The sequence below is a fragment of the Anguilla rostrata genome, chromosome 2 (genome assembly GCF_018555375.3).
Source record: "Anguilla rostrata isolate EN2019 chromosome 2, ASM1855537v3, whole genome shotgun sequence".
NCBI lineage: Eukaryota > Metazoa > Chordata > Actinopteri > Anguilliformes > Anguillidae > Anguilla > Anguilla rostrata.
This window is the reverse complement of record NC_057934.1, coordinates 65,525,142-65,597,052: the sequence shown is the minus strand read 5'-3', so window position 1 is coordinate 65,597,052 and position 71,911 is coordinate 65,525,142. Positions and strand designations below refer to the sequence as shown.

The following is a 71,911-nucleotide window of genomic DNA, read 5'->3' as shown; positions in this document are numbered from 1 at the left end:
CAAAACTTTAATATTAGCATTAGGCACTTAATATCGGCTCTGTTTTCACTGCTGTAATTATGTGTAGCTTGTTTGTTCTTATGCGGTTGGGAATTTAGCATTTCCCCCCTGCTTTTCAGAAGCGCTGAGACACCGCAGTGCAGTTAAAGGCGCGCGTGTGTACCTGACAGGGCAGGAGCTGATGGTAGACCTGGCTCAGTAGCCAAGGGGACAGGTTGTAGGCACAAAATGGAGGATCCTCAGCGCAAAAACGAGTAGCGCTGCCCCTCGCCCCGACCCCGCCGCAGCCCCGTACGCACGCGCACGCGAGCGCGTGGTTCCCCGCGGTGCGGCGGCGTTCTCTTGCGCGGCCCTGGTGGAAGCAGATGGCCTGGGAGGCCTCAAACCAGAGAGGACTGGCGTCCGCGTATCTGTCCGTCACAGGGAAGGGAGGGAAGCAGCAGGGAGGCCGGGAGAAAGGGAAACCAGAGACGAGAATAACTGACGGCGGAAAGAATCGATCGACAGCGTTTGGCAAGAGAGAGGGAGATGGAGACTGGAAGAGAGAAGGTTCTGTTCCTCGAGGCAGAGTGAGAATTAGAGATGGAGAGAGAGAGAGAGAGAGGAGGAGAGAGGGCGATGGAGACCACACGAAAAACTCAGTGTGTGAATAGCGTTCGGTAACAAGGGCACTACTGAAATGAACGTGGCTGCGATGCGGAGCGACTGTGCCAGACGCGTTGTGATGTCAGAGCCGCCGGGGCCGGCGGAACATCGGTGTAACACGTTTCCGGAACGTGTTCCTTCGCAAGGCCGCGGCCTGCGAGCTCTGCCTCGGTGACATCACCGCCTCTCAGCGCGTCATGCCAAGCACGGCCCTGAGAACGATGCAATACCTCGATTTTCCTTGAAAAGCCTAAATTTATGAATGGGTACCCAAATTGTCGGTGTCGAAAGGATGTCGTACATTGAGCGGAGCTGAAGAAATGGGCCTGTCCCTTAAAGGAATAAATCATTTACTCGATTAAATAAAAAATGGCGGCTTTAATTTTTAATGGCTGTAACTACGATTTTCCTTTGAAAGGACTAGGAGACCTTCAGCTTGAATCTTCACGGTCTGTGTTCCCCGCTAAAAAAAACAAAAAAACTCACCGTTGTTTGCTGCGCAGTGTCTGCGGGGCGAAGCTAAGCCGATTGGCGAGAAAGACGCTATCGAGCGAGCGAAGGGTGCACTTCTGACCGAGCGCTGGAGGCGTGCGCGATGGCGGCGATAAGGCTGCCCGTGAACGGGCCTGTGAAGGAGGCGCACACACGCGTGTGTGTGTGTGTCCCTCTGGGGGAATGTGCCCCGCGTGACGGATGAAGACACACACACACGCGTGTGTGCGTCCCTCTGGGGGAATGTGCCCCGCGTGACGGATGAAGACACACACACACGCGTGTGCTGAGACTAACGCGTGTTTGTCACAGCTGCTCTGTTCTGGGGCCCCTCTGAGAGACACGGGGAGGGTGGGGGGGGGGGGAGGGAGGACTCCTTCTCTTCCCTTTCTCTGTCTCTCTCTCCCGCTCTTTAGCAGGCATGACAGCCCGTGGTATCCATTTAACCTGCCTGTCTGAGAAGAATGTTCCCCCAGAGTCTGCGTTAAAAAAACTCACGCACACACACGCACGCACACACACACGTACGCGCACACACACACACACGCACGCACACGCAAACCACACACATACACCCCACACACACACACACACGCACACACACACACACACACATGCACACGCACGCATACACACACACACACACGCACATACACACGCGCACACACACACACACACACAGACCACCCAAACACACACACGCACACACATACACACACACCTACACACACACACATGCACGCACACACACACGTACGCGCACACACACACACACACGCACACACACGCAAACACACACACACACCCACGCACACACACGCGCACACACACACGCACGCACACACACACATACGCACACACACACAAACGTAAACACACACACATACACACACACACACACACGCGCGCACACACACACACACACACACCACACAAGCACACACACACATACACACGCACACACACACACACACATACACATACACCTACACACACACACACATGCGTGCACACGCATAAGCACACACACATACACACACACCTTTAGAGGTGTGTAGGTGTTCCCCTAAAACTGCTGTAGAAAAAGACTGGAAAATAGAACGGAGAGGGGAGGAGGATGGAGCAAAGGAGGGATGAGAAGGAGAAGTGTGGAGCAGAAGAGCAGAGAAGAGAAATGAGGATGAGGATGAGGAGGAGAGTGGGGTTCTTACACACTCATGGAGCACCGAGCGAGATGAAAAGGGATCAGAAGGGCTTTAACTGGAGGGAGGTGGGAGGGGACGAGAGAGACAGAGAGAGAGAGAGAGAGAGAGAGAGAGAGAGAGAAAGAGTGAGAGAGAGGGAGAGAGAGAGAGAGGGGGGGGGCAGGGAGCGAGAGAGTGTGTGTGAAATTGAATTGGAGCAGAGGTGGAGAAAGAGAGAGGGGAGAGATGCTAACCTACTTTTCCACACCGGGGTTAGAAATAGACCCATGCAGAGGAGATAATCAACAAAAGAGGGGATGAGAGGAAAAAGGAGAGATGAAAAATAGGATATGACACCATCGCGCGGAGACCATGACTGCATGGGCTCCCAGAGGCGCAGACATCAGAGGCATAAAAATGGAGGACTTTTGGAGTCACAATGCTAGCTCGGTAGCTATTCAACAGCCTCTTTCAACGGCTTAATGACTGCACATTTCTCCTGTGCCTCTTCCATTTGGATTCTTTAAATTTACAAACAGCAAAAATGCCTTTAAAGTATTTGCTGACGGTGGATTTAATGGAGGCATGGAGCTTGTCCCTCTCATAGCCAGTGGCCTGCTGGTTTGGAGATCTGACGGCTGTGGGATGCTGGAGAGAGTACCCCTGAGGGCTGTGCAGCAGGGCTGGGGGCGCTGGGGACGGGGAACGCAGTCACGGAAAGGTGGAGGCTCCCGGCTGAAGGGTTTTTCGTGCAGCTTCACAGGGCTGGCTTAGCAGGGTTTGACTGCCTGAGTGAGGAACCCAGAAAAAAACTGTCAAACCCCGTTTGTTCTGTTTGCCTCTAAATGACCCCCTTATTTCTCATCTTTTATTCCTCTTCTCCCACGGTGGCTTTTTGCATTGTTGTTTCCGGTACTTGCTTCCTCCCTGTGTCACTCCTCTCCCCCCTTTATGCCATCTACAATATGCAAATCCCCTTCCAATGCATCGCTTTGACCTATTTAACTGCAGTTTGCGGCGACATCGTCTCTGACAACGGCGGTTCGGATTCATCTCGACATTTCCATTCGATAAATACTGCATGTGTGGGCGGGCGCGCGCGGCTGCGTTGTCCAGTTCAGTTCAGTTCAGTTCAGTTCGGCTCGGTCAAGGCGAGCCTCCGGGTTCCTCGGGGATGAGTCACGCTCGGATGATCGGCCTTAACGAACGGGCACCGCCGATCGACGCGTACGGGCCTGACAAAGCCCGTCGATTGGGCGCGCCGAGCGAAAACGGTTCGCCGCCCCGGCCGTGCCTCAGGTCAGGCTGTCAGTGCCGGAAAAGACTAGCGCACGTCACGCTCGCTGACTCTGTTCTGGAGTAAGCACAAGCCGCTGGGTCAATAAGGCGGAGACGCCTGATACTGGGACGCCTGACGCGGAGCTCCAGAGCCTGCGGGGACAGCTGGTGTCTGTTACCATGACATCGGTGTCTTTTTGTGGCTCACGGCCGGGTGTCTGTCAAGCTCGGCGGTCCTGATGGGACTCAGACGCCTTCCTTACCGGCCGCCTGCTTTTTCACCGGTTTAACCCTTTAAGCTGTGAGATCAACAAATACTGTTTGTGATTAGAATGCTCTCCCTGTAACTGAACATTCTACTACCGCTGATGTAACAATCACGACTGGTAATTTAAAGCAACAGGGTTCTGGAACACTGACTCGGAATTTTGAAAACACATTTTTAAAAAAACCTCCTCTAAAGGAGAGTTAAAGGAAATAAGGCTGAATTTCATTACAGCCAGTGGTGCTTTCTGCACTGTCGACATTTTCTGCACCAAGCCAAACACCCCTTGCCTTGAAATTGTTTCAGATGCGTTATTTATGGATTCTATGGACTTTAATCATCGCTACTGCCATGGAACTGTTGGGGGAGAACTTTATTTTGGGAGTTATGTTAGGACAGAGCTCATGTGCTTAAATGAAGGGGCCAAGGCAGCTGTTGCAGAGAGGGATGTTTTTTACTCCAACAATTACCCTCTGTTCCCAAGCTGAGGATCGGTTCCATTTCAGCCCGGTTAAACTCAGGAAATGAATTCAATTCACAAATTTAATAATCCTCATAGAGCCTAATAGGCATTTTTCAATTCACAAATGGATTTCAATTAATTTCCTGAATGGACTGAATTGAAATTGAACTGACTCCATCCCGGCTGTGTTCTAATGTTAAACATATATTGATTGTTCTTTGAGGCTCAACAGTTAATGGGGTGGTACAGAGACCAGGGCCAGAAGCTTTTTTTTTCTTCATCTTCAAAAAATCTCAGCTCAGTGAAATTCCTGCGATGTTGGTTTCCCCTGGTGCTGTTGACAAGACCCGAAACTCTCTTCACAGGCGCCTGTCATTTTGAAATATCTCTTCAGCATAAAAAAGGCCACCTGCATCAGTACTGTCCTCCTCTGAATCTCTACCTCTTGAACTCTGTTGCTCTCTTTCTATTTCTGTCTCTGGTATTTCTTCCTCTTTTGTAATGATATAAAGCATGATGCCGCTCTCCCACATATCACTGAATGCAAGGGATTCGCAAACAAACACTAAATATGACGACTTCGTTTCATATTATGTTGATTTTTCCCATTACTTTCGCTTCCAAAAAATGGGGGAATATGCACAAAAGGGCTGTAATTCCTGCATGTAAACACCCGACATGGATGTAAAAACCCTCAAAGTCATTCTGACAGTCTGCACTTTAACCTCGTATTCATTGTTCTATTTCAAATCCAGCTTGCAGCAGTATAGAACCAGAACGACAAAAATTGCGTCACTGTCTCAATACTTTTGCATATAATATCTGTGCATGTGTCACAACTAATGTATTCAAACATCTTCTTTCTCTCTTATGCAACTGCAACAGTTGTTTTATTAGATATTACAGCTTAGTATATTTTATTTTCATTCATGTCTTATTTTCCACCACATTGTCCCTCACGGGATGGGCTGCTTAGTGTCTATCACTTTTGGTCTTTTTAAAATAGTTTTTTTTTTGTGTGTAGCTTGTGCCTTCGTCTCGTCCCAGTGCTGGGATTTTTTTCACTGAGCCCCTTAAACATTCATAGCAGGCACAATGGCTGCGATTCCGGTAGCTTCTGTCAGCTTTAATCCCACGGTAGCTGCACTGCAGGTGTTTTTTTCAGTGCGGTGACGCTTCGGATGATCAGTACTGACTGACGCGCTCCATTGTGGCTCCCGAGGCCTGCCTGTGGGGCTGTATTGGAGGTCAGGGGAATGGAGCCACGGTTCTGGCCCACTTTGAGGGGGTGCTTGGGGGGTACGGTGGTGGGGTGAGATGGGGTGGGGTGGGGTGGGGTGGGGTGGGGGGGGGCTGGGGAAATGAGATACTTTGGACGGGCAAACAAATGTTTGCCTGCAGTATTCCTTCAAGAAGTACAATTTCAACGTAGCCTTGTTCTTTGATCTTGTCATGTATGCACTGGCTACATGAATCTGGACCTGAGCTAAAAATGTTCCCAGTGACGCGTACTGATTTTAGCAGGACCACCTAAAAACACAATAAGAGGACGCGACGCCACCATTGTTTACCTCTACAAACCCGGCGCCTCGATGGCGAAGCCACAGATGGATGCATCATGCAGCAATGCCGCTCAGAAACAAGCCTGCAATCATCCGTATTATGATTTACGCTGCATGTTTTTAGACAAGGCGTTTTGAGGCATACCTTATCAGCAAGATCAATTACGTAGGCCTACATTTTTAATGAAAAACAGAACATTTTTAATAATTGCAAAATGTTTCGAGAAATTATTTCTCAGCCAAAAAATATGTAAATAAAATGTACATTTCCGACAACATTGCTAAGGAACAAGAATGGTTGCATAATAACCTGCGTGTAAAAACATCACTTTTGGTCAAAGTAACTCAAAATTTGCTTCCTAAATAATTTGAAATAATTTGCCTTTACCTGCCTTTGTCAGATCCTCTTGCGCTGTCGAATGAAAAAAGAAAGGAAATACATTTGCAATCTAGCGGTGACAATTACCTAGCTAGCCGGCTAGTAATGTTGACAAATATAAAGTGACAGCAGATCCTGGTTTGTCCCCAAATTTTGTATTGCCCAACTTAACCAATCAGAAATTAGGTCACCTTGTTAAATTATTTTATTTGTCATTTTTAACAGAGTGTTTTTATGACTGCCTGAGCAGAGAAAAATTGCGAAAAAAACTTGAAAAATGTGTAGTATTTTTTCTAGGGGCGGATCAAAATAATTGATTTTTCAAAGTCAATGGTCAAAGTTTGTGGGGGAGGGGGAGTACAGAGTAACCCCCCCCCCCCCAAATCTTCCCTGAGTGAACGTGTGGCTGAGAAACACAGGCTCTTTCTTCAGTCATGACCCCCCCCCCCCACCTCTCCCCTCCCCTCCCCAGGACCCCATGGACCCCTGTGGGTCACATGTCAAGCTGAAGACCTCATTGATGTATAGTGCGTGTTATTTGTTTCTGTTCTGGAGGTATTTGTGTGGCTGTGTCTTATGAATGAATTTGTGCATGACTCCACATGTGACTTATTCATGGCAAATCGCATAGTTTTGTCTTTTTTAGCTGTTTTATCGTGTGTGTGTGTGTGTCCGTGTGTACGCCCATGCACGTGCATGTGCGTTTTCTTGTGTGCATTTATATCTTTGCGAAGTGAAGAGAGAGCTCTCAACACTGTAGCGTCATCAACTTTGCACACTGTAGACGTGTGATTTAAAGGCTTCTGGGTAAAATCTGCGTGACACGCTTTGCTGTGTGAGCTACAACTAGGCCTCCATGTGAATAATTTATTTCTTTGGCTCTCTATCCCCGATGTACTGTAAGAGCATCCATAATTCAGGCTTATCAACGCGAGTAGCCATTAGCGCGGGGGTGAAATGAGTGGAGGGCTCCAGCTACCCATAACAGGCTGTGTAATAACTTTTTTAATGTGATGCTCCTGTAGTCCTTTATGTGGCCCGTTGGTGTGGACCTCGGAATTATCAGAGCACTTAATCCAATGGAATGATAGGACGAAGCGCTAAAATGGTTAGGAGGAAATTAAGTCGAACATGTGAGACCAATCATTTCAAAGGCAATGGGAAGAAACAAGCCTATTTGTGCTAGTTGTATGCAATGATTGGGGTGTAGTATAGTTGACTCATATCCACAGCTACATAGCTTAAAGTCAGATTTTTTATGAATAAAACCACAAAAATAGTTTATTGCTAAACATCAACCAAAAACTAAAAATTTTCTCTGTGAATTATTATGCGTTAACTGTGAATAAAATCAATAATATGAATCCATTTCATTGTATCGCACTTCATTTTTTATCCCTTATTGCGTAACAGGACAGAAAAAAAGAATGATTAGGTGTAACAACATCTCAGAATGAATCAGTAAACGTCCAGACAAAACAATAGAATAGAATAAAATACCACAAACAAAAACAGTTGAAGAAAAAATGCCAGCAACGATTAAACAACTGAATGCACTTGCTGCTCGTAACGCAGAGACACAGGAACAAATTCGCTTCAAAGAAAGACGTCCTCCGCTACGATAAAATGGAGCAGTGACTAATTGTATAGGAGCTGAAAGGAATTAGTTTGAAGCCTTATTTCATATGCAGAGAAAATCTCTAATTCCCTGGGATGTTGAGTCATTATATTGTTTGGGGGCCTTGTAACTGACAGCCGTGCTGCCTGCTCTTGCTTTTTAGAAATGAGCATGGAGTCACCCAGCATGTGCTGGGGTTACATGGGAAACTGAGTCTTTAGGACCATGGATTAGGAAGCGGGGTATTCAACCTGTGCTAGTACTGTGCCAGTAAAGGCACAGTTTAAAGGAACTGCTTTAAAGGCACAGTTTAAAGGAACTGCTTTAAAAGGCACAGTTTAAAGGAACTGCTTTAAAAGGCACAGTTTAAAGGAACTGCTTTAAAAGGCACAGTTTAAAGGAACTGCTTTAAAAGGCACAGTTTAAAGGAACTGCTTTAAAGGCACAGTTTAAAGGAACTGCTTTAAAAGGCACAGTTTAAAGGAACTGCTTTAAAGGCACAGTTTAAAGGAACCGCTTTCAAAGGCACAGTTTAAAGGAACTGCTTTAAAGGCACAGTTTAAAGGAACTGCTTTAAAGGCACAGTTTAAAGGAACTGCTTTAAAGGCACAGTTTAAAGGAACTGCTTTAAAAGGCACAGTTTAAAGGAACTGCTTTAAAGGCACAGTTTAAAGGAACTGCTTTAAAGGCACAGTTTAAAGGAACCGCTTTCAAAGGCACAGTTTAAAGGAACTGCTTTAAAAGGCACAGTTTAAAGGAACTGCTTTAAAGGCACAGTTTAAAAGAACTGCTTTAAAGGCACAGTTTAAAAGAACTGCTTTAAAGGCACAGTTTAAAAGAACTGCTTTAAAGGCACAGTTTAAAAGAACTGCTTTAAAGGCACAGTTTAAAAGAACTGCTTTAAAGGCACAGTTTAAAGGAACTGCTTTAAAAGGCACAGTTTAAAGGAACTGCTTTAAAGGCACAGTTTAAAGGAACAGCTTTAAAAGGCACAGTTTAAAGGAACTGCTTTAAAAGGGATGGCTCAAAGGAACTGTTTTGAAAGGGACGGTATAAAGGAACTGTTTTAAAGACGCCATTTAAAAGCCACAGCAATACCTCACATGGAATTTGCAACTGCAGCCTCTGGAGTGGCGAGTCTGGTTACTCCGCTTCTCTGCAACCAGGCGTTTTTGTAAGGGGGCCTATCACTGCTCAGCCTCTGCTCACACAGTGGCAGGACTGGGGGATGGGAGGGTGGGGGGAGGGGGGCGCGTTGGGGGCCCCGTGGGGGCCTGGTAAAGGGCAGTCGCCCCGCTGAGAGGGGTCGCGTTCTGAGGCAGTCGCGTGGAGGAAGACTCGAGAGCCATCTCCTGTCCGTCACTCCTCCTTTTTACGTCAGCCTCCTCCCCCGACGCCCCCTGCAGCTCCTGCTCGTCTCCCCCACGCGCTGGGCCCGGCGGTCAGACGCGGCCGAGGCAGTGTGAGGCTGCCGCGCACCCGCCGTACGGTCCTCCCGGGCGTGGCGGCGGTGCGGTGGCGCGGTGGCACGGTGGCGGAGCTACGGGAGAGAGCCGTCGTTTCTTTTTAACGGCGGTTCTCGGGGCGGCCCCGCGGGAGGAGGAGGAGGAGGAGGAGGAGGAGGAGGAGGAGCGCCTCTCGTCGTGTCCTCAGACAGCTGGGCGTTTAGCGCAGCGTAAATATTTGTCTGCCGGTGTTAGCGCTGAGCGGAGCGACGTCAGCACCCGTGACGGTGGAGAAGCGCTGGCAGTCCCCCCCGCTCTGCATCTTAACCGCACCGGCTGTGTGCTCAGTCCCCCTCTGCTGCTGCTGCACGTAGCCCATCGTGACTAATACGCATCGAAGCTTCAGTCATCCTGCCAGATTATACTCAGGCCCGAAGGCTCCGTTAAACCTTTTTATTTTTAATGTTTTTGCTCATTTCTATTAATAAAAGCATGGCACCGGCCTGCGTTGGACTCCGTTGTGTTGGTGCTCGTGTTGTGGACCTCCGCCATGCATATCTGCGTATTTCGTGGCCACGTGACCCGCGTTCGTTCCCGGTCGATGACGCTTCAGGGACCCGGCGATCGTAAAAGGCGCGGCCGTCGCCAACGACAGGTTTTCGGGGGCGGAGTCTTGGCGAGCGTCGCCCTCGTTGGGATCCCGCAGTTGGAATCGGAAGCGCTGGAAGCGTGACTGGACGTCCAACAGGAGGATTATCCGGAATCGTTTCCCAGTCCTCACTGTGGGCTAGCAGAACACGCGGAATGACAGAAGAGGACGCATTAGCTCTGTGCGGTTTGAGTGCGGTTTGAGTGTGGTGATTGTTATATGCTGTCTGTGTGGGCACATTCAAATGAGTGAATGACATTACGTTACATTACATGACATTTATTTAGCAGACGCTTTTATCCAAAGCGACGTACAAAACTGCATATCATGATCATTGGAACAACTACAAAACACGTGTCCGATAAGGTACAATACTCATTTTGTACAGTTATTCATAGCCAAGAACACAGTCCAGTTCACACAGTGAACATCATTCTGACCTAACCGATGCTAAGTCAAACTAGTGGGCAGTTACAAGCTACAACATTAGGGCCATAATACAAAGTACAATAAGTGCTGGAATGGAGGTACATGTAACATGAGTGGCAATAAAAGGGGAATTTAAGTGAAATGATCCGCAGAGTGGTGGCAGTTGGTCCAGGTATAGTCTGAAGAGATGCGTCTTCAGACCACGGTGGAAGACGGGTAGTGAGGGAATGGTTCAGAATTAGGGGTTGATGGATGATGTGTGGTGTTGGGCATGTCTATGTGGGAGTGTACATCCTGTGCATAGTGTGAATGAAGTTCACACCAGCATGAGATGTACCATATTATCCCACTGTGCCTCCATGCACATACGTAGACTGTGAGAAATACTCACTGATTACACCCAGGCTGGTTGAACTGAACACCAGATGCTCCATTTTCGAAGATGTTCACAATGATGCTGGTGTGGAGAGAAGGAGCCTCCTTGGTCTGATGCTTTGGTATTCGTGTTCATTGTTCTCATTGGGGTGTATATTCTCTGCCGCTGTTTTTGTGTTTGATTATGTGGACGTAATTATATATTTTATAGTTATGTTGTAATTGAAGCACATTGTTGTTTTGTTTTTGGAATGAGTGCGTGCAATGGCCCATCCTGATGTTCCATTATAATGTGCAAGGAATAATGATTTATTAACCTGTAAGCATAATTAAAAAAAATTTTTACAACTGAAATCTTTTGTTTGTTGAAATTGCTACGTCGCTAACGTTCAGCCTCGGGCACATCAGCGGGGGAAATATGGCAGGTGTCTCGTGTCTCCCCTAGATTCTGGCGGGCGAGCTGTCGTGCTTCTTCATGAAGGCGGAGGGGGCTCAGGAGAAGACCATCGTGACGGCAGACTGCTGCTACTTCAACCCCCTGCTGCGCCGAATCGTTCGTTTCCTCGGTAACTACAGCCGCCTCGCTTCCGCTGTGGTCTGACACCCCTCAGTCTCACACACTGACTGACACACTAACACACCCCTCAGTCTGACACACTGACTGACACACTAACACACCCCTCAGTCTCACACACTGACTGACACACTAACACACCCCTCAGTATCACACACTGACTGACACACTAACACACTCCTCAGTCTCACACACTGACTGACACACTAACACACCTCTCAGTCTCACACACTGACTGACACACTAACACACCTCTCAGTATCACACACTGACTGACACACTAACACACCTCTCAGTCTGACACACTGACTGACACACTAACACACCCCTCAGTCTCACACACTGACTGACACACTAACACACCCCTCAGTCTCACACACTGACTGACACACTAACACACCCCTCAGTCTCACACACTGACTGACACACTAACACACCCCTCAGTCTGACACACTGACTGACACACTAACACACCCCTCAGTCTCACACACTGACTGACACACTAACACACCCCTCAGTCTCACACACTGACTGACACACTAACACCCTCAGTCTGACCACTGTGACACTCACCCAGTCGACACTGACTGACACACTAACACACCCCAGTCTCACACACAGACTGACACACTAACACACCCTCAGTCTCACACACTGACTGACACACTAACACACGCCTCAGTCTGACACACTGACTGACACACTAACACACCCCTCAGTCTCACACACTGACTGACACACTAACACACCCTCAGTCTCACACACTGACTGACACACTAACACACCCTCAGTATCACACACTGACTGACACACTAACACACCTCTCAGTATCACACACTGACTGACACACTAACACACCCCTCAGTATCACACACTGACTGACACACTAACACACCCCTCAGTCTCACACACTGACTGACACACTAACACACCCCTCAGTCGGACACACTGACTGACACACTAACACACTCCTCAGTCTGACACACTGACTGACACACTAACACACCCCTCAGTCTCACACACTGACTGACACACTAACACACCCCTCAGTCTGACACACTGACTGACACACTAACACATCGCTGTCTGATACACCTCACTCTGGCACACCTGCCTTACACACCTGTCAGGTACACTTCAGGTTGAAACATCTGTTGGATATTCTTCAGTCTGACACCCCCATGCTGACACACTACAGTACTCCAGTGTGTCACACTTCAGTATGACACACCCCAGTCCGACAGATCTCCATTTTCCTCGATTCAAGCTCAGGTGGCAGAGTAAAGTGGATTTAAATGCCAAATGGCGCATTGCAAATGGAGCACAGGAACTAATATCTCCATTTAATTTCAGTGATGATGATGTGTCAAACAATTACTAATGTTTTATGATTTTCTCTTCCCTCAACTCCCGTTTTCTTACTTATCTTCACACACTTCCTTCCCCCCCCTCTCAAAACTTTCATTTTCTCATTTCTCACTATCTCTTCCTCTCAACGCTCGCCTTTCGAACGACACTCTCAAACCTGCTTCACTCCATGTCACGCCCCTCCCTCTCCTCACTCTCTCTCTTTCTCCACCCATCTCTCTCCCGCTATCAGGAGTCTATTCTTTTGGCCTCTTCACCACTACGATATTTGCTAACGCAGGGCAGGTGGTGACAGGAAACCAGACGCCTCACTTCCTGTCCGCCTGTCGGCCCAACTACACGGCGCTGGGCTGCCACACCGGCGTCCGTTACATCACCGAGCGCCGAGCCTGCACGGGGAACCCCTTCGTTGTGGCGTCCGCCCGAAAGTCCTTCCCCTCCAAAGACGCGGCCCTCAGCGTCTACTCCGCCGTGTACACCGTGGTATGAGCGAGAGGAGGGAGGGATGCAGGGAGGGGAGAGGAGGGGAGGGGAGGGAGGAATAACACTTCCATTTTATAGATCTGTTTGACTGATGACATCAGTGACATTGCATACATGTCTATGTCCTACTTGTAGAAAAGTGCTTGGTGTGTAAGGAAAGTGCTGTATAAATGATATATGATAAATGAATAATAATAATAATAATAATAATATTTTCAGTTTATTATTATTATTATTATTATTATTTGATTGTTGCTGGCATGGTGAGGCCCTAATAATAATAATAATAATAATTTCAGTTTTATTATTATTATTATTATTATTATTATTATTATTATTATTATTATTATTATTATTTGATGGTTGCTGAAAAAGCCTAGAAGTTTCTAAACATCCTGAAAGAACGTGTGTATGCCCTGTGCGCCACGCGGAGAGCGCAGTGATGATAAAAAGCCCGAACGGGGCAGCAGGATCCCGGGCGAGTGACGTGCGCTCTTCCCCTCAGATGTACGTGACCATCGTGTTCCGCACGAAGGGCACGCGGCTGACCAAGCCCACGCTGTGCCTGACGCTGCTGTCGCTGGCCGTGCTGGTGGGCGTGGTCCGCGTGGCCGAGTACCGCAACCACTGGTCCGACGTGCTCGCCGGCTTCCTGACCGGCGGCGCCATCGCCGCCTTTCTGGTGAGGGGGGCGGGGCGTTGTGCATTAAGGGGAGGGGGGGGGAGGAGCTTGAGACTGAGGTCAAGGTTCATGTTTGGGAGTGAGTGCCTTTGGGGACATGGGCAAAACACGCACTAAAATGTTTTTTTTTGTTACAAAATGCCAGATTCCCCCCAAAAACAAAAACCCATCTATACACTTTAATGAAAATGTTGGAGGCATATTTTCCTATGCATGTGTCATGTGAGGTATAAATCATATAAAGTAGAGGTTAACAAACTGCATTATATATGAAATACTTTGACACAAAAACATATTTCAGATTGTATTTGTAACGTGTATTTGATATGCTGCCCAAACCTGTGCCAACATTGTAAGATAAGTAACTGTGACCACACAACGTGTTTGTTTTCCTCTGAGGGAAGTAAATAGCTGCCTGCTTTATGAATGGTAATATCTCTCTCTCTCTCTCTCTCTCTCTCTCTCTCTCTCTCTCCCCTTCCTCTGCTCCACTCTTCCTCCCTCTTCCCTTTGTACCCGCAGGTGACGTGTGTGATTAACAACTTCCAGCAGACCCGGCTCCTCCCCCCGCCGGCCCCGCCCCTGCGCCCGGAGCCCGTCCTGAGCATGCCCATGATGCCGCTGCCCTGTGTGGAGAGTCCACTCGAAAAGTTAAGTGGCCCTCAGGTAAGGGGCGGGGCGGGGCGGGGCGGGGGGTTGGGAGTGGCAGACAGCAGGACAAAGGGGGGAGTCGCATGCCCTGTCCCTTCTCTCCCCCCAAAATGTGCCCTCACGCGCACGTCCTCCCAGGCATACCCGCACCCGCCACCACCCCCCCCCACCCACCCACACCTATAAGCCACACACTTAAACCCCACATTTCCCCTGCCCTCCACACAGCCCACCCTGCTCCCCACACACTGCCTGTGACCCCAGGAATCTGTGTCTGTGCACAGGTGTGTTTAAGTTATCAGGATCTGATGGTCAATAGCACAGAGACACACTGAGGTAAAGATTAAAAGCAGCGCTGATGAGCTCTAACACCGAAGCACCAGTGTCACTGAATGCTACGTATGCTAAGGGCTAGTGCACACATGCTGTACTGAGCTGTACATGAAATTTCTACTGAGACCTTTAGCCTTCATAATCAGCAGTACTTATATAGAAAAAGAGTGTTTTAAAGTATGATTACAATGCCCAGGCCTTGAAATATGTCCAGTAATGATACGGACCAGTGAAGGTGCATGGTAATGTTCCACTGCATTCCTTCTTAATAATGTTAGTGGCTCCCTCCAGCAATCAACACCTGGGAGATAATTTAGCTCCTTCATTTGAGCGATCATTTTAACTCAACCTAATTTGCCGCTTCATTAGATGGATTTGTGTACCAATCAAATTTCAGGAATGCTCTTTGACCTTTGAACTCTGGAGAACTGATTAGCCAACTAGCACTTATTGTTTTCTGTGTGCTGCTCTCCCTCACTCTCCTGATTATCTCTTCTTTCATCTCTCCACGCACTCTCTTCCTCTTCACTCATTCCAAACTCCCCTTGGCTATACCTATAAACCTCTCCTTTAATCCTGTCGTCCCCATATTTCATATCGTTCTTTTTGTTCACGCTCCAATATCTGTTGATCTCACCTTCTGTAACTCTCCCCCTTTTCTCTACCCTTTTATCCACCTCCTTTATTTTTGCTCCTCCTCCCTCTCTACTCCTCCTCTCCAACCTCCCTCTCCCTCTCTTTTCTCCTCTGCAGACTCCGGGATCTTCGTTCACAGAGATCACATGACCATCAGCCTTACCTGTTCCCCGCCACCCCCGATGTCCTAATACCGTCTCGCTCCATCTCCAGCGAAGTTTAGACCTGCCTCCGGACCACCCCCACCCGTGTGCCATCCACCCAACCGGGCGACCCCCCCTCATTCGCTCCTACTCCACCCAGGTCTAGACTTAGCCCCTCCCCCCTTACTGTACAATCGCACCGTACCACTTGAATCGCACACACTGTACATGCCCCCCACAGGCAAGCCCTCCTCTCAGGACTGAGGTGAGCTGCCATAATGTACAGGGTTCTTTTTTTTACTGCTTTTATTTTTCCCCCTCTCAGTTTTTTTTTTAGAAGTCCTGACGTTAAAAAAAAAACCGTGGCAGCAATCCATTCATTCTTGTCTATTTAAGCACCTTTTCAAGGACAATCTGAAATCTTGTCTGAAAATTTCTGAAAAGGAAAAAGGCAAACACATCAGCCCCATAAATCCAGCTCAACGGGCCAGGTTTTCCTTGTTGTTTCAGTATTCTCCGCCTTCTACAGGGACACACACCGGGGCAGAGGCAGTCTGCCAGACTGCGATTCACATTCCAGACTGGCTCTCCATTGTCTCTCCTCAAAATTCTCCTGGTAGAACTGACTCACCGCCCAGCCCACTCCCAGTCCTGGCTTTTGTGTGGTGTGGTATTCAGTAGCGGTCCCTAAGGCGACGTGTACTTTCTCAAATAAGTGTTTACTCTACCACCCAGAAGAAACGGGAGCCCTCAAAAAAAATCTAACCAACCGAAGCTCCCGTTACAGGCTACAGGAAGTGACATCGCTCCCTGTAACCGACAGAGGTAGTCCGCGAGCCCAGTCAGCCCTATCACACGGGGCCAGTCCCTCCTGCTCCCGCCCCCTTTCCCTTCGGTCCACACGTACCAACGTACACCACCCTCTCCGCCTTGGCGCGTCCACAAGGAATGAACCTGCGGGCGAAAATCGGTCTGAAGATCGGTCAGACTCACACCAGCTCTCCAAAGCCTCAGCCCGCGACGGGCCTCAGCTCACAAACGTCTCGCTCCTTCGTGAGAATCAGAGCAGGCGGGAGGCGCAGCCAGAGTCCCCCGCTGCCGTACAGAGGAGCAGGGAGGAGCAGGGAGGAGCAGGGAGGACCTCAGGGCCGTGGGTGCGGAGGGAGGCCCGGGCCCCTGTCGCCTGCACACTTGGGCGCCCTCTGCACGTCCGGAACGCCGTCTGACTCCGAGGCTAGAATGCTGAACTCATTCAGTCTGCCGGTCCAGCAGGCTTTTACATCGCACAGCTCTCTCAACTAATCTGCTTATTTACATTTTTAAAGCGGATTAGTTGTCGCTGGGGTCGGCCGATGAGCTGCGGGCGTGTCAGAGCGTAACGGAACAATGGAAATATCCGCAGCTAGGCTACGTTCTCGTGTGCTAAACGGTGGGCACTTAGGCCGGGCGACAATGCCGCCCCTGGCCGAGGCCTCTGTGTGGCAAGGTTTTGGTTAAGTTGCGTTCTCGCGTAGGCCGGTGCCGACTCACCTGCGTGAGTTCTAGAAAACTCTTTCTGCTTAGTTCCACTCAAAGAAACGCAGACCAAATCAGCAGATTCCCAAGACTCATCTGGCAGTCACTCAGAGACTTGTACAAATCAATCTTTTCACATTGCTCAGGAACAAAAATAAATGAATATGAAAGGGAATTCAACTGCTGACACTCATTACTCCATTTCTTTGACTGTTGGAGGCAGGTGAAGAACATAAGAACCTTTGATTTAGAAAGGTAAAGGAGTCACAGTGTAGACTAAATTTTTGATTTTCATAGAGGAACTTCTATGATTTACATGTGTTGTGAGCAGGAACTGTCATGGTGGTTGTGGGTGTATGACCGACTGTGCAGTTCACAGAGTAGTCTTACGTTGGGAACTAAAGGATATGGGAGTAGAAGGCACTGGAATCGAATATATCAAATATATCCAGGATGCTTGGACTCAGTTATTTCCTGGTAAAAGTGACTACCCGTAATGTCTATTCTCGTCTACTTCTGCCCTGCTGAAAGCATGGTCGTGACATATCTGTTTATTTCTGCGCTCATTCGTTAGCAGATGATTTGTATATTTATTTGACTGTGTGTATGTGAGGCGTGCTGCACCCCGTCCCAATCAGGCACGACAGTTTTGCTGGTGTTAATTTGCACAGTCCCGCTCACTCACTTAACCTCTCCTCTCCAAAACTTTTACCCCCCGCTCATTTTACCATGCTGTACCTCGATTGCTGTCACCCCTCCAAATTCTCCCTCTTTCTTCCCCCCTGCTCCTTCTCACCTCTGTCTCCTTTTACAGCCATCCATCGCTGGAACCTATTTGTACCGTTTTGTAAATAGCTTTTTTTTTGTTGTCGTTGTATAAAAACATACATTTTACACACGTGCACACCATCAAACCTGCAACCGCCACAGAGTCAGAGGCTTCGAAAGGGCGACCGCAGGTCCTGCAGGTTTTAAAGTTGCGTTTTTAATTCGCTGCTGATTTACACCTGCAACAGGTGTGGTGACGTCCTGCCCAGAGAATGAGCTCCAGCAAGCGATCAGCCTCAGCACAATCCCCCCCCCTCCACAAAATCTGGAATAGGAGTCGTGGCCATCTGCAATTTAAAAAGATTGGCACAACCACACGGGGCTGGCCTTGCTGCATGGCCAGTACGCTGCTTTGCGTTTTTAAATATACAGCACAGAAAACCTGTGGGTGTCACCGATGAACAGACGAATGAGTAAAGCCCAAATTGCTTTGACCTCCGTTCACACGGGCACTCAGACGGACCCAGTTTGAGGGCGGCAGTACAGCAGTTGATTTCTGGCGCCGGTGCATTAGCGACTGGCGTTTTTAAAGTGAGTGCCATCAGCGGGAGGCCCCGGAACTCAGCAGAACCTCTTTTGGGGTGAAACGCTAACGGTGACGGCGATCCCTCTTTCGGGTGTTCCGCTTTTACTCCGGGCTGCTCGCTTCGGAGGTTTCGCCCGCCAAACAAAACAAACAGCCGTAATATTTTGGCACAGTGCGAACCGAAACTTTGTCACACTTTTTATATTATTACTGAAAAAAAAAAAAGTAAATACAGACTACTACTGTGCTGTTTTTGCATTTGGTTGTTGATATCTGCTCTTTGACTATTTTAGATTACTGTTTCTTAATTTACTGTTAAGCACTTAGGCTCAGAAAGGGCATCCCGAGCATCCGTTGGCAGAGGCTTATCAAAATGGTTATCGGCAGGTGCGCACGACGGTTGATGTTTTTGGCATTTTTTCAGCCAACACTTTATTAACAAAATTTGAAATGATGTAATACACACAAAAAAAGAAGCAATGTGTAATATGAAGTGCTTGAAGGTGACATTGTTTTTATCCATGTAATGATGATGTACCTTCTGTTTTGTAAAGATTTGTCTGATAAGAAAATTAAATACTGTATGTATTGCAATAAAAGACAGCGTATTTGCCTCTGTTTGATTCGGGCAGTTTAACATTTGGCCTTTCCTTTTTTATAACTGATGCAAGTGACCACACACAGATAATTCAGTTTCAGCTTCTAATGGGTTTAGCTGAAGAGTCCAGAACAATCAAGTAGACTTCCAGAGCTCCCTCCAGCCATAAATCATATGGTTATATACTGCCCCCTTTTGGTGTTTAAAATAACTGAGAGGTTTCATTTAGTATTCATCGAACGTTATTACCAAGTTTCATATAGTGCGTGATCTGAGCATATGCTTCTGAAGTCCCCCAGCCCCCCCATATAATATAAATTGTGAGGGCAAATTTCAATTTCTAAAAATGTCTGTTTTTACTTGCAGTATGTCTTGTATTCCACAAGATGGCAACACTGACTTTCTTGATTAATTTTCATAATTTGCTAAACAAACACAGACTATTCCAATTCATGATGTTGCAGCCTACCTTTATAATGATTTTAACTAAATATTGTTTGCCCATGTTTTTTTTGAAACGATAAATTAGATGAACAAGGCAACATTGAACATCTGCATTTCAAAATTTAATAAAAGTACAATTTCCACCATGAGGAAGGATAGAAGACAATGTGTATGATGATTGCTGTCCTTGTTATGAAATTAAACTAGTGCTAATTGGTTAGCTGCCAGTACTGTCATGATTGCTCACTGAGGATAGTTTGAGAAGTTCCTGCAACTTTGACTGCAGTCAAGTAGAATTTTCTGTAGTTTTTCCTGAAGTTGAGCAGCCATGGTCCTGTAGCCTTGCCTGCAGTTTAGCAGGCATGTTCCTGTAGCATTGACTGAAGTTGAGCAGGCATGTTCTGTCTTGACTGGTTAGCAGCATGTCTGTGCTTGACTGAGTTGAGTCAGTGAATGTCTGTCATTGACTGAAGTTAAGCAGGCATGTTCCTGTAGCTTTGACTGAAGTTGAGCAGGAATGTTCCTGTGGCATTGACTGAAGTTTAGCAGGCATGTTCCTGTAGCTTTGACTGTAGTTGAGCAGGAATGTTCCTGTGGCATTGACTGAAGTTTAGCAGGCATGTTCCTGTAGCTTTGACTGTAGTTGAGCATGAATTGTCCTGTAGCTTTGACTGAAGTTGCTTGGGCATGTTCCTGTAGGTTTGCCTGAAGTTGAGCAGACATGTTCCTGTAGCTTTGCCTGAAGTTGAGCAGGCACGTTCCTGTAGCTTTGCCTGAAGTTGAGCAGACATGTTCCTGTAGGTTTGCCTGAAGTTGAGCAGACACGTTCCTGTAGCTTTGCCTGAAGTTGAGCCGACATGTTCCTGTAGGTTTGCCTGAAGTTGAGCAGACACGTTCCTGTAGCTTTGCCTGAAGTTGAGCAGGCATGTTTCTGTAGCTTTGCCTGAAGTTTCAGCCGGGATGTTCAGTATTGGCCCTGGTATTTTTCTTTAACACGCAGACAGACAGCATGTTCAGTACTGGCCCTGGTTTTGTTTATTTGACAGACTAATAGACTGGATGTTCAGTATTGGCTCTGGTTTTGTTTATTGCCACACAAACAGACTGGACGTTCATTACTGGTCCTGGTATTGTTCTTTATTGCAAAGACAGCCCAGGCGTTGTTGTGGCTGTGGATTGTTAAGAGAAGTCTGAATCTTTCCCCGTTTCCAGTCATAATTATTTGAGTGCAGTTCTTGAAATGTATAAAGGGTACAGCCTGGCTCTACTAGGGAGAACAGGGGGCACATCAAATTCAGGGCCAGCCAGACATAACTGAAATCTGCGGCTATAAACAAATCAAGCCCCATTTCCCTAATGTGTAAGTGTTCATAGAATATTCCAGACACAACTGCATAGTAAAGACCTCCCATCACAGTTATGATCTTCCACTATGCTCTCTCTCTCCCCCCCCCCCCCCCCCCCCCCCCCTCACCTGGGATGAATTGGCCATTCTTTTTATGCAACCATCTCGCCAGTCAGTTAAAATGCATTGCCTCTATGCACCAGGATAATTATCAGGATCTAACTGATTGCTCCATTAAGGACGATGCAATTACCGCAGAGTGCATCAACAAAAAAGGAAACCAGGAAGTGGTTTTGACTGGAGACAGACAAAAGAAAATGTAATTTATATTAGGAAGAATATAATACCAAAATATGAACTATTCAGACTGTGCGTTGAGGGTCTGTTATACCTGTATTGTGATAGATATTAGCATAGCTCACAAATGACTGAATGAAAGAGATGCTACTACTAATGTCAGGTTCACTGGGTTCTCCTAATACGTATCCTTCTCCTTATTGGTGAGGAGTTTCTCTCAGCCAGGGGAACAGGACTCAGGCCAACAAGCATAGCACCGCTCACCGGTCCAGCCAGAGAAACAGGCCCATAAAGGAACAGTACACTGACATGTGAACTGAGCACACACTCATTCATGCAGACTACACACACACACACACACACACGCACACATGCACACACACAAACGTATGCACTCACATGCACAGACATGCACATGCACGCGGTACTACAAACGCACACTTAGACATGTGCATGCCAACACCAGCATGTGCTCATTACAGTACACACACATTTAGTACACAGCACAGCACACACACATAGTACACAGTACAGTACGCTCTTCTCATGTGCAAGCAACCCACTTCTGCTTCTCATACTCAGGTAGAGCATTGGCAATTTCGATAGATAACCAACACACATGAGAAGGCATGCACGTGCACACACACACACACACGCACACACACACACACACACACACACACACACACACACACACACACACACACACACACGCACACACACGCACACGCACACACACACACACACGCGCGCACACACACACACACACGCACACACACACTCACACACGCACACACACACACACGCGCACACACACACACGCACACACACACACACACACACACACACACACACACACACACACACACACCCACGTGCACACACACACACACATGCACACACGCATGCACACACACACGCACATGCACACACACACACACACACACTCACACACACACACACACACACACACACACACACGCACACACACACACACGCGCACATGCACACATACACACGCACACACACACGCGCACAGAGCACTCACAGCCCCCTCTTGCTCCAGCATTATCTTTCCCGGAAATTGCATTTCCAGCGCAGCCGGAGCTCCATTATAAAAAGGGGAGCGACATGCTGTAACCTTTTTAAAAAGCCATTAGCGATGCACCTGCCCCTCCCCCCTTCATCCGCACCCTCTCCGCCTCCCTCCTTCCTGAAAGCCTCGTAATGTTATTTACATTTTACACCAATTATCCTGCTCTCTCCAGCCCTCCCCTCGCCAACTGCCACATTCTCAACAGGAGAGAGGCAGTCGCCACTCCTCCAGAGACCGGGGCGGCGGGCTGGAGTGGCGGGGGTGACAGCGGATTACAATGACGGGGGCTGCGGCAGAGCAGGCCGGGCTCGAGTGACAGATCGGGGCGACGGGGTAAACCGTTGATTAAAATTATTGGGTGACAGCAGATCTGTGACGGGGTGACAGTAGGTAGCAGAGACCTACTTTTCGGTGGTTACCGGGGTGATATCCGAGGTCGGAGGCCACAGTGACAATGTTCATGGAAAAGCATCTACTGTACACGTTGTTGAGACTGTACTCAGTCACGGGCTGACTTTAGGAACAGTAACTTGATTCATAATGTGATTATAACCGTATGACATAAACAGACATTTTAATATAGTATTGTTGGCTATATATTGTTAGCTGTGTAGCGAAAGACTATGGTATGGTCCACTATGGTATGTGAACTGTAGCTCTGAACCACACACACACACACACACACATGCGGAGAGTCAGCAGAGGGACACAGATAGCGATGGGAAATTGAGGTAAGGCAGATGCACGGACTGACAGGGAGTAAATCCAATTGAGAGGGAAGTGCCAGAGGAGGCGAAGGCTGGCATTACCAGCAGAGCGCAGGACGCAGAAGGCCTACCAGAGCGCAGCGGCATGCTTCCTCTCTCTCTCTCTCTCTCTCTCTCTCTTCCTCTCTCTCTCTCTCTCTTCCTCTCTCTCTCTCTCTCTTCCTCTCTCGCTCTGCATTTGCAAGGATAAATCGAGCAGTGAGGGTGAAATAAAAAAATGTCTGCAAGTACGTACAAATATTTGAATGCACTTGTGATCAAAGATGAAACTGTAACCGCATGCCCGGGTGGGCATCAGGTCTGTACCCATTTCTGGAAACACTCCACCTGGTTTAGTTCCCTGTTTTATGCTTTAGACCACAGTGAGGAGCTCTCCTGCTTCCTCCCCCCCCCCCCCGCGCAGCTGGACACGCGACCCGCCACAGACCTTCGGGAGCCCGGAGCAGGTCAGCGCTGTTGCATCAGCCCGTCCAGCAGTGACTGCGCATCAGGGAGCCTCTCTCTGCACTGCGCTGGGCCTGGGTGGTGGGGCGGGGGGGGGGGGGGGGGCTGGGGGGGGTGAGCAGCCGCTCACAGCAGCCTGTCTCTTGCTGCTCTCCCAGCAGACCCCACAGGCCAACGGGGTCAGTACAAGCAAGCACATGTTCCAAGGTATATTTGCCGAAGAGAGATTTGGGGGTTTGGGGAATTGGGGACTTGCAGGGAAAACCGAGCGGAATATTAGGCCGTGAGACGCATATCGCGGGAAGGGGGGGGGCGGATGGGGGGTGGGGGGCGCAGCTTTAATGAATAAAGGAGGCGTTAGGGCAAGCGGAGCTGCAGATCCGCACGGAGTAAACCAATTATACTGGCCGTGACCGAAAAAGAACAAACGCGCCCGCTACAGGCAGGGGGTTTACGGTTACCCACAGCTCGGGCCGGTCGCCGGGGGGATCGTTACGGTTAACGCGTGAATTCATCACCGTTCGTGAGGAGACGGCTCGGATCAATGCGACCACTTTAACGAGCGTTAGTACGACCCCACAACTCACCCAAGGACGCCGGCTGAAACGGAGGATGAAGTGGTGTTCCACGCAGCGGCACACCAACACGCGGGCTGTATAAGGGCTGGCTGGTATAGCATCATGGGTAGGGAGCTGGGCTTGTAAGTCTGTGGGTTTGGCTCCCTGTTAGGACACTCCACTGTTGTGCGAAGGTGCTTAACGCGAGTTGCTACAGCGAACATCCGCCAGTTTAAAATGGACTGTACGTAACATAATGAAAGCTGCATCGGTCGATGTGGTTCAGAGCGTGTGCTATATGCCTAAAAATGCGATATAATGTAAGTTAACGGGATGCTGCTGCACGTCTTGTATGTCATGCTTCTGTATGTTACTGGTGCATCAGTGCGAAGGAACAAAATCCTCTTGTATACTTGTGCGGTGGGAAAGAAAATTGCCGGTTGTTTGCCTCTGCCACTTTTGAATTATTTTGTGAACTGATTTGACCTGACCGGTGCCCTGGAACACCTTAGTGTGAAGAGCCAGGGCGCTATATTAAAATACTGTAAAACACACACACACGGATAAGAGATGGACGGATTGACCGGCTTTCTGGGTGCACTGCATTCAGCCACACCGTGTCCCCCGGGCGTGCTAATCGCATTAGCAGCGCAGCGCGGCGCGCTAACCCTTTCCCGTCTTTCCGCAGGGGTCGATGCGTCAGCGTCTGGGCCGCGCCCTCTCCGCCGGGTGATTTGTCAGCGCCCGGTCCTCCGGTGACACCGCAGCAGGCGGGACGGCGCGGGGGGGGCGGCGGCGGCCGTGCGGACGCCCCTCGGGGTCCCTCGGCAGACGGGACGCGGTCAGACGCCGGGAGAGAGAGGCGCCAGGCTCGCACGAGCGGCTAGCGCCCCGCGGGGAGTCCAGGCCCTGTGTGACCGCGGCAGTTACCCTGCAGTAATCTGCACTGAACTGCTTATGTGTGTGAGCAGCGCAGAGGCAGCGCCCCCCGCCCCCCCCACCCCCCTCTTACCCCCCTGTTCCCACACACCCCCTGAAATGTCACTGCCCCCTGATGGGGCGGCCCACGCCAGCCAGGAACCCTGCGACGGGTCTGCGGCAGTCTGGGCCGCGACTGCCAGCCGGAGCCCCAGGCTGCGGGGGACTTGGCGGCTCGGCGGGCAGCCGTCTGCCCGGCTCGCGGATCTGGCAGGGCGGCGCCGGCAGGGTGGGGGGGGGGGCGCTGGCGGCGGGGGCATCTGTGCTCGTCTCCGTCCTGCGCCCCGCCGCTCGTCCTGTGGCGGATGGCGAGGCCTGTGATTTGTGAGCCGCGCCCTCGTAGGCACGGCTCGGCCCTGGCAAAGAGAGGAGGAGGAGGAGGAGGAAGAGGAGGAGAGAGGGGGAAGAGAAAAGGAAAGATTGGCACACTTCATCTCTCCTGTGGAATATGAGAAATGCTTCTTCAACCACCCCCCCACCCCTCCACCCACACTAATTTGACATTTACACACTCTGAATTGCTGTGCTCCATTTGTCAGTTTAATCTTTGTTTTACAGTAGCCTTCTGCTTCAGCATTCGTGCCGTTTCGAAACAGCAAATTATGAAATTGTTTATAGCCCTTCACGGCCCAGACCCAGGCTCCCTTTCCTCCTCAGTCTGCGTCGAGGAACACAAATTAGGATTCTGAGTCTGACAGCGGGGTAGCAGCCTACCCCTCCAGACTAGCGTCTACGTACGCGGGGCTCAATTAAAACACCCAACACACCACCGAGCGCGTAGGCGAGCAGACACCGGCACGGCACACGCCCCGGCACAGAACCAGCTCCGCCTTTTCCAGACTAACGCAGAACCCGCCAGGAACCCGCCAAAACTCTTTCCCCTCACCTCAGGACAGATGTTTTGTGATTAAAACTGTGCACCGGTTAATAATAAATAAGCCCTCCACATAGATAGATCGATCGATGCTTTCCACGTTTTTCCTTACCGTCTGAGCACAGACAGACAGACAGACAGACAGGCAGGACTGAAAGTTAAGCTTTGCAACAAATCTCCAATTACAATCCTGGCAATCGCCCTGTGCTGTCATTCATAAAATATGATGGAGCGGCTCAACGGGGTGCAGCCAGATGAATACCGCACCGCATTTAAGATGGCAGAGTGTGGGGTCGTGAACCGTGCGGCGAAGAGGAGGCAGTGACTGAGCCAGAGAAAACCGCACGCGTCCCCACAGATTCATTCTCTGACTGTTCTGTGCTGGGACTGCATGGGAGGGGCTGCCAGTTCAGTGGCGTAGGTTTCGTTTGAACATTGGGGGGGGGACATTAAGCGGGGGGGGGGTCCTCCCCCAGGAAATTCTGAGCGTCACGCACTTCATTTCCTGCATTCTGGTGAATTTTTATGCACCAATTTGTGCCTTTCCTGCATCAGTTTATGGTGGAAATGTCTTTTATTTCGTCATTTACATAAAGGAAAACACAAAATTCAGGAGGACAAATGCACATGTTCTAAATATTGAGGGGGACGTATCCCCTGCGCCCCCCCCCCCCCCCCCCCCCCCCAAATCTACGCCTATGTGCCAGTTTCAAATGTTTCTATGCATCTGGATGTGCAGTGTTCATCAGTTTAATCACCTTTCTGCCATGGTTTTGCTGCCAGACAATTTCTTTTGAGGAAAACTCTTACAGATCATACAGATGCAGAACATATGGTGAGCAGGCAGTATGAGAACTGCAGAAGATCTGAGTGCAGATTCTACATGCCTGGTTTTTTAATTGGCTGTATATCCTGCCAGTAGCAGAAACAGTACATAAACCAGGAACCAGTCCTACTTAGGTTTTTAAGAACAGCTAACCTGTGTGTGTAAGTGTGTGTGTGTGTGTGTGTGTGTGTTTCTGCAGGGAACTGTGGCATCATTTGGCAGATATTCAAGTTCTCTTCACTCTCCAGTCTTCATTTTCAGAGCAAGGTGTGAAATAATGATATAAAACTAAATTTAAATAGCAGGTAACTATGGTACCTACTGGCCTTGAACAAGCAACCAAGAGGCAATTCATTTTTATGATAGTCACCGTATCCACATAACATCCTATTCATTATGATTCATTGCGAGTGCAGAAATTTGGAAGAGCCAGTCTAAGAAATTTTTTTAACGAAACACCGGCTTTCTCCCCAGCCTGCTCACACGTCAGTCGGTCCCAGCATGGCTTTGTTTCAATGTACACTGTATATGGTGGTGAGTACAGCAAAGAAAAAATGTGCAGCGTCACGAGCATGTCCAAAATCCTGAGTGCAAGGGATCAGAAGGGATCAGGAAGGCAGTAGTAGGAACAGTTTGATCAAACAAAGTGTGCCAAAAGGTATCTTTCCGCTATTTATTTTTTAAGTTGACCTTGTACTTAGCTCCACCTGTCATTGCAATGCAAACATAAGGGAGCATATAAGCTGTAATGGGCCCCAAACACACAATTTCCCCAGAAATCTAAATCCACGGGGGAAATCTACAGGGTTTTAGTCTTCCAAGTCAGCCACGGGCAGCGTAATCACGCTGTCCCTGCTTGACTGCGATAGTTACACAGACACGGCGACGCTCGCGCTGTTAATTGTGCCGTTGCCGGAGCAAGCGTGAGCCGTGACCTCAGCAGCCGATATTTTTGGGGGAGAGGGTTTGAGCGCGGAGCTCTTGTACGACAACAGATGAGCGGGGGATTATGGGCAGCGAGAGCCGCGATCCCATTCAGCACGCCTGTTTAAAATGGCTACGCCCGGATCTCCTGCGAGATTGGATTAGGGACGCAGCCCAACTCGCAGGGTTTGCATCCGGAGCCCCTTCTGTCTTCTGCTCGATCCGCACACTCCACTCCACTTCAGTCGGTTTCGCAGAACCTGCCATTTTGTTATCAGATTCGCAGTTTGGTAGTGAGAGCGCTCAGAGGACATGGCAGGGTTATTTCATTTCGACTGGAAACATTTCTGTGTGCTCTATAGCTCGCACTGATGAATGTCAAATTTCACATCTTTCTTTTAAGATGGACTCGTCACAAGTATCATGAAAAGAAAATTACCCCCTCTAATGACATTGTAATAGATTGACATCCTCAGTTTGGGGATGTCATTCTTGTGATTCAATGATAACAGCAAAAAGCAAGTACTGGTTAACACATTAAACATGTGAACTACTGAAGGCAAAAGTTTAAAAATGTCACTGTCTTTAAGGCTCAGTACTGGGCGAGATACTCAAGTTATTTCAACAAATGCTATTGAATTAAGAATAGCCTATTGAATTAGGAATAAACTTCTGTCAATATTGCCGAAACGAATTCTGTTTATAAATTAGAAAGAAGTTCATTTAAGACCGGGGTCGCGTTCAGGGCAAGCGAAACAAAGAAGCAGGTATCCTAGCAACCCGCACCATCATAATTAGCGTCCCCTGAGCTTAGTGCTACTGTACAATGTAAACGTGGATTGCGTTGGTTACTTTTAACATTGTTTTGTTACACTGACGGCAAAACAGTGTCAAGCAAAGCAATAATAATAATAACTCATTTTTATTTTTCAAAATTCTCGCTTTTCGAGCTCTTTCCCTCTCCAGATACATGACGCTGAAACGACTCCACCGCGCCCCGGTTGTACTGTCCATTCTCTACATTCAGAAGGCTTGTTAGAGGCTTCACGATGGAGTGAGAGTGAATTGTGTCTGTGGGGTGGGGGGAGTGAGGGATGCAGCTAGAGGAATCAAAGGATCAAGCAAGAGGTAAGGGTGGTTCGGAAATAGATCTTTTCCCTTCCTTTTTTTCTAAGAAAAGGAGGAGCGGTACGAAAGGGAGGGTGACAGCGGCGAAAGAGAAAGAGGAGAGCCAAGGGGGGCGTTTCCCCATGATATTTTTTTTTTCCCAATACATGGTCAGAATTGTGTCACTGACTTGTGTGTGAAAGGAGACAATGGCAGAAATACGGGCAACGGGTGAGTTTTTGAAACATGTATGTCATTTAGCATGTGCCTTGCGTATTTTATTTCAGATATTCTACTCCGGAGCTCGTAATCATTCAGTTAAAGTGTACATACAGCGGAGGTGATGCTCATTCGTTCAGGTCTTCATGATTCAACGTTATTAAGACCATAAATGTCTACAAAGGGATATGGATGTGCTGGGCATATTGTTTGTGTATTTGTCAAACTATGCGATCAGACTAACGCTAGCAAGTGGTCCCAACACTAGTGCATCACACATAGGCGATTATAACAATATCTGGCTTACAACAAAAGGAAGCCCATTGCTGAATGAGGAGCTTGCCTTAATCGCACTATTAGGCTACTGAGAGGACGGCGCCCTTTGCATTTTCGTAGCTTTGGTTTGAGGTAATGAATCTAGATTTTAACAGATTGTTTTGTCCCATCCATCCCTTTAACGAACCATAGGAAGAAGATATTTATTTCCAGTTAAGTTTAAAAATGGTCAGTTTATAGTTTTGCTGTCATGTGTTCCATGTTTAAGATATTGCAAACTGTTACACTGTAAATCTAAGTTCCATTCGTGCACGCCTGTCAATGCAGTTTAAAAAAGGTCTCCTCCATAAAAACGCTTCTGTGAACAAATCCAATCGCACAAAGCCTCAAAAATAATTATAACGACTCAACACGTTATACAGAGTTCCCTTTTTGTTGATTTTTCCCTAAAACACGAGAGATTTCGTGTTAAAGCATGTACGGTAGCCTGTCATTTACTTTTTTGAAAACGGGAGCAGGTGAGTGTTGATAAACAGAATATACCGGGGATACTAAATATTTGTCAAAATTACTTTAAGCACGGGGTTTCGCAATCTTAAAAACGTGGTTATAAATGTAACTACTAAGCCATGTACCTTCTCAGTGTAATGCACTGTAAGTATGCACTGAAGGGATAGTTCTTATGCGTACAATAAAAATCCATACATTTTCCAAAGTGGCAATACCGGAAATCGTACACATCACAGTTGCCAATAGGGAACTGCTTCATGCGCTCTAACGTAACCATGGGTCATGAAAACGTCTTGTATACGCGCGCACCTTAACAACAAAATACATATAATCTTTTTCATATATACGTTTAAATGTACGCTTTAAATTATCATCAGTGTTTCCAGAAGAAATAAAACGAACACTTTATCTGCGTTCTCAGTTTATTTCATCTGAGACCTCGCCTAATTCACATTTTAGTAGTTCAATCTCAAACAAGATCTCGGATGACTTAGCTTCTTGGACATGTGATGTCACCGATTTGGCCTGTTCAGGCCTTAGTTATGACAGGTTGATGTACAGGGAAATTTTCTCGAAAGAAAATTACAAAGACCAAGTCTCACAATTAAAAAGAAAAAAAGAAACTGTCGTGGTCCTTGACAACATATGATGCAACCACAAAACCACTGTCATAATTTCAATATTAGATACTGTTACCCGCCTTTATAAATTGTTTTTAACTCATCTCAGATTTATGTCAGACTTTGTGGCTACATTTTCTAAAATAACATGCTCGAGTGGTGTATATTTAGTGAATTGAGCTTTAAATGTAATAATAATAATAATGATAATAATAATAATAATCACCCTATTCTAGTGGACCATATTGCAGTTTTAATATTGCTGATTCAATTGCAATATACTTTTAAAACGGGCTTACCCAGGGCTGACCCCTTGGTGCATTCTGGGATTGAGTCGTCATTCAATTTCAATCATGCATCTGTTAAAATGAATAACTATCCTATTGGTTTCAATTTCCGGCTCAACAGGGGTTTAAGTGCAACACGTAAGCCCCTCGCTCTGAAAAGCATCAGCATTCGCTTCTTGAGTTACTGTGCTTCACAGAGAAACACAGAACTTTAGGGCATTTGCAGTTTAGCTCCAGTGTTTTCTCCCCAGTTTCTCAGTCCGTGCTCAACGGCTGCATTCTGGCACTTCCAAATTTTCCCTGGAAAGGTGTGCGTCGTAACCAAAAAAAAAAAAAGCAACTATAGCTGAAGTGAGGAGTAGTTTTGTTCTCACCTGCTGTTTTGGCACTGTGGGGGAAGGGCCTGGAGAACGAGCTGGAAGGCAAGTACTCACTGTTGCCTCATAATAGGAAACACATGAAGACACTATGAAAACATTAAATCACAATTCTCTGTTTATCCAAGGGCGTGCAATTCATCAGCTGGTGCTCCACAGTGCTTCTGTGCGGTCCCAGGGATCCCATAGAAGGGGTGAAAACTTTAAATCATTTATAGGTCTACGCGTGGGTATTTTAACTTTTTGTATTTTCATTGTAATGGCATTAGCAAGACTGTAATATTGCATGAAAAAAACAATGCCATGCATCAAATCGAAATGTGACGCAACTGCAGTTGTGGGTTTGTTTTCATTTTAAGGAGCAATAAAGTGTGGAAAAACAGAATTCACTGAGAGGGAATGTGGAAATAGAAGAAAGAATATAGGACAAAAGCTAGAGATAATGGAGAGAAAATACAAGAAAAGGATAGATGAGAGAGAGAGAGCCAGAGAGCTTTCGAACGCATGCTGAAATCGCTGGGGGTTGCTGTCCATGGTGCTGATGTGTGCCTGCTCCACCCCCCTCCTCCCCTTGCAGATGTCCTTATAATTGGCCTGTCCAGAGCAGGGGTGGTGCAGATTGACTCTCAGTCATATCCTCAATGGGACCGACAGAGTGCACGGGAGGGGAGGAGCGGGGAGGAGTGAAACTAAACATCTGTCTGATAATTGGGCTCCCAGCGGTGCAGTGGTGTGTACATTGTACATTGGCACCTACTGGATAATTGCAATCCTGGCTTCCTCACCAGGATTGTGTTAAATAGTAGGTGCGTTCAGGAGCGGAAGAAGAAATGGGTGGCAGGGAAGGTAAATATATATCGTGGTAATTATACACACCTTCAAGTCAGAACACGAAGTAATGTTAGAGTTTCCATTAATTTTTTTAATCTCTGATCGAGATTTGACCTGAAATTGAATACAGGCAGAGGGGACTAGATGCAGTTTACTGAAATGAGGCCCCTTCCCAGGAAGCCCCGCCCATGTTCTGAAGTGCTTTGAATCCTGAGTCGTCGTTTTGGAGCCTTGAGGAGGATTGCGGGTTTTCACCTGGACAGCACGGAGGCGGAGAGCTGCCCGCCACCACCGGCTCCCACGGTCGGATACCAAAAAAAAGTACCTCCCCAAAACTCGAAAAGAGTAACGGCGTAAATAATGGACAGGCGGCCTCGCAAACACACAGGAGGGACCTGACGCTGATGCTGATGCAGTCCCAGCGGCGCGGGACTTTGTCAGGTTCCCTGCGGAGTCTGTCGGATGGACTGTGGACGAAGCCCGGGTGGAGCGGAGCCCGGTGGAGCGCGCCAGGGGCCCGGGCTCTTCCGCGCTTCCAGCTTAAGCTGTTCGCCAGCTGGACCCGCTGCTCCCACGGCTCTTCGTGTGACATCGTCTTCCTCCGGCGGAGAAGAAATGGAAGGCCTCTTTATGCACTTCGGCGCGTGAAATCCTGAGGGGGGAACTGGGAGGGGGGGGGGGGTGGAGTACGGTGAGCGTGCTCCGAGGCTGACGGCAGGATTTCTGCTCTCTGGGCGAAAGCGCCGTTATCAGTCTGGAGTTCAGCACAAAATCCCCCCCCCCCTTCCTACCGCCCCCCCCCCCCCCCCATCGGTCGAGTCCATCTTTTAGTCTTTTAGTTGTCACCGAGCTCTAAAGTGATTTTGCATTCGGGGCATTTTTGGGGAGGACACAGCCGGAAGATTAGTCCTGTTTCCTTTTTCATCTGATGCAATCGGTAAAGTACCTGTGGAAGGCTGATAAAGTGACACCGTGATTCGTACCTCCCACATGCTAAATTCATTAGCAAAAGGACACTCGGTGCACATTTTCAAACGTATTTATGGGTTTGTATCTGCCTAATACCATGGATCGCCAGCCACCTGCATCTTGTCAACGTGCCCCGTCCTCCATAGCATTTTTTTGTGCATAGAGCAATTGGTCAGTTTTTGGTGTGGTATTTACTTCGGCTGACGGCCTGCGACTGTATCTTTGAGACATCGGCAGCGTGTTTGTGAAACAACACAAAACGCTTCCCAGATAATGCAGTGGAGTCCATTAGACACCACACTCACGGATTGAGTGACTCATGATTTCTTTCAGTGCCGTTAAATTAAGCTCTGCTTGTGCGTGCGCTGGAAACGCATGTGCGCTACCTTACTTAACCCCCATTAGCTCGGAATTTTAAATATGTAAATGCGTGTCAGATCTTTCGTTTGGCCGATCTGCGAGAACGCAGTTTCGAAAAGAAACCTCAAGGCTATGTTTCTAGCTAGCTATCAGTATCGTCCCGCATTGCATATTTATGTCCCAAGGAGGTGCTTACTGCAATTGCAGATCGTGCCACCTGTGCAGGCCTTGTAGGGCCAGATCTTTTTGTTTTGCTATTGGAATTCTGACGTACGTTTCAAAGACACCTTTGACGATACAATGATATCCTTACTAGTGAAGAAAGAATCGTTCCAAATTATTGAATGGCTTGGTCTATAAATATATATTGAGCTGTATCCAATCAAAAGAGAGTTTGATTACAGTAGCAGGCCACAATGGTTATTGTGCAATATAGGAGCATTGGCAGGAACCGTACTCTGACCCTTCAGGGTAGATACATAACCTCTGGGCACGGAGGTAAACACATGTTTAGGCCTAAGCACATGTCATTGCAGGATTCTGAAGAATTCACTGTCTGCACATTGATCAGTGACTATAAAGGGCTCTGCTTAATGTTTACATACTGGTTATACATGTATGTATGTATGTATGTATGCATGTATGTATATATGTGTGTCTGTATGTATGTATGTATGCATGTATGTATGTCTACATGTATGTGTGAGTGTCTATTAAACTATTTCATTATCAGAAGCAAAATGGCTGATTACGCTCAAAATGATAGTTACCAGAATAAATAACACAGTGAATGTTAAACACACACTTTGTGTGATGTGGCGTAGTCCTGTTTAAATTTGGTTGTTTTACCTTGACTATATTCTGCCCTTTTCCGCAGTGTAGAGATGTGTCTCGCTGTGTGAAGCCTAATGGATGATAAATGCTACTTCATGTGTTCTCCTCGACTCCTCCTCAATGTTCTGCACTGTGCTGAGTGGGGTTGTTTTCCAAATGGAAAGGACAGAAATGTTAAATATCTGTTGGTTTTTTTCAATGCACCGAAGATGGTGAAATGTGTCAATGTGACTGCACACACTTGCACTGAATTGCCTTGAAATATTTACTTTTTCCAATTTTATTCTATTTTCTATTTCAGGTTGGCGTTCTCCTGTCACCACCCCCCCCACCACCTCCTCACCCCTCCACCCTCCCCTCTCAGTGAATGGCAAAGTGGAAAGGGGATGGGTTGGTGAGAGAGTGAGAGGAAAGAGAGAGAGAGAGAGAGAGAGAGGAGAGAAGAGAGAAGAGACAGAGAGAGAGAGAGAGAGAGGGAGAGAGAAAGAGACAGAGAGAGAGAGAGAGAGAGAAAGAGACAGAGAGGGAGAGATGGAGAGAAAGAGAGAGAGATGGAGAGAGAGAGACAGAGAGGGAGAGGGAGAGATGGAGAGCGAGAAAGAGAGAGGGAGGGAGAGAGAAAGAGAGAAGGAGAGGGAGAGATGGAGAGAGAGAAAGAGAGAGGGAGAGGGAGAGGTGGTGTTGGGGGTTAGGTGGATAGACCCAGTCGCTCCCATCTCGACCACGGGTATTCTTGGGTTGATAATACAGATGTGGATGTTATTGCTTGAGAATACGCGTAGCTGAGTGGAAGCTATTGTCTTCAAGGGTCTGTAGTGGTAATAAAAATGAACGTCTGTTTGGAGGAAATGGGTCAGAAAGAAAGGGGCGGAGTCCTCATGTTCTGGGTTTCTCTCGCCCCAAAATGGAGAAATTCCAAACACTTCCTGAAACTCAAGTCACCGTTAGGTAAGAGCCTTGTGTCAATTTTACATCCAGATTTGCTTTGCCATTTTATTGCAAATCGCTGAAAAGTGATTTCAGTTGAAAGCGACAGTTACAAGGCTAACCGGTTTCAAAAGACCCCAGGAACAGTCTTAGAATGCGTTTCATTGTTTTTTGTTTCTGTCAATGTCCAGTAAATCACATTATGTTCTTCCTGCACACACCTGTTTCGGAAAATTGCACATTTTTTTTACATTTCCCGGATTCAAACGAGAACTTAAATAACCTCAGTGATGAGCACGGCTCATTCTGCCTGTCCTGGGTTGCTATTTTTCCGACAGACTCGAGTGAATCACCACTGTTATTACAAATGGCCTTTCTGCTTCCTCTGTGGACCCTCGTGCCCTGTTTTACAGCGATGTGGGAGATGCAGTCTATTGTTAAATGGCTCGAATTTGCCTTTGGAACTGCACACAGCTCCCCAGTACAGGCAAGAGAGCCTGGGACGAAAACTGACAGGTTAGGGTACGTGCTAGGAGAAGATTGCCGGGTTTGGGTCAAACCGCTTACTCATTCCATTATTTTAAATTGTAGGGCTTATAATTTTGCTCGTTTTTAAATTGGTTTTAACAAGATTATGTAAATCCCCCTGTTTCACAGTGGGGCCTTTCACAGCATTTCCTTGTCAAACGCTTGGAACTCTTGAGGAAAATGGATTCTCTCCGCCCTTGTGGAGCTCAGTAATGCTCCTGGGACAGGCAGATATGTGTGGGATGGGTTGTGGGCAGGAGTTGGTCTGTGTGTTTGAGAGGGTGGGCAATAGTAAATTGTCTGTGTAGCTGTGTGTGTGTGTGTGTGTGTGCATCTGTGTATGTGTGAGTGTGCGTGTGCGTGTATACGTACATGCGTACGTGCATGTGTGTACGCATGCGTGTGCACGTGCATGTGTGTGTGTGTCTGTGTGTATGCGTGTGTGCATCTGTGTGCAGGCTAAAGACAGCGGTATAAAAGAACGATAATTAAACGTGTAAATGTTTGCAAATCTTGCTGCGCTTGTATTTCTGTAAGTTGGCACAAATGCCAGACGAGTTTGTGCTGTTTACCTTTGCTTTGGTGCCCTGTTTGTGTCTGCATTATCCGAGCGCCTGCCTCTAAAACCCCCAAAAGACGCGTGGCAACGCTTTCCAACATCAGATCTTCAGCTATTCCAATGCAGCACAAAGCAAAACACTCGGTGTAAATTTACGAAGACAGTAAAGTAGGAAGTAGTCTGGTGTCTGTGACTGTTCTCCTTGTGCCAGATTCCGTGCGAACCCTTCAGTGGTCCTAAACATTCATTTGAAACTGTCTGCCGTCCAGACATGTTTCAATGAATCTTAATGAGAAGCCCCTTTGCCACAGAGCAGAGCAGCTATAATTAAGCTTTGTAGATTTAAGGCCAGCGTTTACACGTGCAGTGATGTAGTGGTTAAGCAGGTGAGCTTGGAGTCAGAAGGTTGCGGGTTCAATTTCCCGGTGGGGGGGTGGGGGGGGGCATGATTTGTACCCTCGGGAAAGGTACTTAACCTAAAATGCTTCTGTAAACATTCGCCCGTACAACCCGATACCGTTTCAGGCTGTTCCATGTAAGGCAGCCTAGTCAGCAAATGATGCAATGAATAAATGCATCTCAAAACATGGAGGCAGGCTTATTTTCTCTATTTACAATTCCATTGAGATTACATCGTAATATTTTCCCTCTAAACAATCACATCTGAGCAGCCAGGGGACTCATAATTAGCCCCCTAATTAAGCCGCCCTCATTTGGTTTGATTTAATTATGTCCAAAGACCTGGAATAAAAGTGTGACTGGCTTATGAGATGTGGCAGATTGAGTATAGAGAGGAGGGCCGAGGAAGCACAGCAAAGCGAGTGATTTGTTATTATCATAACCGGGACCGTCATCAGCCTGATGGCCTGGCTCCATTTGAGTGGCCCTTGTTTGCCAATGCATGCTGTATGACAGCACAGCAATAATGTGGCTTATATGTGTTAATGCATCAGAATGTGCACATAATGTTGTGTGGACACAAAATTGGCCTTTTCTTTAATTATGGTACAAATAGTAACAAATAACTGTACAATATTGCAACATTACCTTTATCAACAGTATATATGTGTGTGTGTGTATGTATATATATATATATATGAATATATTCTGTTTCATAGTAACATCTAGATCCTGCAAATATTTATGTGCATTTTAAAAAGACAGAAAACAATATAAATAAATAAATAACACTCACACACATTGCTCCAGGTGCCTAGCAACCGAATCCCTCGGTTGCCTGGGAAACAGTTGCTCTGGAATGTGCAGTGATTGGCAACCGTGACAACGCAGAGGGAATGACACTTGACCTCGTGTGCTGACTGAGGGGGAAGACAGAGAGAGAGAAAGAGAGAGAGGGAGAGAGAGAGGTTAACCCTTTAAGGTGTGAAATCCAAAATATGTGATTAGAATGTCAGAACTGAAAATTCTAATGACAATGTAACAATCACGACTGGTAATCGGAAGCAATGGATTTCTAGAGCAAAGACTTAAAATTTGGAAACAACATTCCAAAAATACCTACTCTTCGACAGATTAAGAGTCATTTTCCATTACTGTATTCAACTTCCCCCAATTTGTTCAAATCTCTGCTTCTCTAACACACACATACACACATTCATATGCACACACATGTAAATGAACAGACACAACACTCATAACACTAATTAATCTGGAAAGCTGCACTTTCTTATGACTTCCTGTGCAATGTTAAGCCCAAGAACACATGACTGTAACTACTACGTAATTGGATAAATTAATAAGCTTGATGACTGTGCTGAGCCAGTGTGTTGTAACAATATTTAATTTTTCAATTTTGATTTTAATTTAATATATACTAATATTTTACATTTACAACATAAATATGCACCCCCACACCCTCTTTCGACACCCATACACACACAGGCACAGAAACACACACAAATAAACCTGCACATGCACACCCAAACTTACACAGATGCATGCTGACAGACTTGACACACACCCACACTTATTTCTACTTACAAATTGAATATAAATTTCACACTGATATCAGGAACTGTTTTTTTTATTTCCGACAGTAACCTTTGTCCACCTATTGCCCCTCGTATTACCCAGAAATGCAGTGGTACCTTCTGAGATTACACTGAACACAGGCATCACTGCACACTGGTAAGAAATACATGGAGCACTGGCTAACCTGACCCCTCCTCCACGCTTCCCTAAGACAAATGTACTGGTGGGTGTATTTTTAGTTTTTCTTTTTATGTGATTTAAAATAAAATAAAAAAACTCAGCACAGGTTTCCTTTTGTTGAGACTTTTGTTGAGATTTTTTTCATTTTGGTTCACTTACACTGTTTGTACCCTATTCTTTGCGTTTTCCACACCTCTGTCTCTGTTATTTACTGCAGGCTGCTGTGCTTGTCCTTTTTGGTCGATGGCAGGTGGAGGCAAATGGAAAGCCCCTCCAGACGAGCACAGTGCTCAAGCTGACCAGAGGACAGCCTGACAACTGTAAAACAAGGATCCCTGAAAACGACTACCTCCGCACACGGGATGCACACATAAACTGTGGTGAAGCAGCCCTGAAAATAGCAGTTTCTCTCTGTCTCACCTACAGACTGACAGAAGAGGCAGCTTCCCCAAAGTAATGGCAGTACTTTTATAGGTCCACCAGATGGCAAACATGCCATAATAGCAGGTTCCTCTCAGGCAGGGTTGAACAGGGTCCACTCTTGCCCATGTTCAGCTTAAAGACAGAGAGAACCTATGTGAAGGTTCGTCCACATTAGATAATATCACTTACAGTATCAATGGAATCCAGTTACCAATACCGTAACTTACATAACTTTCCATAACTTTTTCAGACTTCTCTGAAATTTTCCATGTAACCAAGCCTTGTAAGTTTTGTTAAATCTAGTGTCAGACAATCAAGTCAATACAAAATTTGACCTTGACTTGCTTACAGATGCAATTTATTTCACTAATACGGCATTACTGTTCTCACTGTCTGCTTGCTTCATCTCAATCATGGCCCCTCCTATCAACCTTAAATGTCAAACACTTACATAATTCATTCATGCTATGTGAGCCACTTGACACTGCAGCTAGATGTCCAGTTGTTATCTCGTGAGGCATAATAGTAAATACACAATCCTGTGACCTCACCCATTAATGTGCACTTACAGTTCAAGATTTCTTATCAATGACACCATGTTTTGTGACATTATATTTTCAAATAAAAATAGTTACACTTGGATGTGGGAACATGTTCTGTATTGCCACAGTTATGTTTTCAGTATTATTTACAAAGAATCATAATCTGGTAATGGCATGCTATACACACTTGAATGAAACTTAAAACGTCTAACTTTAGGTTCTGTTTTGGTTCTATGCCCTTCTATTGTGGATCACTGAGTGACAACTGTATTCCAAATAAAATTATACAAAATGGTTCTTATTAAAATAAAATCTGTGTATTTCACAAACAAATGTTTCAGTTATTTTTGCTATTTATGGTGCTTAGAGAAATTTGCCGTATTGTCTAAAATTAACTACCAGACACAAGTAGGCTATAAGGAAAATGACATCACCTTAACTCATCCACAACATTTTACATTGGGAAATATATTTCAAATAGAAGAAAGATAGTGTTGCTTCACACACTACACAAGCAGTCAATATATTGAAATCACTTTTTAAGAGTAATGTCTACTTTTAATATAAAGAATGATAACAGCATTGCAATGATGCCATCTTATGGTGAGTCACAGTATGAAAATTGATCAAAGAAGGTTCTGTTACTGTAATGCAGTTGTATCGTATTTCTTTGGCAAATACCATGTGTCATGAAAATAATCTATGTAGTTTATCTTCATTGGTCAAATGACATGTCTGTCTAATGAAAGGCAGCATAGTGTTGTTTGAGTACTCAAACCAAGCCATTTTTCAGTAATGTTGTGCAATTGCACTATTGTTCTTCAGCGTGTGCAATAGGCTACTTGCTTACCATCATGTTGGCATTCACATTATGTTAATTAACAGACGCAATTATTCTAATGAACCTCTATTTTAACCAGGTGTGTGGCTTACCCCAGAAGGAGCAGGAGCAAAATTAAATTTAACCGAAGTTACGAATAACTTCGCCGTACGTTCACATCGCCTGGTAAAAGTGACCCACTTCCGATTTTTTGCTCACGTGGCACATATCGGATATACTATGACGTGTAAGCAGGAAAAAGCACAATAGCACATGGAATTGGATATTTTCAGATCCGTTTTTGGGCCACATTCATATGTGGAAATAAATCTGATAGGCATCGGATATCTGACTATGTGACAGTCATCAACGCATCCGCTGGTAACCGTAAACGTTAGAAGATATGTTTAAAAAAGTTGTGGATGTGGAGGATGAAGGCTCAGTCCAGTGGCGAAAACTAAGGTTACGTTCGTAGGTTTAAGTATATGGGGCATAGAGTCGGTACAGGCCAGAAATGTTCGTTGCAGACCTAAGACGCTTCAAAAAGCAATAATTTGAATAATTATTTTTCTCTCTTTTTATGTCCATTGTAGATGGCGATATTGTGTAAGTAGGGCCGCCAGTTTGTCTCCACCATGAGAACTGCAGGGTTTGAAATGTGTAATTCAGTGGTTATCCTCCAGGGGTCCCAAACATGAATGGGACTGAACTGGCAGCTGGACAACCGGGAAGAACATTAAAGGTAAGCAGGGACTGCCAATGTCACTAGTATTCATGCTAAGCAAAAACAGTGACTAGACTCCACAATATACATGCTGGCATGTGCAGCATATTATTATGACAGTACCAAAGGATGCCCAACACATGCTGTGCCTGTATCACACACACACACACCTTCCAGCCACATCATTATTCACACCAGAGATGTAAGGACTAGACTAACATTACACCCCAGATGGGACTCGAACCCACAATCCCTGGCTTAGGAGGCCAGTGCCTTATCCATTAGGCCACTGGGGCACATGATGCATGAGAGGAAGCAGAGAAGAGAAGCAACTTTTTTTGGTTAAAAAGTCAGTTTTTGAATGGTTGAAAACAGCAAATTAGCACTGTTTTTCAAGGTGATTAAATAAAGAACGACCGTTAAACATAGCAGAGGATGGTTTCGATCCATCGACCTCTGGGTTATGGGCCCAGCACGCTTCCGCTGCGCCACTCTGCTATGTTGCTCTCTTACAATGTTTAGGCCCACTTGCATTCTGGTCATGCTATGAATCCTAAAAAGTTCCAGTTACATTATCAACCCTTGAAAGATTCATAAATTGATTGTAGGATTGTATGGTCTGTACACTTGAGCATTTTGATTGCTGTGTGTAACGTTGTTGACAAATGTACCCACCTGTAGGCCTGCAGATCAAGCCTGTGGCTGGCCCAAGCCAGTAATAGTAGTCCAATGATTTAGGGCCTACCTTGTGCTCATGTCACAAATTCAGGTTTTGAATGGTTGGATACAATTAGCAGTGTTTTTCTAGGTGATTGAATAAAGCACAACAGTTAAACATAGCAGAGGATGGTTTCGATCCATCGACCTCTGGGTTATGGGCCCAGCACGCTTCCGCTGCGCCACTCTGCTACATTGTGTAGACCCACTTGCATTCCGGTCATGCTATGAATCCTGAAAAGTTGCAGTTTCATTATCAACCCTTGAAAGATTCATAAGTTGATTGTAGGTTTGTATGGTCTGTACACTTGAGCATTTTGATTGCTGTGTGTAACGTTGTTGACAAAAGGAAAATAGTACCCATCTGCAGGCCTGTAGAACAAGCCTGTGGCTGGCCCAAGCCAGCAGTAGTGGCCCAAGGATTTAGGGCCTAGCTTGTACTCACGGCACTGTCTGAGTAATGAGCAGGGCTGGGTAACAAAAACATGGTCAAAGTTAAACATAGCAGAGGATGGTTTCGATCCATCGACCTCTGGGTTATGGGCCCAGCACGCTTCCGCTGCGCCACTCTGCTACACCATGCTGTCATAATGTTTAAGGTCCACTTCTGGTCATGCTATCCTGAAAGATCCCAGTTACATTATCAACCCTTAAAAGATTCATAAGTTGATTGTAGGTTTGTATGGTCTGTACAATTGAGAATTTTGATTGCTGTGTGTAATGTTGTTGACAAATTTACCCACCTGTAGGCTTGTTCTGCAGGCCTACAGGTGAGTACAGGTGGGCCTAAATGTGGGTACTTTTGTGAAAATAGTACCCACCTGTAGGCCTGCAGAACAAGCCTGTGGCTGGCCCAAGTCAGCAATAGTAGTCCAAGGATTTAGGGCCTACCTTGTGCTCACGTCACTGTCTGAGTAATGAACAGGGCTGGGTAGCGAAAACACAGTCGCACTACAGCACCGGTTCCCATATGACCGGTACCCATCGGACCAAATTGCGACTTAGATTTTGATGTTTCATATTGGTGCCGTCTTGGCTGATGTTACATTCGTTCTATTGACTAAGTCAGTGACAGCAGGTACCATTAGCATGCTAGCTAATGCTAAATTTGGTCAAAATGTCAAAAGCGAAACTCTACTGCAGTGGTTCCCAAATTTTCAGACCCAAGGCACCCTTACAAATAATTTCCACAAGATTACATTGCAAAGAATCTACAGTATGTGCAATGTGTTTCAATTTGCAACACCTTAAAGCTCTAATATTCACACAATCAGCTTACAAATGCTCTATTGTGACTTGACATCAGCTGACCTAACAAATGCTTCATTATCAATGGAAAGTGTGGCTAACTTACCGAAAATTTCAGAACAGGAAACATGTCTGTAGTTCAACATAATGTTTGACTTGATTCATGGTCAGTCTTTTTTAACAAAGGTATGACAGTCCCAAAGAACACCAAACACATCGGGAGCACGCATCTTTGATAATTTGCTTTTCTGTCACATTGTTACTCAAATCTGAGATGCAAGGACTAGGCTAACATTACACCCCAGATGGGACTCGAACCCACAATCCCTGGCTTAGGAGGCCAGTGCCTTATCCATTAGGCCACTGGGGCACATGATGCATGAGAGGAAGCAGAGAAGAGAAGCAACTTTTTTTGGTTAAAAAGTCAGTTTTTGAATGGTTGAAAACAGCAAATTAGCACTGTTTTTCAAGGTGATTAAATAAAGAACGACCGTTAAACATAGCAGAGGATGGTTTCGATCCATCGACCTCTGGGTTATGGGCCCAGCACGCTTCCGCTGCGCCACTCTGCTACATTGTGTAGACCCACTTGCATTCTGGTCATGCTATGAATCCTAAAAAGTTCCAGTTACATTATCAACCCTTGAAAGATTCATAAATTGATTGTAGGATTGTATGGTCTGTACACTTGAGCATTTTGATTGCTGTGTGTAACGTTGTTGACAAATGTACCCACCTGTAGGCCCACTTGTACCCACCTGTAGGCTTGTTCTGCAGGCCTACAGGTGAGTAGAGGTGCGCCTAGAGGTGGGTATTTTTGTGAAAATAGTACCCACCTGTAGGCCTGCAGATCAAGCCTGTGGCTGGCCCAAGCCAGTAATAGTAGTCCAATGATTTAGGGCCTACCTTGTGCTCATGTCACAAATTGAGGTTTTGAAATGTTGGATACAATTAGCACTGTTTTTCAAGGTGATTGAATAAAGCACAACAGTTAAACATAGCAGAGGATGCTTTCGATCCATCGACCTCTGGGTTATGGGCCCAGCATGCTTCCGCTGCGCCACTCTGCTACATTGTGTAAGTTAGCCCACTTGCATTCTGGTCATGCTATGAATCCTAAAAGTTGCAGTTTCATTATCAACCCTTGAAAGATTCATAAGTTGATTGTAGGTTGTATGGTCTGTACACTTGAGCATTTTGATTGCTGTGTGTAACGTTGTTACAGAAAATGTACCCACCTGTAGACAACTTGTACCCACCCGTAGGCAGTTTGGCCTACGTGAGTCGAGTGGCCAGAGGTGGGTAATTGTAATGTACCACGAGGGCCTCATCAGCCTTGGTGGCCCAGCAGTACGTAGCTGCCACTGCATTAGGGCCTACCTTGTGCTCATGTCACAAATTCAGGTTTTGAATGGTTGGATACAATTAGCACTGTTTTTCAAGGTGATTGAATAAAGCACAACAGTTAAACATAGCAGAGGATGCTTTCGATCCATCGACCTCTGGGTTATGGGCCCAGCATGCTTCCGCTGCGCCACTCTGCTATGTTGCTCTCTTACGATGTTTAGGCCCACTTGCATTCTGGTCATGCTATGAATCCTAAAAAGTTCCAGTTACATTATCAACCCTTGAAAGATTCATAAATTGATTGTAGGATTGTATGGTCTGTACACTTGAGCATTTTGATTGCTGTGTGTAACGTTGTTGACAAATGTACCCACCTGTAGGCCCACTTGTACCCACCTGTAGGCTTGTTCTGCAGGCCTACAGGTGAGTAGAGGTGCGCCTAGAGGTGGGTATTTTTGTGAAAATAGTACCCACCTGTAGGCCTGCAGATCAAGCCTGTGGCTGGCCCAAGCCAGTAATAGTAGTCCAATGATTTAGGGCCTACCTTGTGCTCATGTCACAAATTCAGGTTTGAATGGTTGGATACAATTAGCATGTTTTTCTAGGTGATTGAATAAAGCACAACAGTTAACATAGCAGAGGATGGTTTCGATCCATCGACCTCTGGGTTATGGGCCCAGCACGCTTCCGCTGCGCCACTCTGCTACATTGTGTAGACCACTTGCATTCGGTCATGCTATGAATCCTGAAAATTGCAGTTTCATTATCAACCCTTGAAAGATTCATAAGTTGATTGTAGGTTTGTATGGTCTGTACACTTGAGCATTTTGATTGCTGTGTGTAACGTTGTTGACAAAAGGAAAATAGTACCCATCTGCAGGCCTGTAGAACAAGCCTGTGGCTGGCCAAGCCAGCAGTAGTGGCCAAGGATTTAGGGCCTACTGTACTCACGGCCTGTCTGAGTATGACAGGGCTGGGTAACAAAACATGGTCAAAGTTAAACATAGCAGAGGAGGTTTCGTCCATCGACCTTGGGTTATGGGCCCAGCAGCTTCGCTGCGCCACTCTGCTACCCATGCTGTCAAATGTTTAAGTCTCTTTGTGATTGACATCAGCTACCTAACAACTTATTATCAATGGAAAGTGTGGCTAACTTACCGAATTTCGACGAACATGTCTGTGCAACATATGTTGCTTGTTCATGGCAGTCTTTAACAAGGTGAAGTCCAGAACACAAACACATGGGAGCAGCATCTTGATAATTGCTTTTCTGCACTTGTTACTCATCTGAGATGCAAGGACTGGCTAACATCACCCCGATGGCTCGAACCCACAATCCTGGCTTAGAGATGTTATCATTAGGCTGGGGCCAGTCTGAGAGGAACGAAGAGAAGCAACTTTTTTTGGTAAATCGTTTAATGGTTGAAAACAGCAAATTAGCACTGTTTTTCAAGGTGATAAAAGAACGACCGTTAAACATAGCAGAGGATGGTTTCGATCCATCGACCTCTGGGTATGGGCCCAGCACGCTTCGCTGCGCCACTTGCTATGTTGCTCTTTACAATGTTTAGGCCCACTTGCATTCGGTCATGCTATGAATCCTAAAAGTTCAGTTACATTATCAACCCTTGAAAGATTCATAAATTGATTGTAGGATTGTATGGTCTGTACACTTGAGCATTTTGATTGCTGTGTGTAACGTTGTTGACAAATGTACCCACCTGTAGGCCCACTTGTACCCACCTGTAGGCTTGTTCTGCAGGCCTACAGGTGAGTAGAGGTGCGCCTAGAGGTGGGTATTTTTGTGAAAATAGTACCCACCTGTAGGCCTGCAGATCAAGCCTGTGGCTGGCCCAAGCCAGTAATAGTAGTCCAATGATTTAGGGCCTACCTTGTGCTCATGTCACAAATTCAGGTTTTGAATGGTTGGATACAATTAGCAGTGTTTTTCTAGGTGATTGAATAAAGCACAACAGTTAAACATAGCAGAGGATGGTTTCGATCCATCGACCTCTGGGTTATGGGCCCAGCACGCTTCCGCTGCGCCACTCTGCTACATTGTGTAGACCCACTTGCATTCCGGAGTCTAGTGCCTATACTTTTTGTATGTATCCTGAAAGTTTCAGTTTCATATTCAACCTTGAAAGATGTCAATTGATAGTGAGATTTGCACTTGAGCATTTAAGGTGTTTAACTGGTATCAAATGTTACCACTCTGTAGGCACTTGCTGAGCTACGGTGAGTTACACGTTGTGACCAAAAGGAATTAATAGTACCCACTGTAGGCCTGAGAACAAGCCTGTGGCTGGCCCAAGCCAGTCAGATAGTCACCAATGGATTTAGGGCCTACCTTGTGTATCACGGCTAAACAGGTTTTGATGGTTGAATACAATTAGCACTGTTTTTCAAGGCGTTAATAAGAACGCAGTTAAACATAGCAGAGGATGGTTTCGATCCATCGACCTCTGGGTTATGGGCCCAGCACGCTTCCGCTGCGCCACTCTGCTATCCTCTACATGTTTAGGCCCATGCTTCTGGTCATGCTATGAATCCTAAAAGTTCCAGTTACATTATCAACCCTTAAAGATTCATAATTGATTGTAGGTATTGTATGGTCTGTACACTTGAGCATTTTGATTGCTGTGTGTAACGTTGTTGACAAATTACCCACCTTGCCTGTACACGAGCTGTTCTGCAGGCCTACAGGTGAGTAAGAGGTGGCCTAAGGTGGGTATTTTTGTGAAAATAGTACCCACCTGTAGGCCTGCAGATCAAGCCTGTGGCTGGCCCAAGCAGTAATAGTAGTCAATGATTTAGGTCTTGCTATCTCACTTAGGTTTAATTTGGTCATGCACTGTTCGTGATAACACTAACAGCGTGGTTGTCAAACCTGTAGGGCCGCACTTCGCATGCGATCTCTCACATTGACATTTGGTCACCCAAAGTGCAGTTCATTATACCTTAAGTTTAGTGATGTATTGTTGGTCCGTACCTTGGCATTTGATTACTTGTGTATAGTTGTTGACAATAATAGCTATTGCAAGGGCTGTGAAAACCCTGTAGCTGCAAAGCCCAGATAGTAGCAGTTTAGGCCTACCTTGCTCAGCACTGTCTGAGTAATGACAGGGTGTAGGAACAAAAACATGGCAAAGCGATTAAAGCATAGCAGGGTGATGGTTTGTATTCCATCTGACCATCTTTGGCTACTAGACAATGCAAGTCAAACGCCACTCTGCTACACCATAATTCCACAAGATTACATTGCAAAGAATCTACAGTATGTGCATGTGTTTCAATTTGCAACACCTTAAAGCTCTAATATTCACACAATCAGCTTACAAATGCTCTATTGTGACTTGACATCAGCTGACCTAACAAATGCTTCATTATCAATGGAAAGTGTGGCTAACTTACCGAAAATTTCAGAACAGGAAACATGTCTGTAGTTCAACATAATGTTTGACTTGATTCATGGTCAGTCTTTTTTAACAAAGGTATGACAGTCCCAAAGAACACCAAACACATCGGGAGCACGCATCTTTGATAATTTGCTCTTCTGTCACTCAAATCTGAGATGCAAGGACTAGGCTAACATTACACCCCAGATGGGACTCGAACCCACAATCCCTGGCTTAGGAGGCTAGTGCCTTATCCATTAGGCCACTGGGGCACATGATGCATGAGAGGAAGCAGAGAAGAGAAGCAACTTTTTTTGGTTAAAAGGTCAGTTTTTGAATGATTGAAAACAGCAAATTAGCACTGTTTTTCAAGGTGATTAAATAAAGAACGACCGTTAAACATAGCAGAGGATGGTTTCGATCCATCGACCTCTGGGTTATGGGCCCAGCACGCTTCCGCTGCGCCACTCTGCTATGTTGCTCTCTTACAATGTTTAGGCCCACTTGCATTCTGGTCATGCTATGAATCCTAAAAAGTTCCAGTTACATTATCAACCCTTGAAAGATTCATAAATTGATTGTAGGATTGTATGGTCTGTACACTTGAGCATTTTGATTGCTGTGTGTAACGTTCTTGACAAAATGTACCCACCTGTAGGCCCACTTGTACCCACCTGTAGGCTTGTTCTGCAGGCCTACAGGTGAGTACAGGTGGGCCTAAAGGTGGGTACTTTTGTGAAAATAGTATCCACCTGTAGGACTTCAGATCAAGCCTGTGGCTGGCCAAAGCCTGCAATAGTAGTCCAAGGCTTTAGGGCCTACCTTGTGCTCACGTCACTGTCAGAGTCATGAACAGGGCTGGGTACTGAAAACTCAGTCACACTACAGCATTGGTTCCCATATGACTGGTACCTATTGGACTGAATCGCGACGTAGATTTTGATGTTTCATATTGGTGCCTTCTTGGCTAACGTTACATTCATTCTATTGACTAAGTCAGTGACAGCAGGTACCATTAGCATTAGGTAGCTAATGCTAAATTTGGTCAAAATGCCAAAAGCCAGAATGTCTAAATTAGTGGTTCCCAAACTTTTCAGACCCAAGGCACTTCCACGGCGCCCCAAAATGATATTTATAAGACTCTACAGTATGTATAACATGTTGCAATTTGCAACACTTTAAAGTTCTATCATTTTCATAATGTGCTTACAAATGCTCTATTATGACTTGACATCAGTTGACCTTACAAATGCTCCATCATCAATGGAAAGTACGGCTAACTTACCTAAAGCTTCAGAAAAATAAAGCTTTAGGTAAGTTAGTTCCTCTATTTACAGCTAACATAACTCTAGTTTCTGCTTTAAAAAAATGAATGGGATTGAATTTGGAGCTGGACAACCGGGAGGAACGATAAAGATAAGCAGGGACTGCTGACATCGCTAGTATTCACGCTAAGCAAATACAATGACTCGACTACACCCCTTTAAGACCAAAGCTGGCATGTGTAGCCTATTGTTATATAGCCTGTCTGTAGTTCAACAAGCATATTGACTTAATTCGTGGTCACTCACTTTTAACAAAGTCATGGCAGTCCCAAAGGACGCCAAACACATGCTGAGCATGCATCACACATCATTGCTCACACCAGACATGCAAAGAAACAGGACATTCCACCCCAGATGGGACTCGAACCCACAATCCCTGGCTTAGGAGGCCAGTGCCTTATCCATTAGGCCACTGGGGCACATGAAGCATGAGATGAAGCAGATAAGTGAAGCCCTCAATTTTTGAATGGCTGGCTTTAATAAATTAGTATTCTGTGTATAACGTTGTTTACAAAAGGAAAAAGCACCCACCTGCAGAACAAGCCTGTGACTGGTTCAAGCCTGCAATAGTAGTCCAAAGTTCTAGTGCAGTGGTCTCCAACCCAGGTCCTGGAGAGCGACAGCGTCTGCTGGTTTTCAGTGACTCTTCACTTCATGAATCAGTTAGAGCAGTTGATTGCACAGTTAACTCAACTCACCTGGTGTCTTGGGTTTCAATTGGGTGCTGATTTTAAGGTGAAAACAAAAACCAGCAGACCCTGTAGCTCTCCAAGACCAGGGTTGGAGACCACTGTTCTAGTGCCTACCATGTAACCCACTGGTCTAATGTGCAGCAACGATACTTGTCCCTAGTAATGAAAAAAATATGTAGGGATTGCATGACAGAAAATGTATTTCAGAAATACAAATGAACTTTCCACTACAATTATACAGCTGTAAAAGCAGTAGTTTTTGTCAATTGTTAGTTAGCAAGCTAGCTAGCTTCCACACACACACAAAAAAAGACGAAGACCAGTTTTTAAAAACACGTTCTACTGGTTGAAATAGCATAAAATGTGCACTTCCGTGTATGTTCATTTTGTATCCAAGTATCCTGCAATTGGCTACTTTCATCAGACTACTCTGATCAAGTTTTGTTATTGGAAGATGTAGCTAAATGTCCTAAGGGGGAGATTTATGGACTGCGGGACTGGAGCATTTGCGATACAATCGGAAGGGAAAAGGAGAAAAACGCAAAAAAACCCACGGTTGGGGGTTTATTGTGAGTGCGCGTGAGGTCAGAAGGAACAGACGTTAATGTTCCTGAGAGTCTGTGATCGTTGTGGTTATTTTTGTAGGAAGCCCCGAAAAGTGCCAAATTCTCGGTGCTGTATAATTTGTCGGATGGTATGCCTGCCTTCCCAATTAAACGCGTATACGGCCCAAAACGGAATTTCTTATTTCTTTCCCAACTTTCCTAAAATACGGTCTTTGATGACATCTTCAAGTGGTTCAGTGGTTAGACTAGCAGCAAATGTCCAGTTTCATTTAAACGCTGTCACTGATATTGTAGCTACCAGTCTCGCCGAAATTAACCAAATTGAATCATACGGAGGAGAATGTAAAAAAAGAAATGATATATCTTTTTTTTAAATATTATGGTATAAGAGAATATTAACGTGATAAGGTGTCTTTTTTTAAATTTATAAATATCTGATGCATTTTTGACGTTTATTTCCTTATGAAAGAAAATTGATATCTGGAAATGTTTTGTTATTTTAGCTAGCCTAAGTGGTAGGCTATCCTTGCGTGCCATAGACTACGTGTTAACATTGGTGCGTGCACTAACTCACGTCATCTGGATTTTTTTAGTCTGAATCGGTAAAAACCAAAACCAGCAGACTTGGTTCTCCAGGACCGGGATTAAATATCACTGCAGTTAAAAGAAAAATGCTTCCATATAATGCTGGGGCGTCCCATTTTATCCTGAAAAGGGCCGGTGTGGCTGCAGGTTTTTGCTTTAGCCCAGCACTGAGACACCTGATTCTTCTTAGAGTTTTGATTGAAGACCACGATTAGTTAATTAGTTGAATCAAGAATTCTGAATTCAGTCCACCAACGGATTCTTGGGGGCTGCTAAGAAACTGCCTTTCGAAAAAACATGCTGTCACACGCCGTGACCACCCTGGTAGGGACAGGTTATTTGTAACATAATCCAGGTGTGTGCCTACTTAACCTGTAGGCGTGGTCCTCTAATTGCCCTGAATTCCTCCCGCAAACCGAGCCTTGTCACACATGCTTAAGAAAACTTGCACATGGAATTTTTGTAAACATCACAATTTGTCACTTTTCATGTCGTGTTAATATGTAGGCTATTCTTGTTAACATTGTATGTTCTGCTTGCATTTTTTAAAACAGTTTAACGTACTTTTTCTAAATATCTTTAATGGACAAAACAATTTCTCCTGAAGGTATCTCATTGGCTATTAAAAGGGAAAACTATGCAGGATTTTTTAGTTTTGCTGTCGTCCTGTGTTTATAATCAAAGTCTCCATCAAAGTCTCCACAACCCCATCAACTTACCTCCAAAACAACTGAATACTTATTCCCCAATTTTTAGTCTAAATATTTACTTTTGCAGGTAGTGAGTATCAATACATTTCACCCATAGCATTGCAGCTTTACTAGGATATCATAGTGTTATCTTGTAGGCTACAAGTTCAAAATTGCACAATAATCTGCACAGCAATATTGTGCTTCATTTTTCATAATTTCATAATCAGAAGTCTGCAGGGGGACTGTAGCATATAGGGTTACAAAAATGATTAATGGTGTTAATTGTTTTGACAGTATTAAGAATGTTTGCTTAGCACTGTAAGCCAATTTGCAGCACTTCTGATAGAGTTTTCTGATTCCATATGGGCCACCCCCGCCAGGCCTAAATCACTTAAAACCACTGAATAATCATGTTGAAAATAGATATTTTTCAAATGTAAATTAGGTATCAAATTTTATTTGCTTTTATAATGTATTTATGTATAATGTATAATGCATTATAATGTTGCCTTTGCTTTTTGCCATACTTCATTATTTGGATTTGGATTTATTTATTTATTTATTTATTTCATTATTAGTATTACTTTTATGTTAATACAAGTAAGAAAAAATGGCTTGGATGAACTAAGTCGTGGTACAGGATCAGCACTCTCCCCTACGCTCATCTGGGTATACACTTAAACATTGTGAAAAACAGACAGGAGTGTACAGCTGAGTCTGCTCAAATTGGGAGCTCTGCATGAGGGACTGCGCGGTTACGTGGAAGGGCGTTAGTTGAGAAGTGGGATGGTCGAGACGTGCTGACGTCACCAGTCCGTATGAGCTGTCAATAGCATGACAAAACGAACAAGGAAAAAAACTGGAGGCTATCTACAAGGGGTCTAAGGGATTAAGACAATAAAATGACGCTATCCAGAAATTCCGTAGCCTTTAGTTACTGTTGAAGGATTAATACATAGCGACACAATAATAGATCTCAGGTCAATACTCAAGTGCCTACTAGACCACAAAGAAAGTACGAAGACTTAGCAGAAGTGTCCGGCCGATACAGGCATATGCGACGGTTTCAAGGTAGTTGTCTGCGTGTATTGATTTGCTTGTATATTTCTTTTGAAGTACTGGTGGTCCGTACAAAAGTGTTACGGAAACTCCCTGCATTCTTGTTCATTGTGTTGGCATCAACGAGACGGGCAGAAGTCTGGGAGGAAGATTACCTATTTGCTGTAATATTAGCTAGTGTTGAATTTTAAAAATTAACCTAACCGTTTTCCGTAAAGAGATTCGCTGTTTCTTGAATATTAACCTTTTTTGTTATTTCACATTTTCTTAGTCGAATAGACACGACTCAACACGAATATAGGCTACTTGTCAATCTGGATAGTGTTGGTTGGTTATACCCTATACCATAGCTACACCAAGCTGATTTTTGTCGTACGGGTTGCCATATTTTTTATTTCCTTTTTTATTCAGAGCATGCTACTGCAGTGTGAATGGATGCATTTAATGTAGCCTGTAGTTAATTCATCAGCAGTCTGTGTTTAAAATTATGTGTAAAAAATTAGCGTAAATCGCGAGCTACATTATTTCACCGGTTTTGGTAGGATAATTCGCCTCGTATGATTAGCAGTGGAAATTTATGACTGCAGTCTGAAATATGTGGTTGAAGATAAATGTAAATGGTTTCACATGATCTTTTTCAGTCGATTCTGGAAGGCACTGAGACAGGAATATAATAATAGACTATGTCCAAAATGCTTCTAACCAGGTGTGGTTTTCATTTTAGTAAGCTTTTAATTTCAGGAGACAAGGAAAAGAAAATTCTGCTATTATTATTATTAGTAATAACAACAACAACAACAACAATACTACTACTAATAATAATAATTATTATTATTATCAGTATTAGTATTAATATTAATAATATAGTCTGTAGGCCCCAGGTTTACTCGAAAAGCTATCAAGGTTCTGCTGAGGATGTAATGAACAAATAATTGCCCAGGGCCAGTGCAAAGTCATATCAGTCGAGTATTTTAAGCACAGAAAGGTATGAATGCAAATTATACTAATCCACAGGCATTGTGTGGGAGGTAGGACAGAGGTTAATGTGATTGTTTCGGTTGAAAAAAAAAAAAAAAAGGTATTTTTTAGATAAGGTGAAAGCGGTTCAACACTGTCGAACTTCAGCTCCTAATCAGTCCCTAATCCTCAGTAAACACCTTGTGCCTTAATAGCCATGGTTGTGGTGAGATAAACCCTCTCAAACGGCCCTGGAATTAACCATAGGTTTGTGGCCCTGCACCGTTTCAATCTCGCACATGCAAACAGCACAAACCCCGCCATACTGGAAGATGGATCCTGTAGCGTTTGCGATAGTGTTTGTCATCGTAGCAGGTTTCATACAAACTGCCAGAGGGCAGATAACGGACAGCTCTGGGACTGGAGAAGCACTGTTCCAAAGCACATTAAGAATACAGAATCCACTTTCCTTTAATCTCCCTTCAGGGACATTTTTTTGGGGCTTGTTGGTGGGGCACACGCTACTACTGCAGTTCAGTACCTCTCTTGGCACCATTTGTTTGTAACGTTTGTGTGTGTGTGTGTGTTTTAAAAAAAAAACTTTTCTAAGTATAGAAATCCTGTCCTAGGGCAGTGGGGCATTAAGGCCACCTGCTGTGACACTGCAGAAGTGATTCGCTGGGGAGCTGAGGGACATTGACCCCGCTGCTCAGACACAGGATCTGTCACAGTGCTGCTCTTGTCTCTCTTCCTCCTCTTTCTCTTCTTTCTTTCGCTTCCTTCTTCCAAGTTCTTCAACAGATATGTTTGGTTGAAGGGCCTCTCTTCTGCTTCTCTGTTGTGTGTCACGTCTGATCGCATGTCCAGAGTCTACCCACCCCTACAGTAAATGTCTGATCCTCCTTTCTCATTTTTTTGTTGACAATTTGTTTAAAAGTTTCTCCATGCTCTATCGCCTTCCCTGGCACTCGCCCTCCAGTCCCTTCTCTCTCTCTCTCTCTCTCTCTCTCTCTCTCTTCCCCCCCCTACTCGCTCTCTCACCCAGTCTCCCTGCTTTTCCCTCTCAGGTGTGTGGCGATGGAGATGAGAGAGTGGGGTGTGGTGGCCGGGAGTTTTGCAGGGTTCCAGCTGCTCCTCACCGTGGTGAGCCCCCGCCTCTCCCCTGCCCTGGCCCCCGGATTCAGCTGCCTGGCCCCAGGCAAGCACACAGAGTGGAACTCCAGGTAGGCCGCTCATACGGACTTCCAGGTAGAGGGCTGGTCTGTCATCGCTCTCTTCAGGATTAAACGCTGGTTGTAATCTTGAGTGATAGCTACTTCAGTTTAGTACATATAGCTAATCCAGGTGTTTGCCTTGGATGCACATTTACGTCCGTCCATGCGTTATCTATACCCGCTTATCGTGGGCGGGGGGGGAGGGGGGGTGCTGAAGCCTATCCCAGCATGCACTGGGCGAGAGGCAGCAATACACCCTGGACAAGGCCGCCAATCCATCGCATCGGGGCTGCACATTTACAATGTCGCCGTAACAGTACGAGTTACTGCGGTGAGCCCTACAGGACATGACACAAGAGCTGTTAATGAATACCAGTACATGTTCCAACTGCTGTTGATGGCAGAGGTATTTTATATTTTAAAAACTAGAAATTAATAAATGACACCCTTTATGTCAACAATTTCCGTACTATTGCCAAGTGTACGAGAGATACTTGCCCATTCATGAGATGGACTCAGTTCTTGGTGCTGGAAGCGTTGGTCTGCTTGGTCTGCTGCTGCTATCGTTCCAGTGAATATAGGTGCTCATGTATATTCACATGAGGGGTGTGACCACGACGTGTTTGGCTCTAATTGCCATCTATTCCTGTAGAATCGTTACGTCTGTAAATCATTCAGAAACACATACGAGCCAAACCTGACGGCTCATGGGTATTCATGAGCGTAAGGGTAAAGAACAGTCAGTTCCGGAAGCCTTTGTGCCGAGACCAGAAGTCCAGCCATGCACTGCGTGCGGTGCGGCTGGGTCTTTGTCTCGCTGGAGATCCAAGAGATTACTGACTGAGAACGTTTGAACTTTCGAGTGTAAAATGTAACCGCAAAATGTTAAAAGTAGAGGTTATTACTAAGAGTTATGTGCTGCGTTTGCATGAAGCATAATTTGAATTCACCTTATTTAAATTGAATATAAGCAAATTAAAATGAATGGCAATGCAAGGTATGGATTGTATTCAGTTAATCAAGGTCAGAAAATTTGTACAGAAAATTGACGTCCGTACAAACGTTCAGCCTAGTAGAAAATGCTGGCAGATTCACAATTCCTGAACTGCCCGTGTTTGTGTACTGCCAAGCTCTAACGAGGAGAAGCCCCTATACACCGTGCTGTGCATTTTCCTAAGCTTATCCGTGACATCATATCCTGTGGAGCATTCAGTGACATGCAGAAAGGGAAGGATTTCCAATCAGTATTTCACTCCAGTTTTCATTCGGTCTTAGCAGTGACTGATGCCACGGCACCAGGTGATGCAGATGGCAAATGGTGCACCAATGCAAAATCTATTGGCTGTCTCGCCAACTTTTATTACCGCTTGCTGACAACGCCGCCAGAACTGGCGCTGGCTGGCCCTTTCGAAGGATTGCGTCTCCACGATGCTTCCCACAGCTGCGGCTGTAGCGAAATGGTATCGCGCTGAATACCGATGTCTACCCGAATGGAAGTAACCACACAAACTTTATTTGCGGTTGGCCGTCTACCTCTGACGGTTTTCTACGACCATACCGCGCCACAGCTGTTATTCACACACGTGAATTCACACGCGCGCCGGGAATTCGGAAAATAACGGGGATTACTGTCCCCTTTTCAAACTCTTTGACATACTTGTGGTCCAACTGCCGTCCTGCGTGAAGGGAAATGCAGGTGGCAAATCTGACTGGAAGGTTTGTCTTCCATTCGGGGCTCTGCACACGTTGCGGGGAGTTCTCTTGTTGTTTCTGTATGGCTCCCTGACGTCTCCTCCTCCTTTATATTTCCACATTAAGGTCCTGCCTCATTATCTGTGTATGTGGATCTGGAGTGGGCGCTGCGCTGGTTCACATCGCGTCCGATTACATTACGTGGATTTAGTTCGTCTTAATGATCCGTGCCCTTTATCAGGAAACGTAAGCAAGGAATATGCATCATCGTACGAAAATATTTGGTTTTTAATATCCCAACAGCCGCGGTTAACGGGTTTCGACTCTGGCAGCAGAAGCTGTGCTCTTCAACCGAAAAGGATAACAATGCAGGCCAGGGCGTTTCAGTCCAAAAACAACCACTGCTTGTTTAACATGTTAGCGTGACCTTAATGCCAGGGCTGAGTGAAGCAATATAACGTGCCGACTCTCTCGAAAAATAGGCCAGCCGAGCTGACCTGGGTCAACTTGACAAAGTGATAGTGGAGAACTGTGGAAGTGATCTATCATCTACGCCAGCGCAGCCTGGATCCAGCTGCCCGGTGAAAGTGGGCTATTACTTGTGTTTCTTGTTTATAGGTTCGTGTCCACCGTCCATGCGCTGATAGTGGGACTCTTCTGTCTCTACATCCTGTGGTTTGATGACGCGGTCAACGCCGACCCGGTCTGGTAAGAGAGCGAGAAAGAAGGCACTCTCTGCTGTGGCCTGGTGATTAATTCTGTCTGTCAGCTGCTGTGTCGGGGCTCATTATAGCGATGATGTAATGATGATGTAATGGCGCTGAAGCAACGCCAGTGCGGGAGGTGGTGCATTGTCTTGGCGGAATCATCGCCTGCTGTTTCTCTTCTGTCATTTTTCCCTGTTGAGAGAAACAAATGGAGTAAGTTTAACTTCTCTCTTCCACAGCTGCTTTCACATCAACCACTCTCTTTATGTCAACCACTCCCTCTACATCACCCACTTCCTCTGCATCACCCACCCCCCTCTACATCACCCACTTCCTCTGCATCACCCACCCCCCTCTACATCACCCACTTTCTCTACATCACCCACCCCCCTCTACATCACCCACTTCCTCTGCATCACCCACCCCCCTCTACATCACCCACTTCCTCTACATCACCCAACCCCTCTGTACCACACACTTCCTCTACACCATCCATTCCCTCTACACCACCCTTCTCTCCCATTCTTTCTGTTACCACTCTCCACATTACCCTGAGATAGAAACTAGAGCATGGCTCTCTTCTTTATTCTGTCCCTCTCTCTTTCTCTCTCTACCTCTCTTCTTCTCTCTCCTACTTTCCTCTATCTCTGTCTCACCCTCTCCTTCTCTCCTGCCAAACAAGGCTCCATTCTTTTCATGGTGAGCAACAGCAGTGCAGTGTAGTCCCTAGCCTGGGTCCTTGCCATGTGGCACACCCCTCCCCACACACACACATACACACACACACACTCACAGACTCACTCACTCACACACACACACACACACACTCACACACACGCATGCACACACTCACACTCACACACACACACACACGCACGCACACACTCACACACGCACGCACACACACCACGCCCTACTCTCAGTCTGATCAATACCCCAGCTCTCTCACTTCCTTTGTCTCCCTCGGCCAGCATATCTAATGGAGGGAGCAGAGAAAGAAAATCCCCTCTTTCTCTCTTTTTCTCTCTCTCTTTCTCTCTTCCTCTTTTCTGTCTGTTCACCCTGCCTCATAGCACTCCCAAGCCTTTGTGGAGTTCCAGCTGGCTGTTTCTTTTTTGCTTTCATTTGCTTCTTTTGTACTTTCGCTTCTCTTCCTCCTACTGTAATCTGTCGCTAGATTTTCTCTTTAGTTCTATTTACCTGTCTCATTTTTTTTTGTTTTCTCAGCCAGTTAAAAAAAAAAAAGCACTGTCCTCCCCTCCTTCTGTTCAGTGGACTTTTTTCTGTTGTCTCTTTTCTTTTTACATATTTATTCCCTTTCTCTCTCACATTTTTTTGCTGATTGATTTGGTAAATTTTTCACATTAAGTGTGGGATAAACATTCTTTGTTATCTGATGGCTTCATAATTCTGCGAAGAATGAAAGACACACTGGCACTGCTGTGCTTTTAAATAATTAACTAGAGTGCCATTTGGTAGAATATATACCACTGATACCCTTAACAGCTGCAACATGAGCCCTAAAACAAAAATCATTTCTCCTTTGTCTCAAAGACAATCATTTCGCCGAGCAATCATCCGAATCTCTGTCTTTTTTTTTTTCATGGCCAGGAGCAGACAAACTGAGATCCAGGCAGATTGTATAAACCCCACCCGTCCTGCCACTGGCAGGGGTGTTAGGGCACAAAACCTTGCCCCTCTGCCTGACAGCTTAGCATCCCCACGTTAACATTACTTTATTTGACCGTTAGTGGTTGTCAGGTACTCACATTGGTTAATTTAACGCCTTATTGACTGCGCTTGATAATATACAGGGTGTGTCTAAACACAAGCAGCAATCAGTGCCAGCCTCGTTTAGCCTTTAAGTCAGAACATAATGTTCTGACTTAAAGGCTAAATATAATGCCTTTAAGTTAGAACATATTGTTCTCATTGGTACGTATCTGTGGCTGCGCAAGGCGTAGGACATGTTATTAATACTCTGTAGTGCGTTGGTTTATATATATATATGTGTGTGTGTGTGTGCAATTACATATTCTCATCCTTATCTAAAAGTCTTTCAACCCTGTACAATTCAAATATGACTAAATGAATGCTATTAAACCTCCATTCGTTTGAAATGTAGAACAATTGTAAGGTATGCTAGCTGATGGAGAGGATTTATCAATCAAGTACAGAGTCTGTGTTTTTCATGTTCTTGATCTCATTTATACTGGCCAAATATATAAAGTCTGAAATGTAGAATTCCTATTTGTCAAGAGAAGGAAAATGTTTCGTAAACATCATAATTTCAGTGATCTCACATTTTAGAATTTCTTTTCCCCGCAGTGCAGAAGAAATACAGTCGCGCAGATCGTTGATTTCACTCGAAGCATTTTTACTTCAGTAACCAGTGTGTTGTTCTGCAGGGGGGACCCCAGCCTCGTTAAGCTCAATGTGGCTATAACCTGTGGCTACCTCCTCTACGGTGAGTCGCCGTGTCCTATCGCTAGCGCATTATATTAAACATTGAAAAAATTTTAAATATGTATTCAGAAGAGATACCGGGAGGTAAGTGCACGTTTGAGCACTTTGTGGCTGTGCTGGCTTTGTGTAGAAGCTTTTGAAAATGGAGACCTCGGATTTTTTTTGGTTGTAAAAGTCATTTTCAGAGGTGTCGGGAGGGGGGGCACCACAGAGCAATTTAACCGGCAGTTTGCTCCTCTCAACAGCAATATAGCGGGTTTTGCTGAGCGGTGACTCCACGCAGTAATGCAGGGTTCATTTCTCTCCCCTCTCACCGTGTCACACAGATCTCCTGCTACTGGCCTGCCACTGGAGCACCATGGGAGACGGCTTTTTCGTCTGTCACCACTTGGCGGCGCTCTACGCTTATGGATTCGTCCTGGTGAGCCGTTCACTGTAACCCTGACCCGAAAGGCTTAGCGATAAACACGAAGGAAGTGGCGGCCCTGGTATTTATGCGAAAAGGGGGATTTCGTGTGCATAGATGAATAAATATTTTTTCTCCGTATGGCCGTGTGTTTAGATACAATTCTTATGTGTCATTCACAATGTTGACATGTTCTGTAAAATAAGTTCGCTATAGTGATCACTGCTACAAGTGTACTTACTACTTATTTTGGTATAAGAAACCCTGAAAGGTCATCTACTGAACTGAATATATGTTTTCAGCGCTGGGCTAGTTTGATTTGTCTGTGTTTGTGTGTGTGTGTGTGTGTTGTGTGTGTGTATTACAGAGTCGGGGAGTGCTGCCCTATTTCGCCAATTTTCGTCTCATTTCGGAGCTGTCCACCCCATTTGTCAACCAGAGGCAAGTCCTTATGCTGCCTTTGCTTTCTTCATGTTCTTTCCTCCCTCCTCCTTTTCTGTATCTCTGGTCCAAAGAGAACCTTTCAGAGAGAGGTTATCTCTGCCTCCTCGTGGCTGCCCCTGAACTGTGCATTGTTTTCAGTTGTAAGTGTGTGTACATGCATGCTCCCTTGCCCTCTCCTTTCTGCAATATGCCTCTTTCTCCTTCCTTATTTCTGTCTATTATATCTGAAAAAAAGAAACTGAAATCTCTCCAATTTCTCAGGTGGTTTTTTGAGGCCCTCTCTTACCCGCGCACGGGCAGCCTGGTGGTGGCCAACGGGGTTGCCATGACGGTGGTGTTCTTCCTGGTGCGGATCGCCGTGATCCCCTCCTACTACTCCAAGGTAGCGGCCACTTTCGGGACCCCCGCCTTCACCCGGCTGGGAGCCGGCCCGCAGGTGGCCTGGATCCTCTCCAGCGTCAGCCTGGACGTCCTGAACCTCATCTGGATGTACAGAATCTCCAGGGGCTTGTACAAGGTCCTGGGCCGGGCGCTGGGGAGAGCCGGGGGCAGCTGCCCGGAGAAGCAGAACGACCTCCCCAAATCTCACGGCAACAGCCACGCGGACTGAGGGGCAGGGGGCGCCACCGGGGCCCTTCCTGTCTGTCTCTGCAGAGGTGTGATCGCCTCCAGACCGCTGCTCAAACAGTGTGCCAACCCCACATTCCCTCCTCCACGAGTGCGCCTGTGATCTGTTCCCCTGGTCGCTGTGGATGGAGACGGTGGGAGGTACTGCATGGGCTGCGTACTAGCCTGCTTTCTCAAGGCCAAATCATTTCAGATGGATGATGATGCTAAGATGGCCCATCCCAGCCGTTTTGCTCCAAGTTATATCCCTTGAAAGCCTGATCAACACCTTCAATCAGCACCTTTGTACTCAACACCTTCAATCAGCACCTTTTGCTCAACGCTTTCACTCAGCACCTTCACTCAGCAGCTTTTACTCAACACCTTTAATCAACGTCTTTCGTTTAACACCTTTACTCCACACCTTTTACTCAACACCTTCACTCCACACCTTTTACTCAACACCTTCAAGCCGCCTTTCACTCAAGACCCTCACCCACCCCCACACCCCTGCCTACTTACAGTATTACCCAACCCTCTCAGATCCTTTCCCCTGAGTAAAGCAGCACTCTTGAGAGAGAGCTTCCTACTGCTTACAACACAAGGACCTTAGCCACTCTCCCTGCTGCTTATAACAGAAGGACCTTAGCTACTCAGTATGCTGCTCCACAGGCTCCTGGGTGCCTCTTGTACAGATGCCTTGACCCCTGCATTTGAAAAGCTCCTAGTGTCTGCCAGTCAGACGCTCACAGCACAGCCAGCCCTCCTTTACCTGAACCCCCGGCCCCTGCTGCACACCTGAGCCAAGGGAGCAAGCCGGTTGTGACTGGAACCCTGGGCAGAAAGATCAAGGAGCTGTGGAGAAATGGGAGAATGTGTGTGGTGAGGTCTGACAGATATTCCGATGCAGCGTGATGCAGTGGAGTTTTATGGAGCCGGGGCAGTTCTGCTGCCCCCCCCCCCCCAATTCCTCTGATTCATAATCAGGAGCCGCTGGCATGTCTTCAGAACTGTCGTGTGTTCTAGAACGGTCCAGTGGAATCCAGGTCCGTTCACTTTAAGGCATTAGGAATCACCTGCTACTTTGCATCCCCTTTTATTAGGAATGGCAGGTATGCCATCCACCAAGTTACGTGTTGGAGGGGCATACTTCATGTCCTTAAAAAAAAAGTGTTTGGCATTTCATTTGCCTTGGTTCAAGTCACTTCATTTCATTCACGAAAGGAAAAAAGGTAACTGCTTTCATATGTGTGAATGTACCTGCCCTTTACTGCATATCTGAAACCTTTCAGAAGAATCATTTCTGATAATGAGACACTTGGTGGTTGTTCTTTTAAGAATTTTTTTGCACACATTCCTTACAGTTACAAGCTTGGCATTTCCACCAGAAATACACAGTGAGATGTGCTTGCACCCGACAGAGAGAGAAATTGAATGGGATTTCTCTGCTGGATGTTCATTTTCAGTGACAGGAAAACGGAAAGTCCCATTCATTTAATGGGGAAAGGTCAGAGGAGATTGAAGGAGAATCAAATTGAACTGCTATGGTGAATTACCCTTAACTCCTTTTCAGGGATGTTAGTTTACACCCCCCCCCCCCCCAAAAAAAACAAAAAAAGTGATGTTGGTGTCTTGAACATCACAAGGTGCTTCTCAGTCTTCCTTCCTGGATCCGAAGTGGATTTGCCATAGGGACCAGCTGTGTGATATACATATTTTGTTAGCATATTTTTTGTTTACTTCTAATTAATGGTAGGAAACGTGGGTGTTGTTGCAGATGTTTGATAACTCCGTTTTAATCATCGTTGTGATGGACTTCCATTCGGACGACTAGATTACTGATGATTATGTTCGTTATTGAGCAGAACTTGGATATCTGATGAACGTGTAATTTCTGCAGTATTCGCTCTTCTTTCAACTCTCAGTGAAGTTGTAAGACTCAACAGGATTTCCCCGAGGCCGTTATTTGTAGGGGTTGAGTTAAGTGAACCTCTAAACCCTGCCCCTTGTGCCTTGACACAAGCAGAAGCTTGTATTCAGGCAAGCGGAGATTAACATGTATTTTATAAGCCGTGATTTCATTATTGCGGTTAATGGTTTGTAGGTTTCACTGTTTTCCAAACAAGTATGCTGTGAAGGACTCTGCCAGTAAGGTCTTTTTTGACGGTTTTGAAGGCCGGGTTTTTTTTTTTGCCAGTAAGAAGAAAGAGGAACCCCATCCAGAGGCCTGCTATGGGCATGTGCTGTTTACAGCCAGGCTAGAGGAAAGTCACCAGTGCAAATGGGTGGAAATGGGCGTGCTCTGCTGAAGATGGGAGATGAATGCCCGAGTTACTACTTTTACTCCACACAGTTTCAGGAGAGCTTGAGAATGCTGTGCCATTTTCTGAAAAGGAAGGGTTTTGCTCATTTTCGGTGAAACTGAGGTTAAGACGCATTCAGGTGCTTAATATGAAATAGTAAAATGAATCAGAAGTATCGAACTTATGCATGGGAGTCTGGTCCTGCTGCCAATATTAAATTAAATCAGGACTGCACAAGCACCAGATACACTTGCCATAGTCAAACAGGTGGCCTGAGTGCTGATTATTAATACTGGGGGGTTTTTTTGTTTAGTTCTTTTTTTGTATGGGGTACTTTATTATCATTGATATACGTGGTTTATCCTGAATTTATACTGGAAATGTGTAAAAATTACAGCAAATTTCTCAGTGATTAATCAATTCTAACGACATTTGTATTTGTCCAATGGGGACCAAAATGTAAAAGTTGAAAGCACTCTATTACAGGTGACTTTATACGTGGCGTTTTCCTGCATGCTTAGAAACTGGATGGGAATAAGGACTTATTCCTCCCTTTCTCTGCCGATCTAAAGCAATATGGTGCAGGAATTTAGTTTCAAAGCTACATATTGTAAACTAATTCTATGTGCACAAATGCATCTTATGCACACTTGTTTTAGCAAGAAAAAAAACATACATACATTTTTTTTGTGTGTGTGTGTTTACTTGGTACAGTGGTGCCCACATGCATGAGTATGAACTGTGAAATGTTTCAGTGTTGTGGCATGTCCTTTGTTGCACAGACGACGGAAGGACTTTTTGACTTCTGCATGTGACCTACGTTAAAAACAGGAGGGTTGTCCTGGATAAACTTCATAAGCAGTACTGGTTGTGATTGAGGTTATGCTGGTGAAACAGAAATTTAAAACTTTGCAACTTTGGCATTGCACATTTCTCAAATGTCTTTACTGTTCAAGTTAAATGAATGTCATAATAAGTGAAATATAATGTGCCATAGGTCAAACCGCTAACTAGGGAAATGTACATGTGATGTCCCCCAGGACAACCATCAAATACAAATAAACAGGTTTTATTTGATTTTATTTTTGCTTTATTTGTCATGTTGTTCCTTTAATCATTGCATGTGAAAGGAACAATGCGACTGTCTCCATCAGAAAACTAAATCATACTAACTGTTGTGAAGAGCTACTTCTACTTTACCAGTAGATCTGGAAGGGGAGATTTACTTGACAGTACTGTAATGTGTTACATTAAAAGAGAGACTTTTGTATTAAAGTGTGATATAGGCAGAAGATGAGAAATTTGATCGTGTAGACTTTTTGACAGGTTCGTCTAATTTAACAACTGTCAGAGCTGTTATATTTCCAGCGCAATGTCTGAAACTGTTTTACTATAGTTTCTATGTGAATGGCCATTTTTCTAACCTAAATGCTTTTTTTTCTAGCCAGCTGCATTTTGTATAAAACATCTCTAAACCTACTGTATGTTGGTGATGTGATTTTTGGGTGTGGCTTGTCACTGATAAACAGGCTTAACAGTTAAACAAATGGAATCACTAGCTTTTCCTACTGTACTGCATATATACGTACCCACAGGAGTACACAATGTTCCATGTCCTCTTCCAGCTGTCCAGTTTTGGAATATGATATAGAAAGTATAATGATGTAAAGTCATCTGAAACAACCAAAGAAGTAATGGTGATATTTTAAAATAGTCAATACCTTGATATGTTAAATTTATTTTTATTTTTATTTTTTATGGTCAGATTTCCCAAGCTCATAAAATGAACGTATAACTGCAATACACTACACGAGTTCCAGGCGACCATAGCGATTTACCCTCTCATATTTAGGGACAGTCTTTTATAAATTACTGGTCTTTCAGTACCCAACTCAAGGTAAAATTTGAGTGATTTCTCTCCAATATTGACATTTTTTTCTGGGACGGCCAAAATCACAGCAACGGTCATAGTGTGTTGTAGGCATTAATAAAAAACACATGCACTTATAAACACATGACACTTGCGAAATTAGATGAGGTTCACAAAATTCCTGTACTTGTGAGCACAGGCGCGGGGATATGTGAACACTGGATGTGTTCATTTAGGGCTTTTTAGAAAAGAGGAAAATGGGGAGTGACTGGACTAATGTGTCCTGACTGATTCCAGCTTTCTCCGTCTCTGCGGTGCTGTGCATTGCAGTCTAGAGGCTGGGAGAGTGACTAGAGTCTAACGTGTCTTTTTTTTACCAAACATGGTCACAGAAGCAAGACCAAACGAAATCCTCTTCAGCACAAATGCACCCTCTCTCAATCATACATCTTGACACGGAGAACGATTCGTCAACACCATGTGATATTCAACAAGATATTCAAAGAGAAATGGATGTGAAGATTTTTGTCTGACTTACCACACCATATTTGAATAATTATTGGCCTGGGTAGTTTCCTTCCTATTAGTATGACATGGTATGCAGTATGCAGTTTGTTTTTTATAAAATGGTGGCAGTATCTCAGATAATGACATTTTCCCCAAAATAACCCCATATTGCCACTACAGAAAATATGTTGTGTTGTGTTCAGCCATCTCGCCAGTAACTTTATTTTTTCATTCATTTGAAAGACAATATCCTTCTGGGTCATACTGAACAAAAGCCAGTTAGCCCATATGGAAGGCAACTGCTAAAATAACTACTGGAGTAATTCTGAGTAGTACGTAAGCCTGTTATTTTTTCTTTTCTTTTCAGATTTTATGAAACACATGATAGCTGAAAGACATAATACACGTGTAGGACATTCTCAGTTCAGTTCTTTCAATTTCCATCCAAAACATCTGCTAAACTATTAAAAGAAGAATTTTTCGCCTTATTATGGAATGGACACAAGTTTTTTTTTTTAAAGGGTTATTAAACAAAGTATATAAATAAGGACATGGGAAACACAAGTATTTTCCAAAATGTTGTGGTATAATCATACGCAGGGTACAATCAGGGGCAATCTACATAGTTGCTGTAAAATAGTAAAAGTAAAATAAGGGTTACATGCACACACACTCTCACATAAAAACACAAATGGGCCCAGACTCTTACATTCTTCCCAGTCTCGCAGGTTGAGGGAACCTTTTCCATAAATAGCCAAGCAGCTCTGCATAGAACCAGTGCCCTCATATGCTCTCTCTCTCTCTCTCTCTCTTTCTCTCTCTCTCTCTCTCTCTCTCTCTCTCTCTCTCTCTCTCTCTCTCTCTCTCTCTCTCTCTCTCTCTCTCTCTCTCTCTCTCTCTCTCTCTCTCTCTCTCTCTCTCTCTCTGTGCTTACATAATACTCTGGCCTCTTTACCTTCACATCAGTTCAGTTTCATTTGTATAGCCATTTTTTTTACAAAAGAACATCCCCCCCACCTCTGGCTGTCGCTCCTCAGCCTGTCTCCTGCTACCATGTTCTCTCTCCCTGTACCTGTCCCTTGGGCTCCTGTGCATTTCTCAGCCTCCATTAGTGCCTGTCACCCCTCGCCTCTCAGCGCCCGCCCCCCCCCCCCCCCCCTTTACCAGGTGTTTTCAGTTCCCGTCCCTTTTGGGATTTCACCTCAGCTCCTCTTTTGATTTATGTCTGTGACATCTCTGAAGCCATTGTAAGATTTTCTTCTTTTTTTATTATAAAAAAAAAAAACTGACGATGCTTTAAAATATCAAATGATATCACTTCAGAGGGTTAATATTATTTTAACCCCGGAAATGAAATAATTTGCCCTTTTAAAGCTTCTGCGACTTGCGTTCTGACTGAAACACCATACTTCGGTAAATAAGCATTTTACTAGCATGTCTGGCCATCAACAATCTTCCTCCCTCATAAATCAAGCCAGTTAATAAGTTATCCATTTACAAGCACACCTTAGCTGTGCCAGAAACAAAGAACACGACTAAGACCTTGACAGATGAAGCATACAGGCTGCATGGTATCATTCCCACAATCACCCCACAGTACAGTCACCTCTTGTTTTCTCTCGGTATTCAACTGCTGAATATTTTATAATTGTATTATTTTTTACTATATTATCGTATGCATTATTATGACAAGTAAAGGGTCAATACCTCAGCACAAATCCATAGAATTCAGGCTGCAGAGAAACTATTTGTCTGCTTTTTAGAAAGTTCAACCACTGACGTGGTTTAAAATTTAAGTTAATACAACATAGAAACCTCTGTGATGTCATGGTTTCCAGTAATACGCTGGTAGCTTTGCATTATTAGCTGCTTTCCCACTTCTGGCTCGGGGGACCTGTATAATGGAAAAAATATGCAAAAACCCACCGCCATTTTTCATACTGTGTAACACTAGCGACTAGAGCAACTTGTTTTGGGAATCTCGCTAACTCAGAGGCATAAAAAACATGAAAAGCAACACAGGAATAACTGGAACTCATTTGTAAGCCTTTGGTGAGTAACTAAGAGGAGGCTCCTCTGTCGTCCACTCCAGTATGCTACTTATGGGACTGTATCCTCCAAATCCCTCTTGTGTCTGCTACGGCACTCAACATTACATGGTAAACTTAATGTCATGCTGTAAATGGCTTACTATCTGGTGTGAAAATATAAGTGGGATATTGATACCGCCTTTTGCTTAATCTTGCTGCCAAACTTAAATGCATAAATGTGTTTTATGATGTAATATTTTTGGCTCAAAGTTCTGATGGCCGAAATATTAGCACTTTTCAACAGGACAATAATGGATAGTTGACACAGCATAATGGCCTGCTGTTGCCCGAGCAAGGAACTAACAAATTGGATTGAGGCAAAAAAATAAATAAATAAATAAATAAATTTGCACAGACTGCAATGAGTAATTCCACAATGTCCAGGAGCATTCACACCATAAGCCTACTGTTGTCACCTAAACAGGACCCCTGTGTGACCCTTGCAGTAGAAAAAAAAAGTTTATTAAATATGTTCTTGTTGACTCTGGGAATTCTACAATGGCAGCCTGAGAGAATGATTTCCTACTAGCAGTGAAGACAATGAGCAGGATCAGCTATGACGGCATGAGCCTTATGACAGACAGAGGTGATAAACAGATCAAGGAGAAGAAAAAGTTTCTGTAGCAGAAACGCGTTGGGGTATTTTATTGTTTCTGTTTTGAACCTGCTAATATAATAAAGCCATTTTAACTTTATATGGGCAGAGTGCCTTGGTGCTGTTTTGGTTTTTTGATTCATGTTTTTTTATCCACATTAAAGAGCACCTCCCAGTCACTAAAAGTTTTTTTTTTTTTTTTTTTTTGCTGTGTATCTGTGTAGTGCTCTTTTCTCTGCTTTATTATTCTTAAGTATTTAAAACCGGTTCCCTTGAAAAGACTAGTTTGTAAAAACCTTTAGTCAATTGGTGAGGAAAAACTCTGAATAAGAGGCTCATTTACATTTGTGTTAAGGAGATGTTGTAGAAGATACGATTTAAAACACTGTATCTTCGTTTAAAATTTTGAGGTATAATCAATAAAAAGAACATACACCAGAGACTTTGGCTTTTAGTGGTGACTAGATACTAACTATCAAAACCATTCACCAAAGCAGTAGAGGTGATTTGTGTCAGTCACTGAAGTTCTCAGTTACCGTGGTAATTGTTGTCAGCTTAGTTAAATGCCATTTTGGAAATCAGCCACTTACAGACTTCCACTTTGTTGAGTTTTTTTACATTATAATTTAACCCCTAAAAACCTGAAGTGTTTGGCCACCCTACTAAATTCTTAAACTCATCTTCAGTTGTTTATTTACATTTTTTTTTTTTTTACAAAACCATCCATTTTATTTGAGATCAATAGAATGAATCAAAAATTGTAAAATCACCCTCAGACAGATTCCCATTCAGACTTGGCTTCAAGATCCAGCCAGTTGTAGTGCTTGGCTGTGCCTCTATCATGCCCAAATAAAGCCTTCACATTCCAGTAGGCTTTTCTCTCTCCCCCAGTAAGCACATTGAAGCAAAGGTCTCGTAAACATCTTTCCTTCACTTTCTTTCTCGCTCTTTCTCAGGTCCTGGCCTTGAGTTAATGCTTTAATTCTACCTCTCAGCCAGTAGTTGTCACTACAGTAATATTGCTGTGTATATATATATATATTTTTTAGACAAAAAATATATATGAAAAAATGTATGAATCCATATAGCTACTATATGCTACTTTTTAATCGGTATTTTGCAGCCTGCAATTTTCTTGTTTCTATTTGCTGTCTGACATTACATTACATGACATTGTGTCATGCTGAAAGTTCAGTCGATGGTTGTTCGCTTTTTGTAAATTTGAAATCTGTGACTTCTAATTTTGGCCACCCACAATGTCCACACTAATCTGTGTACAAAGCCAACATAGTTATGCACTGGTTAAATCATGTTAAGTTGACTTAACCATGATATACCTAGTAGTTATGTACGCATGAAGTATGCAGTACCTCTGTGCCCCCATTATGTTTATTTAATATGGGACATGCCTCATCAACCATTAACATAGCTGGTATGGCATAAAAGCCATTCCAGTACATACTACTTTTGTACACAATATTACAAGCAAAATTCTATTTTAGTGAACAAAACATATTTCAGAAAAGGGAGGGTATTTAAACATAGCCCCACTTGGAGACAAATTCTGCTGTTTGTTCCTAAATAATATCTTGAACATCAGAAAGGTCATTTGGCTTATTGTCTGGGTTTCCCTTGCCCATGCATTCTGAACTTGTAAAGAAAATGCTCAAGGTCCTTGTTGATGAGGACAGAGTATAATCTGCTTTTTAAATAAAAACTCAAATGATTAATTGGATCTCCATTTACTCCTAGAGCTCTAATATTACTTAGGTGTATTTAATTTAAATCTGTATTTTATCCATAACCATGTACAGTAATTTGTTCATCATTAAATAAGTGTTCTTATTACTATACAAATTGTGTAAAATGTTATGAAATGCTTAGCTCCTCTATTGCTATCTGTCCTCCAGGAACTTCCCTTAACTGACTTTTTAAGATCCATATTCCAGTTTTCCCATATGGGCTACATTTTTGTCAAATCCCATTAGGGAATGACTGACTGCAAAACACCATAATAAAAGTTTTAATAATGTGTTCATTTATTTCTATTCAGGGTTGAACAAAAACTACTATTTAGGCCCGAGAATGATTCCCTTAGACCTAATTTTTTTTCTGTTGCAAAACATTTACCATTTGGTGACCGCCAAGAGCTAGCGCCCAGTTTTTAGGAGGAAGGTCGCATATATTTTTGGGACATAAACTTTTTTCAGGGTCATACACTGGGTCATCTAATGACTTGAGATGGTTCTTGAATTGTTCTTTAATGGTTTTTATTTTGGCAATATAAAAACAATTGTTCTTCAGAACATTTCTTGGTGTCATTTTGTTTTAAAACTTTTATTTGTGCTCATTTTAGGCAGATACAACATCTGCCCAGTACTATCGGTTTCGACTCATATGTCAGTTACAATAAACACATCATCCCTGTATTGTTGCCGTGTCTATAATTGTATACTTTTGTTTCTAAATCAGATAATGAGACATTGTATCTTTGTGTAATGGTGAGTTGATTTTTTTTGAATGGCCATCCTATTGTCTTGGGAAGTAAAGTCGCCTTTATGTTTGAAAACCAACTGTATTGAACCCATGCCAGCCTATGTGTCCGCCTCTGCAAACCTGTCTGTCGATGAGAGTTTGTGCAACCCTGAAGTGAGGCTAAAAATGGGGTTAAAACCAAGTCCAGCGAGTTACATCTCATCTCGTGGCATTTCCAGACCCTTCTGTAGATATATGGCTTATTAATAAACAGTGCTGCCAAGTACATCTCAGACAGGGACGCACAGAGTGACTCATCCACCCGAGGGAGGTGGGCTGCGGGGCGGTCGTAAAAGGTTCTGCGGCCTCTGCCGGCTCATTCCATCCCCCGTCCCTTCCACACACCGCAGCAATACACAGGGGTAAAGGGGGACAACCACCATACTGCTGGTATTAGCAGGTGAGGCTCCGCCCCCCCCAAACCTGACTCATCACCACAGAAGAGGAGCATGTGGGAATGGATTTCCACCAATGTTTCACTCAGCAGGAAGGTCCCTACGATGGCGCCGTTTGTCGGAGGAAGTGAGACTGCAGATGCAGTTACAAAATCGCTAATTTTAAGTGATTTTCATGAAAAAATAAATAACTTACAGATATGCTTTTGAACAAATTGCACATATTAAATACAACCCGTAGGCCTACTTAAAGTGCTAGACTAAAAACCCAAATAATTATACATAATAATCACACATTGCTCTTTTCAGTGGCTTTGAAAAGAGCAATGTGTGATGAGCTTTGTAGATTATAAAATGACACTTTACTGCTTGAGATAAAAGTAAAACAGCCCAAATTTAAATAACATCTTCGCATTCCATTTGTGCTGGTTTTTACTTACATCGCACATAAATTAAAGAAACACCACACGAAGCAAATTGTTGTGATAAAAGTACTATATAACTGCTTTTCTTAAGTTGTTTTGTTTATGTACATTCCCTAGTTTAGTGCTTTGAACCTAAGCACCTTCACCTAAAGGTGGAAAAACTTACACGACTCGAGCCTAATGCCATCTCGGTGACATCACTGAGACGAAGAGGCATCGTCGTGATTGGACAGTGGCCCTAGCCAATCACGGTCTGCTTTACGCAGGCACAGATGGGAAGAGTTTAAAAAAGATTGAGTAAAGTTCTGTGAA

At 44.9% G+C, this 71,911-nt stretch overlaps 3 protein-coding genes and 4 non-coding genes across 10 annotated transcripts in view; 3 read left to right on the top strand and 4 right to left on the bottom strand.

Annotated features, from left to right (window-relative positions):
- Positions 1-17,393, top strand: part of LOC135248944 (phospholipid phosphatase-related protein type 5-like) — a 44,925-nt gene extending 27,532 nt beyond the window's left edge. For 2 of the 3 annotated variants that reach the window (XM_064324037.1, XM_064324038.1), the window contains 5 exons: positions 11,230-11,350; positions 12,959-13,209; positions 13,715-13,891; positions 14,414-14,541; positions 15,629-17,393. In XM_064324037.1, coding sequence (XP_064180107.1) covers positions 11,230-11,350; positions 12,959-13,209; positions 13,715-13,891; positions 14,414-14,541; positions 15,629-15,734 — 783 coding nt within the window. In that variant the 3' untranslated portion in view covers positions 15,735-17,393. Of the gene's footprint in view, positions 1-11,229; positions 11,351-12,958; positions 13,210-13,714; positions 13,892-14,413; positions 14,558-15,628 lie in introns of all 3 variants that reach the window. The other variant, XM_064324039.1, reaches the window with a different exon arrangement.
- Positions 17,394-40,627: 23,234 nt separating this feature from the next.
- Positions 40,628-64,661, top strand: LOC135248943 (TLC domain-containing protein 4-B-like). Of its 2 annotated transcripts, none has more exons than XM_064324036.1 (7): positions 40,628-40,776; positions 54,412-54,567; positions 56,869-56,958; positions 59,366-59,424; positions 59,750-59,844; positions 60,197-60,270; positions 60,535-64,661. In XM_064324036.1, the coding sequence occupies exons 2-7, from the start codon at positions 54,422-54,424 to the stop codon at positions 60,881-60,883; spliced, it is 813 nt and encodes a 270-aa protein (XP_064180106.1). In that variant the 5' UTR covers positions 40,628-40,776; positions 54,412-54,421; the 3' UTR covers positions 60,884-64,661. The 2 variants fall into 2 exon arrangements, with proteins under 2 accessions (XP_064180106.1, XP_064180105.1); XM_064324035.1 differs by lacking the exon at positions 40,628-40,776 and adding an exon at positions 52,101-52,399.
- On the bottom strand, positions 40,982-41,054 carry trnar-ccu (transfer RNA arginine (anticodon CCU)). Its single transcript has one exon. It is a non-coding gene; the product is annotated as a tRNA-Arg (tRNA).
- Positions 43,021-43,093, bottom strand: trnar-ccu (transfer RNA arginine (anticodon CCU)). Its single transcript has one exon. It is a non-coding gene; the product is annotated as a tRNA-Arg (tRNA).
- Positions 47,668-47,740, bottom strand: trnar-ccu (transfer RNA arginine (anticodon CCU)). Its single transcript has one exon. It is a non-coding gene; the product is annotated as a tRNA-Arg (tRNA).
- On the bottom strand, positions 49,140-49,212 carry trnar-ccu (transfer RNA arginine (anticodon CCU)). The gene has a single exon. It is a non-coding gene; the product is annotated as a tRNA-Arg (tRNA).
- Positions 64,662-71,896: 7,235 nt separating the features above from the next.
- Positions 71,897-71,911, top strand: part of LOC135248939 (calponin-1-like) — an 11,711-nt gene continuing 11,696 nt past the window's right edge. The window contains exon 1 of the mRNA XM_064324023.1: positions 71,897-71,911. This exon is cut by the window's right edge and continues 281 nt beyond it. The gene's annotated coding sequence lies outside the window, so the exon portion shown is untranslated.

Bases quoted from the DNA above. Each gene is read 5' to 3' on its own strand.
- LOC135248943 (XM_064324036.1), top strand. From the start codon at position 54,422: ATGGAGATGAGAGAGTGGGGTGTGGTGGCCGGGAGTTTTGCAGGGTTC. The intron at 54,568-56,868 runs GTAGGCCGCTCA...TCTTGTTTATAG, and splicing joins CACACAGAGTGGAACTCCAG to GTTCGTGTCCACCGTCCATG. The intron at 59,845-60,196 runs GTGAGCCGTTCA...TGTGTATTACAG, and splicing joins ACGCTTATGGATTCGTCCTG to AGTCGGGGAGTGCTGCCCTA.